The 69,134-nt window shown below is 37.6% G+C and overlaps 10 protein-coding genes across 11 annotated transcripts in view; 6 read left to right on the top strand and 4 right to left on the bottom strand.

Annotated features, from left to right (window-relative positions):
* LOC136267896 (uncharacterized) overlaps window positions 1-3,563 on the top strand; it is an 8,467-nt gene extending 4,904 nt beyond the window's left edge. Inside the window, exons 4-10 of the mRNA XM_066063073.1 lie at window positions 322-468; window positions 517-714; window positions 1,355-1,501; window positions 1,553-1,750; window positions 2,901-3,047; window positions 3,099-3,305; window positions 3,363-3,563. Coding sequence (XP_065919145.1) covers window positions 322-468; window positions 517-714; window positions 1,355-1,501; window positions 1,553-1,750; window positions 2,901-3,047; window positions 3,099-3,305; window positions 3,363-3,440 — 1,122 coding nt within the window. The 3' untranslated portion in view covers window positions 3,441-3,563. The remainder of the gene's footprint in view (window positions 1-321; window positions 469-516; window positions 715-1,354; window positions 1,502-1,552; window positions 1,751-2,900; window positions 3,048-3,098; window positions 3,306-3,362) is intronic.
* Window positions 3,564-15,063: 11,500 nt separating this feature from the next.
* On the bottom strand, window positions 15,064-21,559 carry LOC136268887 (calcium-activated potassium channel subunit alpha-1-like). Its single transcript, XM_066064351.1, has 4 exons — window positions 21,547-21,559; window positions 21,339-21,485; window positions 16,891-18,417; window positions 15,064-16,442 (listed from the first exon to the last, which is right to left on the bottom strand). Exons 1-4 carry the CDS (start codon window positions 21,557-21,559, stop codon window positions 15,064-15,066), a joined length of 3,066 nt encoding a protein of 1,021 aa, XP_065920423.1.
* Window positions 21,560-23,964: 2,405 nt separating this feature from the next.
* LOC136267893 (calcium-activated potassium channel subunit alpha-1a-like) lies at window positions 23,965-30,439 on the bottom strand. Of its 2 annotated transcripts, none has more exons than XM_066063071.1 (3): window positions 30,368-30,439; window positions 25,653-27,179; window positions 23,965-25,595 (listed from the first exon to the last, which is right to left on the bottom strand). In XM_066063071.1, exons 1-3 carry the CDS (start codon window positions 30,372-30,374, stop codon window positions 24,211-24,213), a joined length of 2,919 nt encoding a protein of 972 aa, XP_065919143.1. In that variant the 5' UTR covers window positions 30,375-30,439; the 3' UTR covers window positions 23,965-24,210. The 2 variants fall into 2 exon arrangements, with proteins under 2 accessions (XP_065919143.1, XP_065919142.1); XM_066063070.1 differs by lacking the exon at window positions 30,368-30,439 and adding an exon at window positions 29,778-29,925.
* Window positions 30,174-39,281, top strand: LOC136267894 (tryptophan--tRNA ligase, cytoplasmic-like). The gene is made up of 8 exons (XM_066063072.1): window positions 30,174-30,333; window positions 30,398-30,536; window positions 30,583-30,811; window positions 30,857-31,140; window positions 31,192-31,304; window positions 31,357-31,530; window positions 31,575-31,715; window positions 39,054-39,281. Exons 1-8 carry the CDS (start codon window positions 30,241-30,243, stop codon window positions 39,210-39,212), a joined length of 1,332 nt encoding a protein of 443 aa, XP_065919144.1. The 5' UTR covers window positions 30,174-30,240; the 3' UTR covers window positions 39,213-39,281.
* Window positions 39,282-42,321: 3,040 nt separating this feature from the next.
* On the top strand, window positions 42,322-44,235 carry LOC136268415 (axin interactor, dorsalization-associated protein-like). Its single transcript, XM_066063751.1, has 8 exons — window positions 42,322-42,481; window positions 42,543-42,603; window positions 42,666-42,768; window positions 42,822-42,891; window positions 43,045-43,235; window positions 43,430-43,552; window positions 43,910-44,030; window positions 44,083-44,235. Exons 1-8 carry the CDS (start codon window positions 42,363-42,365, stop codon window positions 44,189-44,191), a joined length of 897 nt encoding a protein of 298 aa, XP_065919823.1. The 5' UTR covers window positions 42,322-42,362; the 3' UTR covers window positions 44,192-44,235.
* Window positions 44,153-46,292, bottom strand: LOC136268416 (uncharacterized). Its single transcript, XM_066063752.1, has 8 exons — window positions 46,133-46,292; window positions 46,025-46,082; window positions 45,908-45,972; window positions 45,387-45,460; window positions 45,307-45,338; window positions 44,549-44,664; window positions 44,425-44,501; window positions 44,153-44,373 (listed from the first exon to the last, which is right to left on the bottom strand). Exons 1-8 carry the CDS (start codon window positions 46,187-46,189, stop codon window positions 44,220-44,222), a joined length of 633 nt encoding a protein of 210 aa, XP_065919824.1. The 5' UTR covers window positions 46,190-46,292; the 3' UTR covers window positions 44,153-44,219.
* LOC136268414 (actin-related protein 2) lies at window positions 46,151-48,625 on the top strand. The gene is made up of 11 exons (XM_066063750.1): window positions 46,151-46,330; window positions 46,497-46,607; window positions 46,666-46,878; window positions 47,110-47,182; window positions 47,459-47,595; window positions 47,653-47,738; window positions 47,796-47,859; window positions 47,910-48,035; window positions 48,085-48,237; window positions 48,290-48,427; window positions 48,475-48,625. Exons 1-11 carry the CDS (start codon window positions 46,280-46,282, stop codon window positions 48,511-48,513), a joined length of 1,191 nt encoding a protein of 396 aa, XP_065919822.1. The 5' UTR covers window positions 46,151-46,279; the 3' UTR covers window positions 48,514-48,625.
* Window positions 48,626-49,442: 817 nt separating this feature from the next.
* Window positions 49,443-51,388, bottom strand: LOC136268048 (N-alpha-acetyltransferase 80-like). The gene is made up of 4 exons (XM_066063283.1): window positions 51,202-51,388; window positions 49,955-50,094; window positions 49,700-49,902; window positions 49,443-49,645 (listed from the first exon to the last, which is right to left on the bottom strand). The coding sequence occupies exons 1-4, from the start codon at window positions 51,297-51,299 to the stop codon at window positions 49,445-49,447; spliced, it is 642 nt and encodes a 213-aa protein (XP_065919355.1). The 5' UTR covers window positions 51,300-51,388; the 3' UTR covers window positions 49,443-49,444.
* Window positions 51,144-56,812, top strand: LOC136268045 (UTP--glucose-1-phosphate uridylyltransferase-like). The gene is made up of 15 exons (XM_066063279.1): window positions 51,144-51,260; window positions 51,309-51,468; window positions 51,666-51,749; window positions 52,758-52,850; window positions 53,044-53,226; window positions 53,277-53,473; window positions 54,275-54,408; window positions 54,462-54,544; window positions 55,050-55,118; window positions 55,163-55,194; window positions 55,252-55,348; window positions 55,568-55,649; window positions 56,215-56,381; window positions 56,429-56,533; window positions 56,582-56,812. The coding sequence occupies exons 2-15, from the start codon at window positions 51,442-51,444 to the stop codon at window positions 56,687-56,689; spliced, it is 1,461 nt and encodes a 486-aa protein (XP_065919351.1). The 5' UTR covers window positions 51,144-51,260; window positions 51,309-51,441; the 3' UTR covers window positions 56,690-56,812.
* Window positions 56,813-56,915: 103 nt separating this feature from the next.
* LOC136268047 (UTP--glucose-1-phosphate uridylyltransferase-like) lies at window positions 56,916-68,575 on the top strand. The gene is made up of 14 exons (XM_066063281.1): window positions 56,916-57,097; window positions 57,349-57,423; window positions 57,984-58,076; window positions 63,345-63,527; window positions 63,590-63,786; window positions 64,848-64,981; window positions 65,032-65,114; window positions 66,445-66,513; window positions 66,564-66,595; window positions 66,653-66,749; window positions 67,830-67,911; window positions 68,021-68,190; window positions 68,245-68,349; window positions 68,398-68,575. Exons 1-14 carry the CDS (start codon window positions 57,071-57,073, stop codon window positions 68,503-68,505), a joined length of 1,455 nt encoding a protein of 484 aa, XP_065919353.1. The 5' UTR covers window positions 56,916-57,070; the 3' UTR covers window positions 68,506-68,575.
* The last annotated feature ends 559 nt before the right edge of the window (window positions 68,576-69,134 follow it).

Here is a 69,134-nt window from a genome sequence, read left to right as displayed (position 1 = left end):
ACTTCATGGTATAGAATACAGTGCTGATCACATGGTTTATGTTATATTGTTCCCACAGTAAGTGGATGGCATAGAATACAACACAAGATATTTAAATGCCTAACATAGAGAAAATATTAAACCTTCAGTTGCCCCATTACATGCCCTGTATGTATAGTAAAAGAGTCATACATAGTGTCACTCCTCAGGCTCGCCCCACAGTGCTCTGTCCAGTTAATAGGAGAATGCAAAGACTTGTAAAGTTATCACAGTGAACAAAAGTTTCTAGCATGTCCAACATCTCATACTTGTAACTATTGTGCTATTCCCATTACTCTATAGGGTGGTGGGGGAAGCAAGATGATTATACAAAATTTCACTGATCCACGTGTACTTGGTGCAGCATGTGCTGCTGCTAATCGGATTACAGAAATGAGTAATTCTGTGTACAAACAAGTGGTGGTTAGTGTGCTAAATGGAACATACCAGGTACCCAGACTACTATACCTTACATTAAGTAATTATGTTTTTGTACAGGTGGTTAATGGGCTTAAATATGATCTTGTGATAGAGGTCGCCTTATCTACAACTTGTGATAGAAACAGTCCTGAATGTTTTGCAAATGATTGTCCAATTGATGATCGTACTCAGATGCTGTGGACGACATCTGTTGTAGCTTCCCCTACTCCACAACCAACCTACACCATTCTCAGTGTTAGCCTAATCCACAATGGAGTAAGTGACATATAAAATCTGTGAATAAGAGATACATATGTATCCTTGGCCCTCGGATAGACACATCAGGCAGACCACTTGTGCTCATGTTACAACTATAAAATAATCTAGCAGAAAACCCTATCAGAATCACCAATATCAATTTTTGAATAGCTAAAACTTGATTTCTAGTCAGCCTGCTAGCATGCTTAACTATAGTAAAAAGGCTAGTGTCATCACACAACATTAACAATAATAAACTCACTTGAAGCTTATATCTCTTAATACATACACACTCCTAACTTACTCCATGCATGCATGCCATCGTCCAAAAGACTTAAACACTCGCACCTTCAACATCAGTGGGTAACAATTACCTTAGCCCTACTATGATAATTGTTGACAGTTTAAGTCTTTAAAGACACCTATTTATGAATGTTTAACTATTACTATTTAACATTCAGTTAGTTGTGTCCACTATTCTAATACATGTCATTATATTATATATTATAATGAAACTAAAGCAATAACATGTAGAATCACTCCTCGGATTCATGTCATGATATCCAGTCTAGAATACAATGGCTGTCAGTCAGTTAATTATTACAGAGCAGCGATCATACTACAATACAAATGTTTGGTACAACATTATTCAATATAGGGTAGTGGAGGAGGCAAAATGATTATACGAAACTTCACTGATCCACGTATACTTGGTGCAGCATGTGCCACAGCTATGTGGATCACAGCAAGGAGTAATACTGCTTACAAACAAGTTGTGGTTAGTGTGCTAAATGGGACATACCAGGTAATCAGACTATTAAAACATGAGAATATAACAATTTATTACTTTGTACAGGTGGTTAATGGACTTAAATATGATCTGGTGATAGAGCTTGCCCTGTCTATGATTTGTGATAGAAACAGTCCAGAATGTTTTGTTAGTGATTGTCCGATTGATGATCGTACTCGGATGCTGTGGATGACATCTGTTGTAGCTTCCCCTGCTCCACAGCCAACATACAGTGTTCTCAGTGTTAGCCAAATCCACAGTGTGGTAAGTGACTGTTGTCACTCATAGATAAAGGATGCATGCTGTACACCTCTATTATATAAGTAATTTGAAATGTACAACCGTTTCCATTAACCTAGCAATAGGCCATGTAGCTGGAGTAAGGGTTAAAGTGTGGACTTATGGATTGCGAGTCCAAAGTATAATTTTTTCCTTGCTCTAGTGCTATACAGAGTAATTAACCCACTTAGTAATTCCTGGTGTACATGGGGAATCTTGTCAAGTATGTATATATAATGTGTTGTGCAAAATTTGAGATCACATCATGCATATTGATGAGCCTTTCAAGCTTGACTGCAAGCGGTTGGTGGGCCACAAGTGTGTGCTAAACTTGGTGCTTGGCCTAACTGATTGGCAAGACCTCTTAAGCTGCCAGCAGGTCCTGCCATCTTCATACTGTGACTCAAACAAATGCTGCTCAGTGACAGGAAGATTGTAAATGACCAGCAACATTTCAGTTTGATATGATACTTAATATCAGCAGAATATGCTAGCTGGGGATGTGGGTGCCCTGTATAGGGTATCAGCAAATATGAGCTCTTTGCCTGGAAATTATAATGACTTCCTCTCAGCTTTTCTCAACATGGAATTTGTTAGACTGAGTAGAAAAGTGCTTTCCCTAAGTTCCCTGACATAAACTTTAAGTAGGCCTCTATACGCATATACACACTTTCCATTGTTTATCAGTACAACAGGTTATCACTTTATAGGTTTCTGTACTTTGTGGGTCACACTTGATCTTACTTACTTTTATAAAGCAGTAACATGAGTGGTAATAAGAAACTAACTTATTAAATGTTGTGGCCTAATCTTTTGCTCATTGCTGAGGTCAGAAGATCACTTGTCACATCACTCATGAGAACTACTCTGAACTGTCGCAATCTATTCCAGTAGCTCAATAAAACCTCTTCCACTGTGGCCATGACTCAGGATTATTAGCAAAGTCAAACCACTTTGGTAGAGATTTCTGGTAAAGTGCCATCTCAATAAACAGAAGTTCTTCTGGTAAGGAGAATTGTATACCATATAATACTGTTTATTTTAGTTTAAAAATCTTCTTCCTTATCATTGCATTATGTACGTAATTGATGTGATTCTGCTACGTAATTGTATCACTGGTTCATACACTTTTTAGACACCACCTGGAGGAAAGATGATTATACAAAATTTCACTGATCCACGTGTACGTGGAGCTGCATGTGCTGCTGCTAATCAGATTACAGAAATGAGCCATTCTATCAACAAGCAAGTGGTGGTTAGTATATTGAATGGAACACAACAGGTATTATTTGTCTTAATAAAATGCAGTATATTAAGTTCTTTATTTGTATAGGTTGTTAATGGAATCAGATACGAACTTTGGATAGAGGTTGCCTTGTCTATAACTTGTGAAAGAAATAGTCCTGAATGTTTCTCTGATAAATGTCCAGTTGATGATCGCACTCGGCTACTGTGGATGGCATCTGTTGTAGCTTCACCCACTCCACAACCAACGTACTCTGTTCTCAGTGTTAGCCAAGTACCCACTATTAGAAATTCTGTGAGTGACTTAACATTTCCCTAAAATGTTTGTGATGATGTGGTTTGTTGGTTGTAGGGAACAGGTGGAGCTGCTGCAATTGTTTCCCATTTGTTAGCCATTGTTGCTATGTTGGCTATCAGCTTTGTGATTTAAAACTCTTACTTGAGTTGGTGGACTGAAATGTTTACCTTTTTTATTTTTTTCTGTGTGAACTGGAATATTGTATTTGCTATTGTATGAAAATTTATATGCTAGCTATTGGCATTTTTATTTTTAGTTGGCTAAACGATATAACTAAAATCTGGTATACTTTTACTGACAAACTAGTAATTGAAGGAATCTTACTAATCTTGCACCTAATTCTTGCAAATTTGTAAGTTTTTGGTGCATATTAAAAGATCCTTTCCTTGCACAACTCTTGCAAGATTTTTAGCTGCTGATTGTCCCCTGTATCTACAAGAGTTGGGACAAAATGGTGACAATTTTTTACTTTAATCATTTTCATAGTAGTACAGGTTTTCCCACCTACCTTTCCACACACTTGGTTGAAGCATTGTATTTACAGATTGCATTCTACTTCCCTGACCATTGATTGACTTACTTTCTTGTCAGGGTAGAACCCACGGTCTCATCCAGTTTTTTTTAGGCACTTGCATTCCTAAGTGCATATAGTTATAAATTCCCTGTATCTAAATATCCACAGAAGAATGGTACAGCACACGCACCACGTATTACTGGCTGCATGTTCTGAACAACTTAAGGCTTATCACCAGACAGAAGCATTTTTTGCAGAGCTACATATATCTAGTTTTGGCTGGTTAGTTATCTCTTTCTTTGTAAAGCTACCATGGTATAGCTAATCTCCAAAAAAAGTGTCCATTACCACAAAATCTTTTGAACAACTTCATGTTGCTCACTTAATGGAATGGTTAGTTGTTCACCCTTCACTAGTAAAGTTATCATGCATGGTATAACCCATCTACTACAGACAAAAGTTGTATTGTACTATTTTTATTGGGAGAACTTAGAAATGCCTATAGTATATTATATTGCTGGTTGTCGATTAGAAGGACGACAACTCCCTTACTGTGAATGTGCTCAAGCTATGCCAAGGAACAGCAAATGCTAGTTTTGGGTCAATATTTTTCTGTAGGAAGGTATACTCTGCATAATTATTATGCCATTTAATAGTTTCTTTTTTAAATCAACTTATTGTATGAATATAGGAGTGTGTTATGTCAACATGGTAAAGAATAGTAGACAGAAATCAACACAAAAATTTTGTCGGTAGGCATCAGAACTAAGCCCTGCTCAGGTGATGTGATGACATATCTATTGGAGGACTTCTCACTTGGTGTGATACAATGGTACACTCCAATACACAGCTGTTTCTCTTTTAAAAAAGACTTTCAAATAACTTTGCAAAAATTTGGTGCTGAAATTTTACATATTCAGAATTCTCCAAAGAGATTTGCAGAAATTGTGGCCTACAGTATAAGATGATGGTTTTTGCATGGGTTTAAATATGTATGGCGTGACTTTCCCTAGGTTTAGCTGGGTATATTACTTTCGCCTGTCACTAACTTCTCAAATAAGTCATGATCAGTAGCACCTGGATTATAATAAGCAACTTCCACCAATGAATCAAACACTGAACTTGATACACACTCTCCACAAGCAAATGGCTGTGAAGCAATGAATGTTTTATTCTTACCTTTTAGGTCTAGGAACTTAACATTTTCCTGTCTGTACAGCTCAGTTACTGTGTCAATGTGCTTTTTATTTCTCTTTGACTGCATCACCACTGCTTAAATGTAATGATGAAAGAATCAGTGAGCAGAAGATTGGTTGTTTGTCGATCAGGGCTGAGTCTTCATCAAGGCTAGCGGTAGAACCAAGGATCACACAATAACTACAGTAAGCCACATTGGCAGCCTTGAGGATATCTTGATTGAGAGGATTTCCAATGACAAAAATTTTATCAAATTCTTCAATATCACTCCATTCATTTTCAATGCAGTCTATATCCCCAATAATCACAATCGGCTTGACCTTGTGTGGTTGCAAAGTACAAGACCTCAATAGAGACACAAAGTTGTGTAAGTTTAATTTGTCTAAATAAAAGTACACAAAACTATATGATCTGTTAAACCTGCAGGCAACGCTTCATCAATTCTTCTCTTAGCACATTTATGGTAAAGATCAACTGAACTCTGAACAATATGCTGTGAATTTTGCAGCAGCTTTAGCATATGTTCATAACTCGGGGAAATCACTTGAACCTGAGTTTCTACTAATAGTGTGAGGTCTAGATGTTCTGCAACTGACTGTACCTTTCTTGATGCACATTTCCCATCAATTTTTACAGTTTCCAATGCTGAAATGTGTTCTTTATCTCGAACTATAAAATAGCCAGACATTCCTTGTTGTATAACGAGGTCAAATGTGGCAGGATAAATTAAGTTGTTCAGAATTATCATTTGTTAAAACATCAATTGCAATTAGCATAATGTGCAGTTGTGAAGTAATGAAGCAATGCAGTGCAACATCTTCATACAGCATGCCATGGAATGCTTCTGGTATTTCTACCTTGTAGACTTCATTGCAGAGACATACTAAACAAAGTTTGTTCACTCTATACAAATATACATACTCACCTTTCATATACTCCAATTACCAACCATCATTAGCTGATTCGCTAGTAGTGTACATGAGGTTACACAGAAGAGTTGAGATTCCTGGACACAGACAGTTCTGGGCCATTAAACCTAACTTGAGTTCACTCTTGCAAATTGCAGTGTCAATAGAAGGATGCCAACATGGGATATGCATTGGTTGTTGCAAGCTTTGCACTTGGAGTACCTGGACAATGACTTTAGTGTCATTACATGTATTCTTGATGGACACAACTCTCATCAGATTGCTCTCATCTTCACTTACAGGAATTTAGGCAATAATTAGGGGACAATATTATAGCAGCAGATGCTTTTGTAATCCTTATGCATTTCAGGTCTTTACTATTCATTACTGAGCCCTTAAAGTATTTCACTTGTTGGTAATGTTTTTGCATGACAACCTTTAAATCATAATCTGGTTCTTTAGGGTGAAAAATCAACACATTTGCACAATCATCTTTCCGATCAGAATGAAGGAAGTCAATTAGAAAGTACCTGACACTCTCAGCATTGATGTGACCAGAAACCACAACCTGTTTAGCATCAGTAACTTGTGCAAAACTGCTAGAATATTGCGAGTGACTTTTAAAGAGCTCAGATATAGATGATATATATAGCAGTGGCAACAAGGATGAAGCCTACAATAATTAACAGACTGACAAAAATACGTCCAACTTCAGTCATTGGTGCAATGTCACATACCCAACAGTTGTGATGGTGACAACTAAGTAATAAACGTAGTCAGGAAAGGTGAAGTTGCAATGACGTGTTTCAAAGTTGTGCCAAGGATCACCAGTTACTTCAAGAACATGAATTTCCACTGATGAGGCAGTCCAAATAAAAAGGTAAAGAAATGAAAAAGTAGTGTAAGAGTATCTATCCATTGTTGAGACTTGAAAATAGACAATTGTCTCAGGAAATCAATTATGTGACTAAACCAGACAATACGAAGAAATTGAAGACCAACCCAATCACGATCCACAGCAATTGAAATAAAAATATGTGGAATAGTAATGAGATCAATGATTGTCTGCATGTTCAGCCAGAATTTATGATGATTATATCAGATAATCAATAAGTTCTTCTCCAGTAAAGAGCAAAGTAAGCTGCATTTATCAATACAGATATTATAATGATAGAATTTCAGACATAGTGTTCTCCCAAGGCCACTGCTTTGATGTACACCAAAATTTTATGTTTTAAGGTTAACACCGGATGTAATATATCCCTGTCTAAACTTTCTGCTTCCTTATGGGCTTTTGTCAAGCACCTATACACACTAAAAGATTTTGAGAATGCAAAAAACTGGAATGTAGACCATAACTAATAGAATAGCAGGGATCACCAAATATTTCCAGTAGTTTTCATTAATTCCTTGTTTCTCACATCCATCTGGATCATCTGGTAAGCAGGCACCATTAACTACACAAAATATATATATTTTAAATTAAGCATAAAAGACCATAAGGTAAAGCAATTACTTGTTTCTTATCAGCATTTAAAGCAAGTGGGAGCTAGGTCATCAATTTTTCTCTTGCAGAAGAAAATCCTCCAAATCACAGCAACAAACTGTTGCCTTTTAATTTTAATACCTTTGTTAAACAGTGGGATGTTTTCTACATGTACTATGAATTGACAGTCATTATTCTCATATATGCACACATGAAAGTGATTTGGATGGTGATGGGAAATCAAAAACCAAATTTGCTTTGTCCTAAATAAATAATGTAGTTAATAGTTACTTATTTATTTACATTTCTTCCAAATTACACTTTTAACTTGCCTGTAATCTAGAAAACTCAATACATATTGTTGTCTGGAATACTACTTTAATACTGTACATCTATCATTGCTCTTACTTGAAAATGTTGTAATTGTAAACTACTTGAATATATTGTAAACTGGTAAAAACATGTCATGCAGATCACAAGAGTATGACTACAAGTATAGCTAGTATTAATGAGCACTTGATTGTTAGAATACTTGAATATTAAAATCCATGATCGTTTCAGCCCTACTAATGCATGAATATAATGTATTACTAAAGCCAGAGATTTCAACTTGTGAAGAGGCTGAAACGGTGTACTTGGAGTGATACTTGAGGTGAGATTTCCTTATGTTCCCTCTCAGCAGATAATTTTTAGGACTTAGCTATTTCTTACTAATTAGTAATTTTTAGCTATCATAGCTAATCTTTCTGAAATGTCTCAAAGTGAGGTTTAGTGCCTTTCTGACAAGAATTGCAATGCGTAAGATGAAATCATGTGTGAGATACAATCGAATACACGTGCATGTCTCATGATGCGTAATGCATGATAGTTGAGGTATACATCTGTTAAAGCAAACAAATGCATGTGTCCTTTGTCAAAGCATTGAAACTTGAGATGCATGCAGTTCTAGTCGCTACTGCTCTATTTATTGGTGGTATAAAAATCATCTTATAACACAATCAGCCAATCATGGGACACTTGGCTTGCAGTAGTTTTGAGACACTTGACACTAAAGTTTATGGAAGAAAAAATTTCAACTAAATTGCAGAACGCTTAAGCCATATGGCACTCCCTTTAATCTTCACTGCTTACATGTAGATGTTGGTGAGCTTAATTCAACTATATACCCATGCATGCAACCAATGGGATTTGCAGGTTGTCTAAAGTCATCTCGTTTCAGCTATATAGGCCAATTTCAGCTTGCAATAACCTTTGCATACTGCAATACTGAAGAATTTATTAGGTATATCCCATACTATTTTCATGGTATATTTGTCATAATTATTATTAGTCACTATCCCACTAGGGACCTAGTGTAGCAGGGAGTCAGAAAAATGATGCTAAAACTCCATTGAATACAGAAAAAATCCCAGACCAGGTGGTGACTTGATCTACAGACAGCTTGCAGTCACTATCTCACTAGCTATGTAGGGATCTGCAAAGAGGCTATTGAAAGCCTGTGTAGCATGCAGGTAGGGTTAAAATTGTGATGGCATTCCATAATACCTGCTATCTCATAATACCACTTTACAACTCAATTATCTGTCTGTGAAGAACAGCATGGTTTCCAGCAAGGTAAATCTTGTGAATCTCAACTCATATATATATATCAATGACTTTGCAAAAATTAAGCAAAGGAGAAGAGATTGATGCTCCATTTCTAGACTTGTCGAAAGCATCCGACAAAGGTTCCCCACCATAAATTACTCCTCAAGCTAGTTAACTATGGTTTGTGCCCACAAATACTGAATTGGATCAAATTAAAGACTTTCTTATTGGTAGAACACAGTCAGTAATACTTGAGGTAATAGTAGTGACTCAAGTGAAGTGTTATCAGGAGTCCCACAAGGCATTTTCCTAGCCCCCTTGTTGTTCATTTGCTGCTATGCGAATGATATACCTTCAACAGTTAAATCCAAGGTATGGCTGTATACAGATGAGTATAGGACAATTCATACAGATGAAGACCGTCTGGCATTACAAAAAGATTTGAATGCACTTATGCAATGCTCAAACCATTGGCTAATGTCCTGCAACCCATCTAAATGTGTACATTTAAAGATATCAAACAGACATTACTGTTCAGCTACCAAATGTTACATTGGCCAGCACCTAATTGAACAGTCATCTCATATAACATACCTTGGAGTGACTATTGACGAACATTTAAAATGGACCAATCATGTTGATAGAGTGGTAGTAAAAGCAAATGCAACTATTGGTTTTTTCAAAAGAAATCTATCTAAGTTCCTGTACTTCAACAGTCAAAACGAATTGTTACCTTACCATGGTCCGGCCAATTTTGGATTATGCATGTAGCTACAGCTTGGAGCCCATACACACAAGTAAATATACGTAGGCTTGAAATGGTGCAACATCGAGCTGCCCGTTTTACATATTACAAACAACTACTTCCAAGCAAGTACTACTGTAATGTTAAACAAGTTAATCTCCCATCTTTCTCACAAAGAAGAGATAACATGAAACTTGTAACCTTTTATAAAATTGTCAACAAATTGATTCAGATGTCCAACATGAATTAACCCCTCCATACCACAACTCAAGGCCATCGTTACCGCTACATGAGACCTCGAGTGAGACTCTATCAAGAATTGACTGTCATTTACACTTGGTCTTCTTCCCATCAGTAACAAAGTCAGTATGCCGGAACAACCTACCTCCTGATGCAGCAGGAACACTAGAGAAATTTAAACGGTTGATAAACTTCATATTTATTTATTTATTTATTTTATTTATTTATTTATTTAGGCTTTATGGTGTGAAAAGGTCTGTTGGTAGCAACCAACAACCATAACAACGTAAAATTATTTTTAACTACTTCAATTACGTAGTTAATTATAAATATAAAATATAATTTATTTAACTAGTTTGAAGCTATCTATTGTGCAAAACTGTGATTTTCCTGTCCCTTTTACTCCCTGGTGGAGGCTCTGCACAGAAATAAATAGCTACAATACAATTGCTTGCATTATATCTTGCGCATGCACAGGGAAATAATTAGCATGGATGAAAGCCAAGTAATAATCGTACTTATGGACTCTTGGTCCAGGTCATACTTCTGTTAACACATATTAATGACACTCCCGTATTTACCTGACCCTGGAAAATCAGTGGGGGATACATGGATGAGAGTGTTCCCCTCAGGTATGTCTGTGGTTCCTGCACGTAATTTGCAGACAAAATGTCTAGGTGTACTATTAGATAGTAAACTTCCCTCCCTCACAAATTGACTTTATTTATATAAAAGCTAATTCAGCATCAGAAGAAACATACATTTCTGTCAACAAAAGATCAAGATTGATGCATACCTTACTTACGTTAGACCACTTCTGGAATATGCAGCCATTGTATGGTCTCCTCACACTAACAATAGTATAAACAAATTAGAGGCAGTTCAAATAAGAGCTGCTCGGTATGTCATGTCAGACTACAGCAGATTCAGCTGTGTAAGTGCTGAACTATTAGATTTACAGTGGGACACCCTCAAGAGAAGAAGAGATGTTCAATACTTATGCGGAGTATTCTACAAGATAATTAATGGTCTAATTGACGTATCTCTACCAGGATGTGTCATTGCAAACCCACTTATTACTAGAGAACATAACAAGAGATTTACCAACATCTCAACATCAGTGGAAAGCTATAAGCACAGTTTCTTCCAAAGTGGAACTCCCTCCCTAGTGAAGTAATTAATGCACCAACACTGGACTTGAACAATTTACACTACACTTACATTATCATTATAATTAATAATAATAACATTACGTGCTACACAATTACACAATAATATAATAATAACACGGGAGTGGGGCACAGTTGTTAGAATCGTAAACAAGGTTAAAATCAATGCACTCCGCCATAAAACTTACTTGTCATTTCACCGGTCGTCAAGGTTATACCATACTCCCCAGTAGAGTACAGAGAGTATCTATCAGGGGTGGAGGAAGTAGTTGATATGAGGGGGGACTGGGCTGACCCAGACTTATGGAAATGATCTACATTGTTTCTGGTTTGGTAAGGTGAGATCAAAAATAAAAATAATAAAAAATAAATAAATGGTCACAGCCAGCTGACAATACCTCACCAGCTACGCATTTATAGCTGATAAACTACATAAAATCCTTACATAGCTCACTACACACTGCTCTAATACTGTGACTGCTTTTATTAGAGTGACTGCTCTATTAGAGTATCTCGATCTTTATCGCGGTATTCAGTCCCGGGCATCTATGGTTGTACAGAAGTTCTAATGCGATAGCAGCAAACCGCAGAAATCACGTGCATATATGTGACCGAATTTGCAAAAGGGTAACAAAATTTGACTGATTTTTTTTTAAACTGTGAAGCTTTTATCCCTGCATATAATCGCCAGAAATTTTCCATGATTGCAGCTACACCATCTGACTGCATTGTGATACTAAGTCTCGAGTTAATCAGTGTAAGGATGAATCAAATATGAGATCAAATGTTACATCATGTTTTTGTTTGCTGGTAAGTAAAATGTGTGGAAAAGGCTTGGGAAAAAGTACCTTTTTGCAAATCCTGTCACACATACCGGCCATTTTGCCAATCAGGCACTACACTAAGGTGGCATCTCCAAACTGATTTTGGTACGCTTAACGTCATAATGATGTTAAGGGGGGAGGGGGGTTCAGCCCATGACGTTATTAATTTTTATTAAAGCAGTTATAGTGTAAACAGCTAGGAACAGATGTGATTAAGCAGCTATACTGTTTGTAGACTATATTTTCGGGTAAAGAATATAACGTTTTGTGTTTCTATTGCTAATGCATTGTTTTTATAGTGTGGACGTTAGGCCATACCTATTTGATCTTATGTTGCGCGGGCAAAATTATTTTAAATTTGGGTAGGTAGGTCAGTTTGAAAATGAAATTGATAAAAATTTTAAACAAAAGCATACAAAATTCAAACAATGAATGTAGCTATAATAGAACAATTTTTACATACACAGTTCTAGGTTTCATATTATTGGACTGCTTGGTTGCAAGGCTCTAGTATATTAAAAGGAATTAGCTTATTATAACCTTGTGAGCATTCAAAAACTGGTCAGTCTGTGAAATCTCCACTTCAGTACTCTTCTAGTAGCATCAGGTTTCTCCAAAAGAGCTTTCCCATCATATCTGGACAATTTTAGAGTGTTGGACGATCTTCAATGATCCCTTTTTGACCATAAACTTTAATTAAAAACACGTGATTTCAAAATTATTTTATTTGAAGGTCGGGCCCGCGCAACATAAGATCAAATAGGTATTAAGGAGGGGGGAGGGTAGTCTCGTGCCCAGACCGCTTTTTTTTCTTTTTGTGTGGGGGCGGAGAAAAAAAGGGTCTGGTGGATCTCCAATACATTTTTTGTGCAGCCGGATCTACAACTTTTGGGGATCGTTGATTAGTTGTGATGAATAGCAAAGGCTTGTTAACGAAGCGACAATAGTAAATACGGCGCGCGTACCCAAGGATGCAGCCTTGCCAAGCAAACGCGCGCCGTGTTTCCTATTGTCGCTTCGTTAACAAGCCTTTGCTATTCATCACCACTAATCAACGATCCCCAAAAGTTGTAGATCCGGCTGCACAAAAAATGTATTGGAGATCCACCAGACCCTTTTTTTCTCCGCCCCCACACAAAAAGAAAAAAAGCGGTCTGGGCACGAGACTAGGGGGAGGGGGGGGGGGTTAAAGTTAGCGTTATTATGACGTTAGACGTACCAAAATCAGTTTGGAGATGCTCCCTAACTTTCGTGCGGTTAGACAAAGTCTACAAACGCATTCTTATTTCAGAAGGCTAAAGACCAGCTTAGTAGTGCCGTCCTTGTGTCGGAAAACGAAGCCCATCTCAAACAACTTACTGTACAATGTAAATTTCTGGATTATGCCAGATTAAAAACCAGCTGTAAAACATGGAATAAGCTATTGACTGGTTTTCATCCTGGGCAACTTTCCTTCCTGTTAAGAGCTTCTTCTGACACACTGCCCACAGCAGTCAACTTGTGTCGTTGGCATATCCAATGTGGTGCCAAGTGTACATTGTGTGATTCCAACCGTCCAACAACAGCACACATTTTGGGTGGCTGTCCAGCCGCTCTATCGCAGCAACGGTACACCTATAGACATAACAAAGTTTTACATATTCTGGCATCCAAGCTAACAACCCTCTTCGCTGACTGTCATGATGTCAAGGTCCACGCTGACCTACAGGGATTTTGCTCCAATGATTCTCCACCTGAAACCATTCCTTCATCTGTCTTAGTCACCCCCTATAGACCTGATATTGTTATCTACAATGCTCATTCCTCATTGATGGGTATTGTAGAACTCACATGTCCACTCGACTCAGTTCAGCACATCAAATCAGCCCGTGACCGCAAACAGTTTAAACCAGAATATCAGCAACTTTTGGCTGAGCTGGATCGTTTGAATATTTCTACCTGCTATAGAACTGTAGAAGTCAGTGTTTTGGGTCACTTCTAACCTAAGTCTATTCATGCAATCAAGGATGTAACTTGTTTCATTCAGCAAGTATTCTCTTTGTCTAAAGCTAGTATTAGAGAACTTTTGAATGAGATGGCTAGAGCCTCAATATCTGCTTCTCAGCAGATATTCTTTGGTCGAACCTCTAAGGAATGGACTGTTAACCCGGACTGCTTTTAAATTTACTAAACCTGTTTTGTAATTAATTTTTGTGTGTGTAATTAATTTTTCTGTATGTGTGTGTGTAAATAGTCTTTCTTTTCCTTGCCATGCCCGCGTGCTCAGTGACCCAATTACCGGTCAGTTGTGCGGTAGTCGCATGTTGTCCGAGGATCCACTTGCTTTTATTTTGTATACACCTTGTTCATCATAATTTGATGGTTAATAATAAAAAACGTACGTAGCTATAGCTATTATGCGCATGCCACAGTGGCAGATCCCCCCCCCTTCCTTCATCCCTTTCAAGAAAAATTCAAGTTGGAAAAATTGAGCAGTCACTCTAATATAGCAGTCACAGTGTTCATGAGGCAGTGTAGCTTCACTATCAGTATGAAGTTATGAACATATATAACATATACATTTGGTAAAGGGCAGTCATTATTGCTGTGGTCTTTCTTTTTTCTTCAACTTTTCAGCGAAGTGCCCCCCCCCCCCCCCCCCCCCCCTCCCCCTCCCGGCCCCTGCATGGCTATGCATGGAGCAGGATAATAATGTGCACAACCTTCACCTACTGTATGTATTATCTACATGTATCTAGCTATGTGTCAGTAGTCATTCATTGTTATAATTATATAGCTAGTTTAGCCTAGTTAAATTCAAGCATAAACTTAGAGCTAATATTAACTGCATGCAAGGGTGTAGGTATAGACATTACTTACATGCATATTGCACCATAGAGTCTAGTACAATTCTTGGCTGATACACCCCACGCAGTAATCAGAAATAAACAAAATTTTATCAATATATCCTATACAGAACGTCACATTTATAGTGGAGTGTGATTAGATAACACTTGGTAATGTAATATTAAGCAAACAGCTAAGTTTATTTTTGGCATGCATAGGTGTAGCTATAGGACTAGTCTATTGATAATATTTACTGCAATTACTTGAAAGTAATCAGCACAAAAATGTTGTCAGTTGGCATAAGAACCAATTCACGATCAGGTGATGTGATAACATATCTCTTAGAGAACCCATTGTGTGATGTAATATGACGGTAGATTCCAATGCACAACTTTTTCTCTTCCAGAAGACTTTCAAATAGCTTTGCAAAAGTTTGATGCTGAAACTGTTCATATTCTGGCTTCTCCAAAGCGATTTGTAGAAATTGAGGCTGAAAGATTGATGGCTTTTCTTCAGTTATAGCATACCTCAAGTAACGTGCCTTCTTTCTCTGTTTGGGTTTGGCTTGATATACATTTCCACCTGTAACCAATTTCTCAAACAAGGCAGTAGCACCTGGATTGAAATAAGCAACTGCTACCAATGAATCAAAGACAGTGCTAGACACACATTCTCCCTGAGCAAATGGCTGTGAAGCAATGAATGATGCAGCATCATCGTCATCTCCTAGATCCAGAAATTCTACATTCTCTTGCCTGTACAGTTCTGTCACCTTGTTGATCTGTTTTCCAGTCAATGCCACACCACCAGAAGTCCCACTGCTAAAGTCTAGAGATGAAAGAGTTAGTGAGCAGAGAATTGGTTGCTTGTCAATCAGCGCTGGATCTTCATCAAGGCTAGCAGTAGATCCAAGGATCAAACAAGAACTGCAGTAAGCCACATTGGCAGCCTTGAGGGTATCTTGATCAAGGGGACTACCATCAATGACAAAAACTTTATCAAATTCTGCAATGTTGTTCCACTCTCCGTGTATGCAGTCTTTGTTACCAACAATCACAATTGGCTTCAGCTCATGCAATTGCAATGTACGAGACCTCAGAGGAGACACAAAGCTGTGCAAGTTCAACTCATCTGAATTCTTTACACTAAAAGTACACAATATTATATGGCCCGTCAAATTTGTGGACTCCTGCAACAAGGCATTCTCAAAACTCCTCTCAGGGCATTTGTGATAAAGAGTGGATGCACTAGCTCTCAATGGTGGTAGTAGGTTTCCATGTGCTGGAAAAGTAGTCTCTTGTATCTCGATTCGCACTAATCCTACATCATCTTGGTGTTGTATTGGTTGCTTTGTTAGCATAATTTTTTTGGTAGATGTTACCTCCCTTAATGCTGAAACTTGCTCCTCATTTTGAGCAATAAAGTAGCCATGCATTCCCTTTGCAATGGTGAGGCCAAATGGAGCAGGATAAATAAGTTGCTCAGTACTAAGTTTCTGTGACAATGGTGGGGAGGCATCAATTGCAATCAACAGGATGTTTAGTTGTGGACTCATAAAGGAATAGTACGCAACTTCTTCATAAGTCATGTTATAAAATGCTTCTGGTATTTCTGCTCTGTACACTTCATTCCCAGCTCCTGTGCACATAATAACATCCAAAGTTAATCACCAAGTACAGTAGTAGCTATATATATAGCTATGTGCACACGTAAACTTAATAATACAGTAGTGAATGTACATTTCATGGTAAACCATAGCCGGCACTGTTAGATATTCCTTTGATACTCAGAGTAACAACTGTTACTTACTGTTTGTAATTCTTCAGATTTAGTCTATAATAGAGATTAAGATACTAGCTATATACAGAGCTTTATTAAATGTGTATTCAAAGGGTGTTGACAGATCTTTATAGAGTGCATTAAGATAAAGGAAGCTATCAGGAAGATAGAGTGTGGTAAGCTCAACAACTATTGACAGTTGCCAATACTATTAAAGAAACTCTCATTGTAGTAATATACTTTTACACCCATGAAGCTGTTGACTATAATACATTATACATGTTTGGCAGTCTATGCAAGCACTCACCTTTCATATACTCCAATTGCCAGCCATCATTAGCTGATTCGCTAGTGGTGTACATGAGGTTGGATAGAAGAGTTGAGATTCCTGGACACAGACAATTTTGGGCCATCAAACCTAACTTGAGTTCACTCTTGCAAATTGCAGTGTCAATAGAAGGATGCCAACTTGGGATACGCACTAGTTGTTGCAAACTATGCAACTGGAGTACCTGGACAATGACTTTAGTGTCATTACATGCATTCTTGATGGACACAACTCTCATCAGATTGCTCTCATCTTCACTTACAGGATTCAGGCAATAATTGGGGGACAATATTATAGCAGCAGATGCTCTCTTCAGTTTTACACGACTAAGATCTCGGCTATTTAAAAGAGATCCTTTAAAATACTTCACACGTTGGAAATACTTTCGTATAACAGCCTTCAGTTCATGATCTGGTTCTTTAGGGTGAAGAATCAGCACTTTAGTATAGTGATCTTTCCGATCAGGATGAAGAAAGTCACTTAGAAAATATCTAATGCTTTCAGCGTTGATGTAACCTGAAACCACAACATGTCGAGCATCAGTAACTAGTGTATAGCTACCAGAATATTGTGAATAACTTTCCAAGAGCTCAGATATGGTTGGAGTAACATATGCTAACAGGATGATGCCTACAATAATTAGCAGGCTGACAAAAGTACGTCCGACTTCAGTCATTGGTGCAATGTCACCATACCCAACAGTTGTGACAGTGACAATCAAGAAATAAACATAGTCAGGAAAAGCAAGATCACAGTGACGTGTTTCAAAGTTATGCCAAGGATCACCAGTTACTTCAAGAACATAAATTATTCCTGAGAATGCCATCCAGATGGTAATGAACCAGGACAACAATGAGAAAATATCAATCCACCTTTGCGAACTAAAAATGGAAAGCTGCTTGAAGAAATCAATTATATGGTTAAACCAAAGAAATCGGAAAAATCGAAGACCAAGCCAATCACGATCCACAATAATCGAAACAAAAATGTGTGGGAGAGTGATGAGATCAATGATGGTCTTCATGTCAAGCCAGAATTCACGTCGGTTGTATCCACCAAACAGCCGCAAGAAAAAGTACAGAATAAAATACGTTGTAAGCATAACTTCAAGCCTCCATTCTGGGTCATATTGATCAAGACATATTTCAGATAATAGATAAGTTCTCCTCCAGTAAAGAGCAAAATAGGCTAAATTCACTGATAAGGATATCACTATTATTGTTTTTCCAACATAATGCTCTCCAAGTGCCATTTCTTTCATAAACTTGAGTTTGCTGTGTTCATATGTAGTTTTCACTGGTCGTAAAATACCCCTTTCAACCTCTTCTGCTTTTTGTTGAGCTTTCTGAAACACCCTATAAACACTCAAAGATGTTGAGGATAAAACAACTGGAACATAGACGATAATCAGCAGAACAGTTGACACCACCAAATATTTCCAGTAGTTCTCACTAATCCCCTGTTTCTCACATTCACCCGGATTATCCGGTATGCAAGAAGCATCACCTACATGACGAAAAAAAGATACATGCCATATACGGTAGAAAAAATAGCTAGTACCTACCTATTATGGGCCTTCAGAGTTTTATTGTTGTTACAAGAATGCGTTAAGAAGATAATTATGATATGTACAATTTTTATAAAGATGCTGTGTGTTGGGCATGTCCACCACATTTATGTAGATTTTAACACGGATCATCCAAGATCAAGATCAAAAGAGATTTATAGTTTTTAACTATGTGTAGTCCTCTGGCTATGAATAATGAATCTATTGACAACTTAGCATATAATAGCTAGTTTTGTTTGTTAATTTAATACATTCACTTTAAATAGCTAAACACAGTAACAGACAAAGCATTTACAAAGGCTAATGGGGCTCATAATTAGTATAACCAGTCCTAGTTATATACATTAGCATCAAAAGCATACTACTAATCTAAGTTGTAGTACTGCATGTAAGTTGGTCTTAGATTCAATAATTTCCGTCTATTAGAATAGTTTGACTGCTGTATTAGATTATCTCAATTAGTAAAGGCTTTTATAAGCTTGCTTGATTTTTGGAAACTGGTTCTATGGGACTCTAGTTCCCCCACCCCAGAATTACCATGCACTATATTTTGACCAACATCTTAATCATGCTTAAAGTAGTCTTGTATGCATGCTTTTTGTCCATGCAATGTAGCTAATTACTTTTGATTTTTATACACACAATTAAACTCAGATCTATAATGTCACCAAGAGTTCATACTCTTGATACAAAATTAGTAGTAGCTATCTGCTACTGCAATAGTGGCCAAAGCCTTAGGCTGCAGTATAAGAACATGCAATGATTATAGCACACATGCATGTAGTGTAACCATTTTTTCATACGAAGTACTGAATTCCCTGTATCATACTTTGAGGTGTGATGCAAGGTCTCATCAACAACACAAACTTAACACTTCATTTACATAAAAAGGGTGATTGTGAGTGGTATTCATTCCTGAGAATTAACAAGCTGTGATGAAAGCTTACAAGATAATGATGACCTCAGCACTTGTCATAATGTAGCTATCCTGAAGAGCCAATATAGCTACAGATTACATGCATTGTGGTCCACCCCATTTCCATTTGGATGCAGTGCATGCATCAGCCATGGGTCTGACCTTACGGCTGATCATATAGGTAGTACTGAAGCCTGCATGTTATATGTAGCCATAGCACGATACATTGCACTTTGAGTTGGTTTAAAATTGGTTCATATTTCAGAATATATTTACACAAATGCTCCAAGTTAAAGAACCTAATTTACCCTTGTAAGATCAGTTCTTCCAATAATTTGGGATCCTACTATATAACAATATTTGATTGACAACATGGAGAAGATTCAACAAAGAGCAGCTGGGTGGGTTATGGATGACTATTGGTTGTGGTGTATCCGAAATGATATCTGTTACTACAATGGCTTTCCACAGCAAGACTAACCATGCATGTTTTGTAATCTTGTAAGCAAAGTTAATGGTACTCTTATTGACATGCTTCAACTCTAACACAATCATGTTATTACTCTCCTTTCTACTATAATGGTATACCATGGCCATCAACAACATATATTACCAAATGAGCCACTTGCTTTCTCAAGATCATTCTGGTAGCAAATTGGAACAATTTGCCCCAGCTAATTATTGAATTAGGCTCATACAATTGTTGCCATCTTCAATTGCAGGTCATGGCTGGACCAATAGCTAACTACTAGTTACATTAAATTTGGTGTATGTATAATTATATAAATCAGTTGTGCATTGTACTTAATATCTGATAGCTGGATCCTTCAGTTTAGACCCTAAAGCTGCAGGACTATCCCAGTACCAACCAGTTTGGACCTACGTATTCAGCCTTAATTCTGCCCAATGAATCATATTCAGGTGCCTGGCAACACAGATTTACGATTTTAGCTAGGCCAGTCGTGCAGATCAAGAGCTCACGACACACGGCGTCACACTATATGCATAGATAAATTACCTGACATTCCGCTTTAGTCAGCAGCAGTATGAGATATTAACTCAGGCAGCAGCGATAAAATCATTAGAGTGTTACTTTCGCACCTATCACCTTTCCAGCCTCGTCTCTATGTGGCGGGCGCCGACTTGGACAAAGCAATCCAAGTGAGTGTTCTATTAGAGTTTTTTTTTTTGTTTTTTTTTGGGAAGACTGCATGCTGCATGATCATGCACACTGAGACAGCAGGGGCGGATCCAGAGTCTGGAAAGAGGGGGGGGCACCTGGCTGAAAAAAAGTTGAAGAGCAAAAAAAAAAAAGAAAAAAGAAGGGTCACAACAATAATAGCTAGTTATCCTTTACCAAATATATTATATCACGTATGTTATGTAAAATAAAATCCTATATAGTTTATAGCTTCATAAGTAAGCTACACTGCCTCATGAACATTGTGACTGCTTTATTAGAGTAATTGACTGCTCTATTAGAGTATCTCGATCTTGTATGCAATTTCTTGAAGGGGGGGGAGGGGGGGGGGGGGGTATTTGCCCCAAATGCCCCATCCTGGATCCGCCATTGGACAGCTCGTATATATTGTAGACTGAACTAAATGAAACCGAAAGCTATTCATATAATCAAAGGCAAATATCTGATGGAACAGTTATATTGTGAGAAATAAGTGCAAATATTACAGTTGGTAGCAGAATTAAGTTATATGGTCAGGTGATATGATGAATTCATAATTTGGTGCAATGTAACAATAGACTCTACCAGTAGGTTTTCAAATAGGTATCCAAATGTGTGGTGTTGGAACTTTTCATATCAAGATGGAGAGACCGAGACCAACAGGAAGATGGTTACGGTTCAGTATTTACAAAAACTGTGAGCCAACTGAGCCACCTGTTAGTAATCACAATTGGCTTCATCTCATGCAACAGGCATGGAGTAACTGATAAATGTGTTGTCCCATTGATTGATTGCATTCAACATAGGATATAGTTGTAGAGTCATAAAATACTCCAGTGTGATGTGCTGCTTCTTCATAGCAAGGCCATGCATGTCACATAGCAATATGTCTGGCACTTCATTACCAGCTCCTGTGAAAAATAGTTTGAAACATATACACCATGCTTATACACACTATTTGTACACACTCACCAATTGCAACCATCATTAGTTGATTTACTAGTGGTATACACAAGGTATATGGAAGACTTAGATTTCTGGACAAAGAAAGACCATTCTGAGCATATTTTGTCTGCTCATTATGCATTGATTGTTGTAGGTTTTATCTTGATAGCAAATGTCATTCCAACCATTTCTGAGCTATTCACAATATGCTAGCAGCTATTCAGAAGTTGCAGGTGCTAAACCTGTCGTGGTCACTCACATCAATGCTGATATAGTATCGGGCATTTTCTACATAAGTGACCTACTCGGAATATATGAATTAACCTCATAGTAGGCTACATGGAAATTAGGACTTTAGTTTGATTTGGAATCATAGCAAATTAGATAAGGACTCCCTTTATTGTTTCACTATACTTACTTCTAGCGAAATGCTTAAGTATGTACATCTAGAGAAAACGGTGACTAAAAGTTACACAGTACTTACAGATGTTCACATTAGCGAGATAAACAAGTATGCATGTACACTGATTATCTTTATAAATTGATCAGTTTATCAAGTAGAAAATATTAATTGCATGTAGGAAGCCTAATGTTTCCTATGTATCTTGGTTATGTACTTGTTCAGAGATGTATTTTATATCATTCACACTTAGAAATATTCTTGTTATGAAAAGTTTATTTACTATCACCTATATCTACCATATAAGCACACTTATATATTTAACTACTAAATGTTACTACAAAAGTGTGGCAATTGCTAACATAGACATCAATGATACATTATAACATTTGTTGCTAACAATATTAGAGAAATGCAAAGCATGGTTTGGATTTACATTCAACTATAGTTAGTGACTAAAATGTTGCATAATTATACAATACATTTTACTTATAATATTAATAATTGTAAAACTCACAAAAATTTGAGTACAATGCAATATCTTAGGATTAGTAATTACTGTTCATAAAATATACTCAGAAAATGTGGTCAAATTCAGTTAGTGTACAATCATTAGTAATTGGCTCAAATTTATTGGAGCTAAATTTGTAAGAATCAACATACAGTGAAGTGTAAGTTTATGTTCATTTCCTCGTGTACCTGATCTGTTATTTTTGGAGATATAGCTGGGTTCCACTAGGAGAGTTCCACTAATTTATGTACAATCTTGTATAACATCAATAGTACGTACAAAATAGATTTTAGACCCAAAGAGTTGAGCATATGCAAAGCACTACTTGTCCTTTGGATAGTCTTTAAACGAGCTGCATGTTTTTGAATTCTTTCAAGTTTGTTAATATTGAGTATGGGGAGACCATACTGTCGCTGCATAGTTCAAAATTGGTTCAACATATATCTTATAAGCATCAAGTTTTACTCTTTGATTATAAAATTCCTATGTAAAAAGGTCAAGGTCTGATTTGCCTTCTGACAAACTGAATCCATATGATGATTAAATATTAATAACACCCAAATACCTAGCTTTAGTAGCAGGGCTGAGCTTTTGATTGTCCAGAAAATATTCTGTGGTAAAAGGATTTTGCTTTATTGTAACACGTAGCACCATGCATATATTTATCAATGTTGAAATGCATACCCCAAGTTTTTACCCATGAAGGTAGCAAGTTTGTTTAGGTCTTCTTGAAAGATTTCAGCATCAGTATGACGTAGCTGACATGATGTTTCTATACAAAATACAATCATCTGGAAATAGGCAACATGATGATGATAAGTATTAGAGATGTCATTTATGTATGTTAAAAATAGTAATGGCCCTAATACACTTCATTGAGGGACACCACTAGTTACATTGATAGGGGTTTGGAGGTGGAGCCACCACATGCATACCATATGTGTTGAGTGTGTTCAGATAAGAAATCGGAAATCCAGTTTAGAAGAATATGACCTTGTATACCATAATGCTGTAGTTTCAGTAGAAGTGGATAGTGTGGAACTTTATCAAAAGTTTTGCTAAAATCTAAAAGAACGACATCAGTTTGGCCTTTATTATTTAGGGAATGAGCTAAATCGTGGCATACTTTGATTAGTTGAAGTTCAGCAGAGTAGTTTTTGCAAAATCCAAATTGAGTACCTGAGAATATGCTATATAGTTGGGTCATAATATTTGTGTGAATAATATGTTCTAAGGTTTTGCAACATTTACAAGTTAAAGATATTGGTCGATAATTGGATGGGTACTTACATGTTACCATCTATGTGTGCGTGCGTGCGTGTGTGTGTGTATAGGGAAGAAACACTAACTGGTCCACTATCAATATATAATTATAGTGTGGTTTCATTTTCTACTTTAGTGGTCATTGGTGTGTGACTATCTCCTATGTGGGCATGGATAGTTTAAACAAGTAATTAGGTAATACATCCATCTCTGGGGTGTTCCCATAATTTATAGGTCTTTTGTGCAAACACAGTATACTCTCTTGTGAGCTAAAATGCTACATATGACACATCACATCAATTCATGCAGAATATAAATATCTCATGCATACAACAATGTGTAGGGGGACAGACATCTTCTCATGGTGCATGCACATAACCAATAAGTTGTATATTTGTAATGGAAAATGTATCAAAAGATAAAGCTTTATATAACGTGTACGTTATATTTCAAAAAGATATAAATGTGTCTGAATACTGTACCTACAAGTATGCAAAAATATGTATAATATTTACAGTTATTTGAAAGAAACGAGTACAAAAATCTGGTCACTTTGCATCAGAACCATGTCATGCTCAGGTAAAGTAATGACAAATCTTTTAGAGCTAGCTTTGTCTGGATCAATGCACCGGTAGATACCTATGCACAATTTCTTTTCTTCCAGAAAGCTCTCAAATAGCATAGCGAATATCTGGTTACAAAACTGTTCATATTCTGGCCTTTCCAAAGAGATTAGGAGAAACCGAGGCCGATAAAATGATGGCTTTTCCCCACTTGAGGTGGTGTATGTCAAGCGGCGTGTCTTCCTTATCTGTTTAGCTTTGGCTTGGTTTACACTTCCACCTGTCACTAGCTTCTCAAACAAGGCGGTAGCACCTGGATTAAAATAAGCAACTGCTACCAATGAATCAAAGACAGTGCTAGATATACATTCTCCCTGAGCAAATGGCTGTGAAGCAATGAATGATGCAGCATCATCATCATCTCCCAGATCCAGAAATTCTACATTCTCCTCCCGGTAGAGCTCTGTCACTTTGTTGATCTTCAATGCCTTACCAGGCATACCAAAATCTAATGTTGAAAGGGTCAGTGAACAAAGAATTGGCTGCTTGTCAATCAGGGCTGGGTCTTCATCAAGGCTTCTAGTAGATCCAAGGATCAAACAAGAACTGCAGTGAGCCACATTGGCAGCCTTGAGGGTATCTTGATCAAGGGGACTACCATCAATGACAAAAACTTTATCAAATTCTGCAATGCTGTTCCACTCAGCCTGTATGCAATCTTTGTTACCAATAATTACAATCGGTTTCAGCTCATGCAATTGCAACGTACAAGATCTCAGGGGGGATACAAAGCTGTGCAAGTTTAATTCATCTGAATCTTTTTCACTAAACGTACACAAAACTACATGGTCTGTCAAATTTGTTGACTCTTGAAGCAAGACCTCCTCAATATTTCTATCAGGACATTTGTGATAAAGAACAGATGAAGTGGTGGTTGGCGACAGTGGTTGTAAGTTGTTGTGTCCAGGTGAGGCCTCTACCTGGATTTGCACAAGTGGAGTGTCATGTTGATGTGGCAGACTGGATCGCTGTGCACCATTTTGTGACCTAGTTGCTACAAATTTTCCAGGAGATACCTCTCTCTGCAGAGCTGAAACTTGCTCCTCATCTTGAGCTATGAAGTATCCATACATCCCTTTGTCAAGCTTAAAACCAAATGGAGTAGGATAGATAATTCGCTCAGCATTACGCTTAAAGGTTGCTGATATTGGAGAGGCGTCAATTGCAATCAACATCATTTTTAACTGTGGATTCATAAAACATTGTAGTACAACATCTTCATACAGCATGCCATAGAATGCTTCTGGTATTTCTTCCTTATACACTTCATTACCAGCTCCTGTGTAAAACAGTACACATGTATAACAAATAATACACATCACATGTACACACTCACCTTTCATATACTCTAATTGCCAACCACCACTAGCTGATTCACTAGTTGTGTACATGAGGTTAGACAGAAGAGTTGAGATTCCTGGACAAAGACAGTTCTGGGCCATCAAACCTAATTTGAGTTCACTCTTGCAAATTGCAGTGTCAACAGAAGGATGCCAACTTGGGATACGTACTAGTTGTTGCAAGCTTTGCACCTGGAGTACCTGGACAATGACTTTAGTGTCATTACATGTATTCTTGATGGACACAACTCTCATCAGATTGCTCTCATCTTCACTTACAGGATTCAGGCAATAATTAGGAGACAAAATGACAGCAGCAGATGCCTTTTTTAATTTCACACGCTCAAGATCTATGCTGCTTAATACAGACCCTTTGAAATATTTCACACGCCGAAAATACTTTCGTATAACAGCTTTCAGTTCACGATCTGGTTCTTTAGGATGAAGAACCAGCACTTTAGTATAGCGATCTTTCCGATCAGGATGAAGAAAGTCACTTAGAAAGTACCTAACACTCTCAGAATTGATGTGACCAGAAACCACAACATGTTTAGCATCAGTAACTTGTGTGTAGCTGCCAGAATATTGTGAGTAACTTTCAAACAACTCAGATATAGTTGGAGTAGCATAGGCAATAAGGACAATACCCAAGATGATTAAAAAGCTAACAAAGATCCGTCCAACTTCAGTATTTGGTGAGATGTCACCATACCCAACGGTTGAAATGGTGACAATCAAGAAATAAACATAGTCAGGAAAGGCCAAGGTACAGTGACGTGTGTTAAAGTCATGCCAAGGATCACCAGTTACTTCAAGAACATAAATTGCTCCTGCTGAAGCTATCCAAAATGTAATGAAATAAGAAAGCAGTGACAGAATATCTATCCATCTTTGGGACTTAAAAACTGAAAATTGCCTAAACAGATCAATGACATGATTAAACCACAGAATTCGAAGGAATCGAAGACCAATCCAATCACGATCCACAACAACTGAAACAAAAATGTGTGGAATAGTTACGAGATCAATAAACGTTTTCAAATCTATCCAGAATTCACGACGATTATAACCGCCAAAAAGCCGCAAACAAAAATAGCAAATGAAGTATGTTGTAAAGACAACTTCAATTTGCCATTCAGGTTCATATTGATCAAGACATATTTCCGCTAACAGATAAGTTCTCCTCCAGAAAAGAGCAAAGTAAGCTACATTCACTAACAAGGATCCAACAATAATGGCATTTCCAATATTGTGTTCTCCCAAAGCCAACTCTTTAAGAAACTTGAGCCCACTCCGTTCATACGTAATTTTCACTGGACGCAAAATATTCTTTTCAACTTTTTCTGCTTCCCTCTGAGCTTTCTTAAAGAACCTGTACACACTCAAAGAAGTTGAAGACGCAAACACTGGAACATAGACGATAATCAGGACCACAGCAGATGTCACTAAGTAAATCCAGTAGTTTTCACTGACTCCTTGCTTGTCACATTCAACTGGATCATCTGGTATGCAGGCACCATTACCTGTAACACAAATTACAATATAGCACTATGTAATTATTACAGCATACAGTGTCACCCAACTGATTTGAACATAGATAATAGAGTACATAAAGCAAGATGGGCTGGAAACAATATGATTTGCATTACCAGGAGCTCACAAGTGCCACAAGGTGCTGCAAAAAGGGTCCGTTCTTTTGTCAAATAGACTTTACAAAATGGTTAGTTAATACAATATTGAAAAACTGTTCAAACTGTTCACCCAAATACTTAAATGACCTGCTATGGCTTCTTTAAAAAAACCAGCATCATAAGCAGCTTGAAGATGATGATGCAACAAACCACTGATCAGCAGTGAATATAAGTCAACTGCCCTATATGGATTTGAGGCTTCAAAGACAGTGTTTGCGACCACTAGTATCACACTCATTGCGTCTTTGTGCTTTTAAGCTCCTGGTGGTATGCACGACTTCAAATGGGACAAAGCAATTTTAAGTATTTGTAGCTTCTGTTGTAAAGTACTATGGAAAATTATTATTCTAAGCAACATATATAATAATCCCAACAGGCTACAGCAAGTGTTTAGGCCTTTGTGAGAGATTTTGATGAGGGAAATTCAAACCAAGGTGTGAATCCAGGTGGGTTTCTGAGATTTCCAGAAATTGGTGAAGTATATTCAGGCAATTACAATTTACATTGATTTGCAAAGGTATCAAGGGTTCAGATCAAATTACTTTAATAGAGCAGTCAATCACTGTAATAGAACAGTCACTGATTTTTGACTGTACAGTACTGCATTACGGGTACAAAATAATTACAATCAATGATATTGGCTCACATTTGGGTATGCGCATTTGCACTACTCCACCTCTTTACTCTTTGGCTTGTGCCTGATAGTATGGCTTGCGCCTGATGGTATGCCAGCACAAGCAAATTCCTAACATGGCAGCTTAAACATTTTTTTGGTGAAAAAATTTATCTTGGAATACTGGGAGAGCATGCCCCTAGATTTAAGTGTGCATGGAACAGAAAATTTGGAAGCCTCTCACCAAAATTCCTGGAGCTACCCTTGGGACCGCTGTAGATTTTGTAACAAAGGCATTGCATTAACTGCTTTCACTCATAGTGCCTTCATGCCTCATTAATACCACTTCTTATATATCCAGTTTCACCATCGAGACTTGTTAAGCTAGGCATGTCATTATACCCTTACATTGTAGTGCCATGGGGTCAACGCTTGCTTAAAATGGAAGATACTTTGAGCAAGTACTCCTGTTTTTGCTCAGACATTCCCTCTGCTTCTCTTTGTTGAACCATAGACAATTTATGGTTATAGTACAGTGTTTACTCTAGGGCTGTTAGGGGAACTCCCCCCCCCCCTAAAATTTCAGACTCCCCCTAAAGCAACTGCACTCCATATATATACTTAGGTTAAACGTGTTATTAAAATGGCACACAAAACTATCTCAGATTCAATCTCAGATGTAAAATTTTCCCAGGCTAAAATTGCATACACTACCTAAAAATGCTTTCAAATCAAGTATCAGATGAACTAACTTTTAGAATACATATACGACTCAAAAAAATGTACATAATGATGACCATTCCAATTAGCTAAGCTTGTTTTCGGAATAGCACTCTCAAAATTGTCTTTAAATTCAATCTCAGAAAGTGTAACTTTCATAAATAACATGCAGAAATACTATCAGATTATTTTAAGCTCGTTTTGAAATTTCCTTGTTTTTAAGAATAGCCCTATAGCTAACCATGAAATATTCAGTTTCAGATATACCCTAATTTAAACATTTTTCTTCACCCAGATTTTTATTTTTACATTGCGGCTAGTCCTTGTATGCATTTACATCCAATTATATCTCACACAAATTGTTTATTCAACAGAGATTCCACCGATTAATTTTGCAGTGCACTACTGATAGAATTGTATGCGCACATGAGGTCTACCAACCATAGGGTTTGGCTTCCCCAATGCCAAAATCACAAAAAATCAACACTCGCTGTGAGGCATGCAACCTTAACTAACTAGTCCAGCACTTGAACTAGCTATTTTAATATTTCAACTGTTTTTTGTTTGTGAACTTGGACAAGTGGAGCTCACCACCAAAGGAGAAATCACGGCAAGGGGGTGACACTCCAATATATCCTGTACTCTGATCTTCATCCTCGGTCAAAGCGAAAGTCAAGCTAGAAATTTTACAGTCGGTCAAAGGACAAGCACAGTTTGAAAAGTGTATACCACTATCGATACTTTCAGATTAGCAATGTAAAAGTAAATTTACTAAAATCTGGTCAAGATTCAAGTGCGATTTTAGTGAAAGTCAAGTCAAAGCTTATTTTTTGAGTTTGACCAAGGATGAAGATTGGAGTACAGTAGTGTCACCCCCTTGTCACGGTAAGGAAAGACTTATCACAGTTAAAAGTATGTATGAAAGTCAGTAGTCTCTCGGGTTAGAGTCGCGTAGGGGCGGGCGGCGTGAGACTGGAAAGTCACCGAGTCAGTAGCTATGCAGTTCATAAGTGCTCAGATTTTGGGCCATTTTTTTCGATTTAATTAAGTGCCATTTTATAACTTTCTTGAACGCTGGCACGATTCTAATTCCTTACTTGAGTTCCGAGTTGAGTTCATTGAGAGGTTCATCGTAGCCTCGATCATAGCTAAGCCGGTCTCGCACTGATCATAAAACACGCTTACCAGTGTCTTGAGGCCAGGGATAACATAACTGGCCTGGGTGATAACTGGTCAAGGAATTTGGTTTGCTATTGTACACAATTTCGGGAGAGTTATACTAATACACGGACTATCAACATGTTGGTTTCCGTGTTTTGTAAATTTACTGTTTTCTGAACGTCATATATTTCCTAATAGATATTCACGCGATTCAGAAACCATACAATCGTTTCCCTTTCTATGCACACGGGAATGCTCCGGCTACTCTAATATCAGTGGTTAAACGTACACCATAAGTAACAAAAGCCAAAGCACACAAACACATGCATAAGAATCAAAGTCAGTGGTTCAAAAAACTAATCGGTATTCGATTCTCAAAACTTCTTTCGGACGGTTCAGATGCTATTTTTGAGTTGCGGAAGAATCTGGAGTAGAATCAGGATAATATCTAGCAGCAAAGCAATTAGCAACCGTTTACAACTACTTTACAAGGTAATTATACGTAAAAAAGAAACATCATACTTACCTGACATTTTACCTTCGTTTCGGGGGGCAGTGTACTTCCGCAACAGTAGGCAATAATAGGAACTGTGCAATGGCTGAGCCAGACGTTAAGTCAAAGGAGCAGCACGTGGACCCGTGGACTGCAGTAGCAGCTGAAGGAGAAACTAAAATAGATTATGACAAATTAATAAGTACGTTAAAAAATGTTGGATTGATAATTTAACTTATTCTTCACAGAGCAGTTTGGTAGTCAACGCATTGACCAGAATTTATTGGACAGGATTGAGAAAGCTACCGGAAAGCCAGTACATCAGTTTCTTCGTAGAGGTGTTTTCTTTTCGCACCGTGACTTGGAGTTGATTCTAGACACGTTTGAAAACAAAAAGCCATTTTTCCTCTACACTGGCCGAGGCCCTTCATCAGAGTCAATGCACCTTGGACATCTTATTCCATTCATATTCACAAGGTAAGACTTGTTGTTTAACTTTGTTTATTTTACTGATACAGACAGGTACTTGCAAGAAGCATTTGACGTTCCTTTGGTAATCCAATTAACTGATGATGAAAAATTTCTGTGGAAAGATTTGTCAGCAGAGCAAGCACACCGACTTGCCATTGAAAATGCCAAAGATATAATTGCATGTGGTTTTGATAAAGATAAAACCTTCATCTTTTCAGACATTGAATACATCACTTCTTCAATGCCATTCTACTATAACATACTTAAAATTCAAAAGTGCGTCCTTGTCAACCAAGTCAAGCGTATATTTGGATTTAGTGACAGTGATAATATTGGTAAGTGTTTCTAGTTGTGTTAAAGTCTATAGCTCAACCATTGTGTTACAGGTAAAGTCAGTTTCCCTGCTATTCAAGCTGCTCCATCATTTAGCAATTCATTTCCTCAAATATTTGGTGACAGAAAAGACATCATGTGTTTGATCCCATGTGCAATTGACCAAGTGAGTGTAGTGTACGGTCGCAATTCAGCTGTGTGTTTTCTTCTTAATCTAGGATCCATACTTTAGGATGACGCGTGATGTTGCTCCTCGGTTGGGCTATCCCAAGCCAGCTTTATTGCACTCTATTTTCTTCCCAGCCCTTCAAGGTGCACAGTCGAAAATGAGTGCTAGTGATCCAAACACTTCAATTTTTCTCAAGGATACCAACAATGAAATCAAAACTAAGGTAAATGTGAATATATTTCAGTGATTTTATTGTTAGTCTCTCAGATCAATAAATATGCATTTAGTGGAGGTAGGGATACGATTGAGGAACATCGAAAACATGGAGGGAACACTGAAGTAGATGTCTCCTATCAGTATCTTAGCTTCTTTTTGGAGGATGATGCAAAACTGCAAAAGATCAAGGAGGTTTGTGGCTTTAACTTTGTGGTATGACTTCTGTTTGTTTGTTCTGGATATGTGAAAAGTATTAGATCCCTGAATGGTTGGAGTGCTTTGTCCTTTCCCATCTGCTGTTTAGCATTACAACCTAATATGCATGGTGGGAATTTGCTATAACCATGAAACCATTTAGTATAGGCAGTGATAAGCTGTAATGAATGATGGCTACTTGTGTGGTGAAGCATTAAAAAGAAAAGTATATATATATATATGCCTTTCTTGTTATCTCATATGGGCTGTAGAAAGTGGTTTCGGTCATATAAAAAATGTAATGTATTTTGCATACTGGACTCATAGAAACAGTCTCTTAACAATAGTCTAGGAATAGGAGACATCATTATCGAGCTACAACTAGTGATACTGCTCTTCCTTATAGATCACAAAAGTCACAAGTGCTCCAATTCATGTGTACTAGTAGAAATAGATACTATTGTTGTAGTTAGTTCCTTTGTTACTAGTGTTGGAGGTTAGGCTTCAGTGATAGGCTATTCTTATTCATCTAGCCATGTAGTTAACCACTCATTATTGACTAGTAAGTTAATACCTATCTACAGATGTGCATTCACTACTATTTATGGCTAAAGTTCAACCCTACAAAGCCCTGCTACAAAGCTATCTATTATACATTTTGTAGATAGTCTAATAAATTGATGCACACACAACCTTCATGACATGTAGTGTTAGTAGTTGTAACTTGATAATGGTGTCACCATCATTGCAAGATACATCAATCTGCAGCACTATAGTATGTTCACGTTGAGCTGAATCCTGAAAAACAGCTAAAAATTAAAAGTGGATTTTTTCTCAACAGAGTTAACATTTCAGCCAACTAGATGATTATTGGTAAAAGCCAAGGTGTCAACAACAGACATGTACGGTTTGGCTCCATTACAAGTTCGGGAAAGGGCTGTAATGGACATTGTACTTATATGGCTTCCCCATAGGAAATGTATTGTGAAAATTTTGATTGGCCGTAAATAGTATGTCAAATATTTGAACAAAAAGATTTTGAAATATTTTTAGCGGATCAAGCAGTACTACAAATGAGCCAAATTTCAAGATCATGTATAATTGCATCCATGAGTTATTAAATGTTTTTGAGGATTCAGCTCAACGTGAACGTACTATAATCTGTCAATACAGTATGGATTGATTATGATACACTCCTGAAGTATACATCGTGTTACTGCCACATGATATGATTCTGCATGGACATTGTCATGGCTCCATTTGTGTCAATGTATGTACATTTGTTTAGTCTAATGTATGGATGACACTTTAGCATGGTTGGCCAACTCCTTGGCATCTGTCACTTATAAAGCATCATAAATGGTTTGTTAATAGAGTAAAAACATCCCCTAGAAGTATGGTTCTATTATTGTACATTCACTGGGATGCTTGAACCAGTTCAGTCATACACACAAGACAAGTTTCATATGTACCATAGGGCAAATAAAACTTGACATCATAATGCTTTGGTGTTTTGTACCCAAAGAACAAAAAAAATAATTTGCTTACCAAGACTCTTTTCTTGTTATCACAAGATACATCAATGTGCACAGGGCTAGTGAGTCCACTTCATCAGTACAAGTTACTTTTCTGAAACTAGAAGTGCACTGACATGACTTTTAGCTGATAACCAAATAATAGTTAGACACCAAGACCAAGGGAACTAAGCAGTTTACACTGTAGTAACCCGATAGCCCTAGGCTGTAGTGTCCCAAGCACAGCGAGGGCACTACTAAGGGTCTGAGGGGTCACTAAATTGCTTGGTTCCCATTGGTTGCGGTGTCTAACTATTTAGACTATGGTTTAAAGTACGTACCTTTATAGCCAGGGCATGAGTATGGGGGTGAAAAAGCAATGCATTACAGTGGAACGATTTCTTCCTGAAGTCCTTACAGTGCCCACAAAATAATTTGACTGGTAACCAGAGTAACGTACAGTAGATACGCACAATGCCATAAATAGATGTTTGTGTATATGAGTATCTCTGCTTGTTTACACATGTTACCTATCCAATACCGATATGCAAAAACAAGCCGATAGCCAATCCAATTACAATAACCCATGTTATATACTTGCATTTATGATTGGCTTCACAACAGTGTACCTTAATAATCAGCTGCTGATTGGTTTTGCCGTAGAAACAAACATGACTACTATGCCACTGGTTGACATCTAGTAAAGCTGTCTGTCTGTCTACTTTGGTGGAATTAAGCTCTCGTCATGTCCAAGTTTGTTGTAGATTGCTGCACATTATTTTTTGTTTGTTTGTTCACTACAGAGCTTTTTGGCGTTGGTATAGAGAAAACATTCCTGTTAAAACCACAGACAATGGCCATAATGGTAGCACATAGAACTGTTAACTGAAAACAGTTGCTGCCCATAGTGACTTTTTTTTTCAGTGACATCTTGTTTCATGTGTCAGAAATTGACGATACTTACTTATTTATCAATCTGTGCATGTATCAACACAAATTATGTAATGCTCATCATCTGACTACCTCACAAAGTTTATTGCAAACTTTTCTACATGTCTGCTACAGTGCCACGAAGTAGAAAAAGCTCCAGCTGAATTGTAAACTACAGGACAAATGGTTCAGCTGGTACAGCACCTACCTGATTAGAATAGGATACAGATTTAAATCCCGCTAGTGGCATGATTTAAAAAAAATATTTATACACCTTTTTGGTGCATCTTGTTCATAATAAGTTCATAGCATCATGGTATTGCTTCACAACATATGGACTATTGGAAAAGTTATTATAGTAGTGGATTTGATAGATATAGGGCAAGCATGGGTAGGGCAATATTATGTTCTTGTGTTTGTGCCGTGTGTTCTATTAGAGTAAGTGCCTTCACTTTTGTAACTTCAATTCTTTAACTACAAATAATTTACCAGGGTGTCAGGAAGTGTGCCCCTGTTTTTCTTTGCTTGCAGTATAGCTACTGCGAATAGTATTTCCTTAAATACTGTTTTGTACAAATTCATTTCTTTTTGTTCACTTGCTTATGCCTATGTGAAAGGAACTAATATTGATTCAGCTTACAAGCCATTCTGCTGTTTAGTTAACCCACATGTTACCCACATGTTACCCACATGTTACCCACATGTTACCCACATGTTACCCACATGTTACCCACATGTTACCCACATGTTACCCACATGTTACCCACATGTTCACATCATTTACAGTTGCTTGCATGATAGCGTATGATTCATGTATGAAAATTTATAAGTAACATAACTATGCATTGATGTGTAAACTGAAATGGTCCTGCATTTTTTGCTCATGGTAAGTTATGGTATCCTGGTATTGCTTCATAGCATATGAGACTCTTGGGAACCTATCCAGCTTGTAGCCAATTGGATGTGTGTTGGTTTGTCTGTGTAGCTGCCCTGTGTGCTCTTCTTGTTCTATTAGTGCGAGTACCTTCTCTTTCATAACTTTAGGTATTAAATAATTAACCTGAGTGTCAGAAAGTGTGCACCTGCGTGTTAGTCAAACCATTGCAACTCTACTGCAAATAGTGTGGCTGTATATAACTAGTCGACAAATTATTTCTTTTTGCTGTCAGAAACTAAAGCCATTCATGTTACATAATGTTTGCATGGTAGGACAAGTACTACACCACATAGTTTGCACCTGTTTTGACATGTTAGTTAACCCTGCATGTTCACATCATATTCAGCAGGTAGTGATGTGCGATACCATATTTGGTATATTGCAATATTGCGATACTCTGGCTGTATCGCAGACATGGGGCCAAGTACATGAGTACTTATACTTAAGTACACTTAAGTACAGATTTGAAAGTACTTGTACTTTACTTAAATACTTCCTTGATTTCCCCAGTGTACTTGTACTTTTACTCAAGTACTTTGCTATGTACTTGAGTACTTAAGTACTTGTAAGTACTGCAAACATTGTACGTAGTTTGTACACAGTGGGTAATTGCATGAAGGTGCATTGTACAATTTTTCTAGTGCCTTCCCTAACCTTACTATGTATCATGTAGCCACAATTAATGATGTCATAGAATTCTGGCAAATAAAAACAATGCTGCTGCTGCTAAAGTTAGTGCATTTTAAGTGTTTAAGAGAGTGAATAGTTGACAAAAACCTGAAAGTACCAACCCCACTAGGTACACTTACATACTACAATACATTGAATAAGTGTACATTTTGCCACAACAAAATGTACTTGTACTTTACTTAAGTACTCTCTTGTTTGTTGCCAGAGTACTTGTACTTATACTTGGAAAATTCTAAAGTACTAAGTACTTCCAAATGTACTTGGTCCCATGTCTGCTGTATCGGCCTACTTTATTCCACGGGCTGGACTCGCGGACTGGACTCGTGGACTGGACTTGTGGACTTAGCTGGAAACAGCTTTTAAACAGTAATCCAGGCATTATCCATCTTTTGCAACACTGGAGACACCACTATCGAGCTACAACTGCTGGTACTGCTCTTTCTTACAAGTCATAGACACTAGCGCATGCACTAATTAATTAGAATACACGTGTACTCGCAGTGATAAAGCGTGATAGAGGTTATTGTTGTAGCGCAGATGCTTTCCTTTGTTGCTTCAGTACTTAACACTAGCTAGAGTTAGGGCCGTAGTGATGAGCCAGTTTATTTGCATAGCCCAATCACCTTGCCTGGTGGTGCCACCTAGCTACCTGCTAAGAATAATTACTGGCCCATCTCTATAGCTGTAACACTAGTTAGTGCTAAAGCAACAAAGGAAAACATCTACGCTATATCAATAGCCTCTATCATGCTATATCACTGCTAATACACATGTATCGTAAGTGTCTTCTAATTAATTAGTGCACACGCTACTTTCATGACTGGTAAGGAAGAGCAATACCAGCTGTTGTAGTTCAATAGTGGTATCTCCAGTGTTGCAAGAGATAGATAATACCTGGATTGTTGGTTAAAAGCTGTTTCCAGCTCAGTCCGTGAGTCCAGTCCGTGAGTCCAGTCCATGAGTCCAGTCCGTGAGTCCAGTCCGTGAGTCCAGTCCGTGGAATAAAGTAGGCCAGCTGTATCGTGATGCCAATACCATGCTTGTGTATCAATAGTTTTGTTGGCCATCATGGAAATGTTAAGGTCTGGTTTTGCACAATTTAACAACATATCTTTTGTTGTTTACCAGTTTCCTAGACTCTCTAAGTTATTTAACAGTGCAGTGGAATAGAAAAATTATCGACTGCCTATGCATTCAATTACATGAAGGTCTGTATTTTTACAATATAACAATGTATCTGGCTTTTTAAAACTTATCATATAACAATGCAATGGGTATGGCTGGTACTTAGCTATGAAAATTTATAGCTTCCCATGCATTTAATATCACTTAGTGTGTGTCTACAAAAATGTGCCATGTCATGTGTTCTATTGGTCAGTCAGTACACAGCTGTTAGATGTATTCTTTCAGGCATGTCACACATCACTACTTGTAGGATAGCATAAGGTTATAACATACATTTTTACATCATAGCTTTATGGCTGATGTTATTGCGGTGAATGTGGTATCTAAAATTGCCTGCACATAGGGCAGATACCAATGCCAGTACTCTAATTAAGCAGTCACCCTAATACAACAGTCATATACAATATTCTAAAAATATTCTAATAAAACAGTCGGTCACACTTGTATTTGATACCTCTACTATATGACAAAACAAACCAAACTACTGTAGTGTATTAAAAAATGTTAATTTGAACCCTTTGTTTTGGAGGAGATCTGTACTGTTTAAAACAAGAAATATGAATGATGGTATTACCATAGATAATAGACACCCCTACCTGGATTGGAAGCACACGTATAGTGCCCATACAAAACTACGGTTCTATCCGCATTTCGCGCCTGAAGTTTTCAAACACTCTTTTTCATTTGAAGATTCTGTTTTACTGTCTGGATACAGCTCGGTTGCTTTAACTAGTAAGTTTAGTAGATTGTTTCTTGGGTGGCGATTGGCCTACTACTGGTATAGACACTTTCTGTATAAAAAGTATTTGAACTTGTTTGTGAAAATGGTGGGGTGAACAGGTTTAGTTTAAGGCTGATGCTTATTACTAACTAATGCTACGTGTACTGGTATGTGTTTCATGGTATATTTGCTCCAGTTTAGTCAAGTATCAACCTTTCGCGCTTGTCAAACTTCTAGCTAATACACATCAGTACACCCACTATGAATAGGCCAAACCTTATATTCCATAGCGGTAGGTTTACTACTCACCAGTAAGCAAAACATGTTCTTATAAAATATACCCCGGTACTGTGTACAGTAAAAGGGACGCGAAGCGCGGATAGATTAAGTGGCGCTTAGAAGTTTCCAATCCAGTATGGGGTGTCTATTATCTATGGTATTACCAAATAGTAAGAAGCTGGTTTTGATATTACTTTTTATGTTATAGTTAGATATCAATACGCTGAGGTTTCTATTGCATCATTCTAATACCACCTATGAAGCATTTATACCTCGAAGACGCTTGTGTTTGGTGTCTAACTGTATTAGAAAATGGTCAGCTGGCAGTGAAAGAACATTGTAGCTATGCCTCCTGCCATTGCTAGTGAAGAGTATATGAAAGGCTGCACGGGAAACTCCACTTGAAAATTTAATGGCCTCTCAAGGCTCAGCCGCTGAGACGGCATTTTTACTGGTGATACACATTGCTTATCAACAAGTATTGAGTAGGAGAAATGTGTCAAAAAATAGCGACATGAGTACCTTGGACAGTGCTGTATATAGTTGTATTGGTGCCGTACCAGCTAGAAGACTAAGGCAAGTCAAAGGTGACTACCACAAGCGAGACTCAATGGATTGGCTTCACCATGCCTCGTACAAAAGAAGTGAAAGTGGAATCATATAGCTAGCGGCATTTATACTGTAATGTCACTTGTCATGTTGTGGCAATCCAGTCCACTGATTTTATAGGAAAGTAAGACACCAATGACTGGCCTTGGCACTCTGGTATAAGGTGGAGAAGAACATGCACTAGCTAGCTACTAGGCTAATCGTGCTCAGTATATCAGTGGTTAACAATAAATTCTTGTGTGCATATAGTGATAATTAAACACCAAGTTTCTTAGTAATTAGTACTAAGAGACTTGAGTTGTAGTCTCTTGGTGTTCAATTTTAATTGAACTTCAAAGCATTGCTAATAATACCATTTTCTAAGAACTGTATAAAGTCGTTATGAACTGTTGGTATTACAACATAACAGTTTTATGGAAGAATTAAAAAGTGATGGTTAATTATTGTTTTATTTGTCACGTTATTTTCAGGATTATGAATCAGGGAAAATGCTGACGGGTGAACTAAAACGTGAGCTGATTGGTGAGCTACAGAAAATGGTGGAGGAATATCGAGAACAAAGGAAGAAACTTACTGATGAAGTAGTAAAAGAATTTATGACACCAAGACATTTGAAATTTTCTTTCTAGAAGTGCATTTTTCTGTTTGTGGATTGTGTGTCTAGGTTAATTGTAAAAATTTGATTTGCTGACAACGAATACAGTCTTTGTTTCAACAGTCTGTGTTAACCCCAAACTTCTATGCAGTACCAATTGCCAACAAGTAAAGGCTTTTAAATCCCTTTTGAAAAATATTTGCCATTTATTATTTTTAGTACTCTTAAGTTCACGGAACTATTTGTACTGAAGTCTTTGGCTGTACAGTCTTGTGTGGCTGTCCTCACTGAGTCACTGAGTAGACTCAGGTTACATTGTTAGCCATTACAATAAGCTATAGCTGTTGTAATAATAGACTTGTTGTTGTATGAGCACTTGGCTGAAAGGAAGTTAATGTTCAGAGTACAACAAAGCAACATCAATGATAGATGATCAATTGATCATCAACATCAATGATAGATGATCAATTGATCATCAACATCAATGATAGATGATCAATTGATCATTGTAGGGGGTGCACAGGAATCAAGAGTCTCTGCCCAGGACACTTTTCTTTTGTGTTTGGATGGGTGGGCAAATCCATGCTTTGATGGATTAAATGTTGAAAGTCCAGAAATATCTTAATTACATCTAAACACCTATTTTATTTTAACATTATAAACATTGACAAATTTAACAACTGTCAAAAACTGTTATTACTTATGACCTATAGTATACTTAGTGCTGGGTGATAGTGAAATACAATATCACATGTGTCATGATAGTACTGGTAGTTGCATTGTAAAGTGAACAGCCATGTACTACTGATACTGCACCTTTGTTGTGAAGAAGCAAGTTTATGGTACATGAATGGAAGCGTTATATATCCATCATGATAGTGTAAGCTAATACCACAATACAATTTGACAATAAATGTCACAATATCTTGATATTATCAATCAGTTATTGCCCAGCATACTTACTATAATCCGTGGGAGAGATATACTTTAAAGGTTGCTAGGGGGGCAAATAGAGATTTGTCTATTGCAGTAATTATGGCTTTATTAAGTGAAAGAGAGGGAGTTAAAGTGTGTAGTTGTTCCCTAGTCTCATGCCCAGACCACCTTTTTCTTGTGTGTTTAAGGTCAGGTAGGGAAATTTTCTTTTTTCCTTCCACTAAAATTTCCTGTTGTATGGTATATATATATATATATATATAAAATATATAGATAATGGGCAAATTTAAACAATTTTACATTTATTACTTGCTTATGCCTTATTATAGAATTCATCTATACTACTTTAATAATCGTTCTCTTTTTAAGAGGCAGAGGGTATATGTTGCACTCACTCCCTTATCTTCTAAATCCAAGTCAGGGATACCACGTGTCACGACATAACTTGCTCTAGAAAAAAACCTGGCAAACATGTTTTCCCTTTGGTGAATTTCACACAAAACATCAGTACTTTTGGATTTTATGTCACGATTTGTCCTATGTCAAGACCAGCTTAGCATCCCTAAAAGAAATACAAACACGTATAGTACGTTCACCAGACTGAGATACTCTAATAGAACAGTCACCACTGAATATATAACATTCCCTATGCTAATTATCCTTGTGAGCTGTCCTGCAATCCAAGGTGAGCCATAACTATAGGTATATTAATATTAGGCACAGCTTGTTATGCTGCATGCCAATAATGACATCATTTTGAGCACATAGCTAATAGCATTGAGCATTCTTTTTGCACGTGAAGAGCATCACTGCATTGCACGTCAAGAAAAGATAATCAATAACTATAAATAACTGTTGTATTACAGTGCCCGTAGTCAGGACATTTGAAACTAAGGACACCGGCTTGCATAACTTGGACACTTGGTAACAGTCCCAAAGTATCCCTTAGCATGTAGAAAATCAGGACAGTTTCCCAAGGTGTTCTTATTAGCTATACAAATTTCACTGTAGAGATAAATGATTTCCATAGGTGACAACGATATCATTACTTATAAACAATTATGGCTCCAGCACTGCTGGACTGGAAAGCAAAAATTGCTATAATTAGAAAGTGCATGGAGGCTGAGGCAAAAAGCAGATATTGCATGGGTAAACATTAAACAACTGAGGCTATAGCTGGTTCCTATCTAATACACTGTCACACTTGACAACCCGGCTATTATACAGCATTCAGTGCATGTATTGGATGTATGGGTCATACATAACTGGATGACTCACTGAATTAAAACTGGACCACTCAACGTCATAGTAAAGCTAAGCCACATCAATGCCCAACATCAATGACCAATTACAACACTAGGACTGCTCCTTATTTTGCCAACACAATCAGGTGTAATTTAACATTTATGCAAAGATTTTTTCGATACAAAGCCACTCATTTGTGGAATTCCTTGCCATCTGATATTAAAGAACTTCATTCATTTAGAGATTTTCATGGCTGTGCGAAAAGCCATTTTTTGTCAACTATGCCAGTAATTCAGTGTTATTTGTGTACTTGTATGTGTGGGTGATGTAATGTATGCTATTGTCTTGCTTTGTGTTTATCTTGTATATTCTTGTATGCTTAGTTAGTTTTTGTATCACTCCAACAAGGAGGAATGGCATTGTGCCGATAAATCAAATCAAATCTGATCATATGCTCAGTGGAGCTGGCTAGATCAGTGACAGTTTCATGTAGCTCAGTAGCTTATACATGAAACTGTTTCAGCATAGATGAAATTGTCTCAACTGTTTGTCTCAGCAAGCCATTGATAATATACAGGCAGGGGCGTACGCAGGAATTTTGAAAAGGGGTTTCCACTACAGCTAAGCCTGGGGTGACTGTTATATTAGAGTAGTTTATATTGCTTGACTGCTCTATTAGAGTATCTCGATCTTTTCACCAAAATCACAATTCAGAACAATGCTATAAGTGTTGCTGTCATGTTAGAAACTATTATTTAACTAAGATAAAAGTTTAAAATGTGTCCTGTTCCATGCATGACAGATTCAGTCCAGATTCTGGAAACCTGAAGTATCAATTTCTTAATGTTTCAAGTACTGTGTAAAATCCAAAGGGGTTTCCTGAAACCCCTGGAAACCCCCCTCCGTACGCCCCTGTGACAGGAGTCCTTAGACTATAATAAATTGCTATAATAATATGAATAAATTGCTCACAGTCTAAGCGCGTAATGTTTTATTATTTGTGATGGCGATTGGCGGGGGAGAAGTCGGTAAGCTGGTTACTGTTTGGCTGACGAATTTGAGCCAGGCGGCAGACCACGAGTCTTGGGGCCAGCCCGTAGAAGCTTCAGACCTCTACAAAAAGTACTGCTATATTGTTTCTGCACAAAACACTAGCGCATCAGTTGGTGACGCATTTCTACAGGCTAAGCAAGGCAATACGGACTGCTGTATCGGATAATATTCCAATAAGTGAAGCGAACAAGGTGTGAAATATTTCCAGTGCTGCAAAGTAATTACATATTATTCGCACTGGTTGTTGTAATAGAGGCAGTTAGCTAAACTGTCCGCTACCCTAGACCACAGAGCGAAACTAGCTGCAGACCCCACGAATGAGCTGGATAACACAGACCTTAAGGACATAAAGAGTTGTAGGTGTTTAATCTGTTTTGAAGAAGTGATGTACTACTCCCTCGCACTGTAGTTCTTGAAGCCCTACAAGCTGGGAAGGAGGCGGTATGTCAATTCAGTTCACCTGTCAAGATTCCACTAAAGTACGTGACTATATATTGCTGTACTTACATACCTCGTAATGGAGGAGTGATTAGCTATTCTAGCCTTGGTTAGTTATAGGTTTGACCTCCCAGAATGACACATTTAAGAGTGGTCAGTATAGAAAAGTGACATACACCTTATTTTACACACAGAAATGATGAAGTTGTTATTGATGATGAGGATGACGATGAAGATCAAGCCATCCCTCACACCACACAGGGTACCTTGCTTCCCCAGCCATCCTATGAGAGCGGTCGGACTTACCTCATCATACATGTACATAAAATTGGTATCAAAGACCCTCACAATTATATTGAACCATTTTTAAGAATTTCTGTTAAAGGTAATGGTGCAGTGGAACCTCTCAAAAGGGCCACCCTGAATACTAACACCTACTATTATTAAGTGTCCTATTGTTAGCTATGTCCCCTGAAATCAGAGCGTTTAATTGTCAGGATGTCCCATTTGTCAAGAATTGAGGGGTTTCATCTTGTGTTTAAATCTCAATACAATGATCAATACTTTCTATTCCAATAGACACAACAGCCTATGACTGTGAACCCATACAACAGACACCTGTTTCTCGTAGTAGAGAAATCACCTACTTTGTGTTCGATGTTGACGTACACATTCAGACACCTGTGGAAGATTTACCAGTAGGTATGTTACCTATGGATGTGGGAACCATATTGTGAGGAAAATTTTGGTGGGTTATTATTTGTATCTACTGTTATAGTGTTTTGTGAATACGTTATTTCAGTGCATTTAAAAGTAGTTTCGGAATGTCAGATATGCAGTGTTATTGATACACTTGACTTCTGATAAATACTTGATCCTTATCACAGCAAGGCTGCTGCTTTCAGGGATCTAAAAGTGTATGCAACGGGACCACGGACAAATGTAATGATATTCAAGGTGTCCATACTTCTAGGTGTGGATTACACTTTGCTTGACCCTTCATTGTCATGATATTGCTGTCTTTCTCAACATCTTTCAAGTACATTATTCACCATCTAGGAGGTGCAATATTTTTTGAACTCAAACACTACAAGCCCAAAAAGAAGCTTCGTGTGAGCACCAGATGCTTCAGTTTCATGGAACTGGATGAAATCAAAGATGGACCTGCATGTCTCGAAATGTAAGCCACAGCATTGTAAAGTGTGTATGTGTTGTGACAATTCGATTTCCAGATATAAGAAACCGACAGATTTCAAGAAAAAGAAATTACTCCTTTTATCAGTAAAGCCGTTATATCTTCACTTAACTTTATCATTAAATAAATTACCAGTAACAAGATAACGTATGTATAATTTTATATCAAAAGTTTTTATTTTTCCAGTTTACTTTTTTTGTTGTCATCTTCAGCAGGTTCTTCTGATGGTGTACGTCGTTTCAGTGAGCTAAAGTATTCATTCATGCTTTTAATAGCTCTGTATCTGTGAGAGATGGTGTTTTTGATTGCCTTGTCCATTTCTGCATAGCTTTAATCCTTAGTCAAAGGCATACTCATATGTATTAAACTCAAAGGATACGTCTGATCAAATCCATCAGGCTGGAACACCGGGTCCCATCCAAAGTAGTTAGGCCCACGTGCCGGCACAATTTTTCCCTATGGGAACATAGTACATCAACATGGCTTGGAAGATCCTTTCTCACCATGGTCTTTCCTTCAAACAATACTACACTACTATCACTCTGTCCAGAATGGTAGGCAATAGTACACAGAGCATATGCACTCTTGTCTTCATATGCAGTCAACAGATTATTCAGTCCTGAAACAATGGGATGGATGTGTATATGTAAGCACTGTATTGTAGGAAAGTTTGGTGGGAGAAATTGGTACTGAGATGGATAATAGTGAATTCAGAAGCCACATTCAAATAAACACCAATCTTGATTATATTTCAGAGGTTTTTCAGTGCATTGGGAAAATAAATGCATATAGGCCAGGCTAATAGTGGAGTCTACTGTTAGTGGCTTTACTTCTTTCCGTTGCTGCTACTGCTGTTTCCTCAAACTTATCGGTATTAAGCTTAGAACCATCTGAAGGATAAAAGTGCTATCAGTAATTGTATGAGTGGTCAGAGCGAGTCTGCATGCATGCAGATATGATCATACAACTGTTTACCAATCATTTTAGGCCTTCACTACGCTTGTTAACAGAGTAACAAAGGTCTCTATGCTTGCCGTTACAAATCAATGATGTTCCACTACAATTTGAATGCTGGGTATCACTCACACCTATCCATGGTCTCAAATAATTTAAGGCCCTATTCGTTTACTGGGCAGGAAATAATGCTGGGAAGGAAATAAGCTTTTATATTTGGAAATACAGTAGGAGGGTTTACTTATTTATTAAATCTATAAAACTGTTCTCCCCTGCCAAATTTTCCCATCATATGATATTAACAAACCTTGGTGGCCCAACTTTTGCAGAAACCATTTGCTAACAAAGATAAAAATTCACACACACTCTTGTAAAAAACAGTCTTACATGTATGGGCCAGGTAGACCCTGTAATGCATTGAAACACAGGCAGGTATCCTCAATGATCAACGGTCCTTTGATCTAATAGAAATGTATAGTAACAACAATTAGTGGAATGTATACTGAGCATCAATGTTTCCTAAATGTTCATAAAAATGAGATCCAATGTTGTAACTAGAAAAGCCTTACATGCATGTACTCTAAGTGTGGGGGTAGGTGGGGCAATAGAATAAAAATTTGGATGGTCCACATTTATGTACATGTTGCATCAAGGGATGCTCACTTGTGTGAATAAACTTTTACAATCGGAAATATATGTAATTATGTGGATCAGAGGTACCTGGTGTTCAGTAGCATTAAACTCTTGAAGCTTTCTTAATATAATTTCAAAAGGTCTTGCAGGTCTACACCATTAGCCTCAATACAAATAACATTATATAGCTTAATTGTTGGAGCAACAAGTGGGTGTGTGTTCTTGTGACTGTCTACAATGTTGCTTGCAGACAGTAACATTCTCTGTACTCATACCTCCTTGCTTGCTAGTAGACACTTCTCCTTGGCTATATCTTGTGGTTCTCCTTGTAGTTCTGGTACTGTGAATGATGAACACACATGGAGTGAATGACGCAAAATGACGTCACTCACAGTCGACTGATTTTAAGACGATTTCAAAAGGAAAGCTGCTACCTACAATATTCAATAACTGCACAAAACGGATAATACAGAAGCGATATAACCACTAAAGTTCTGCACCTCTTCAAGTTTCCGAGGATTTCCGGTCACAAACGTGAGCGTCTTTCTGGCAGCCATTTTGTTTTGTAGTTCGACCGTGATCCCGACCACCTGAGCTTCTTGACCGTCTCGTCCGTCAGGTTATTAGGTAGACGATCATCGTTAACAATGACTGACTCGCAGGGACATAAAGTGCTTGTGTGCGATAATGGAACAGGGGTAAGTTGAATGGTCAACGCCCTACTGCCATTTTCTTCCAAGCTTAGTAAACACAACGACGATTTGGCTGTATTATTGTGTGATATTAATGATTAGCAATAATTGAGTGCTCTAGTGTTGTGCTTGATGGTGTATTGCAATTTTATTCTTATTAATGCCTGTTTAGTTCGTGAAAGTGGGTTATGCTGGAAGCAACTTTCCATCGCACATCTTCCCTTCATTAGTTGGCAGACCAATCATCAGGTCAAGTGCTAAGGTCGGAGGAATTGAAGTGAAGGTAAGCGCAACATTCAACTGTGACACACTACTGTTACTTTATTTGGTCATAAATTAAGGATCTTATGGTTGGAGATGAAGCTAGCCAATTACGATCGATGTTAGAAGTGAATTACCCGATGGAAAATGGTGTTGTACGTAACTGGGAGGACATGAAGTCAGTCTGGGATTACACATTTAATGAGAAGTTGAAAGAGGATCCCAGACAATGTAAAGTCATGTTGACCGAGCCACCGATGAACCCCATGAAGAACAGAGAAAAGATGGTTGAGGTAAAGAGTTGTGTATTCTGTATGGCAAGTGTGGTGGTAACATTTGAAATCATTTTGGCTATGTCCTCTGGAAGTATGCAGTGCTTACAAGAGTCTCTAGGCTCTTGATGGTAAATAGCAAAACTACATGTATAATATGATATGTACCACCACTTGTCCATGAGGTCCTGACCATTAGTTTGCTGTTACCTCTAGTGTATATTTTATTTTGTGATGTGTTAATTTTTGTAGCTAATGTTTGAGCAGTATCAGTTTGAGGGTGTATACATAGCAATCCAGGCAGTTCTTACTTTATATGCACAAGGTATTTTGTATGTTATGTAATGTGTGTAGTGTATATGTAATGTAGTTACTGGGGAGCAGGTACCCACACAATCACCCGTGAAACATACTAGTCCTGATAATTTTCCTGTGCTGACTGACAGAACCTGATTACTAGTGTAATAGAGTTGACATGCAATAGCAGATAAAGGCTTTGCTCTGTTTGTGCATGGCATGCTGTTTATATTGCTATATATGTACTTGAATGTAGTTAGGAAATTGATATTTAATGTTTATTGGTAATTGTACTGATCTGCAGGTCTTCTGACTGGTATTGTTATTGACTCTGGTGACGGTGTAACACACATTTGTCCTGTTTATGAGGGGTTTTCCCTTCCTCACTTAACCCGTAGGCTCGACATCGCTGGAAGAGACATCACAAAATACCTCATTAAGGTGTGCATCCATATAAACTATTGGTGATGGACATTAATGAGTGTTTTTCAATTTTAGTTGTTGTTGCTACGAGGATATGCTTTCAATCACAGCGCAGACTTTGAGACTGTCAGAATGATGAAAGAGAAATTGTGTTATGTTGGGTGAGTATGTATGCTATTAATAATGTAATTGCTTTTCATGATGATGTATTACTCTAGATATAATATTGAACAAGAACAGAGATTGGCACGAGAAACTACCGTACTTGTGGAGAGCTATACGGTTGGTTGGATTTGGTCTTAGTTTCATCTTTTAGTTTTGTTTCATTCTAGTTGCCTGATGGCCGTGTGGTGAAACTCGGTGGTGAACGATTTGAAGCACCAGAAGCTTTGTTCCAGCCTCATTTGATCGGTGTTGAAGGTGTGGGTGTAGCCGAATTGCTTTTCAACACAATTCAGGTATTTTCAATATTTACACTTCACAAATGATACTTCTTTTCCCCTGCAGGCTGCAGATATTGACACTCGTTCAGAATTTTATAAGCACATTGTGCTGTCTGGTGGATCAACCATGTATCCTGGATTACCATCACGACTTGAAAGAGAAGTGAAACAGCTTTATTTGGAACGTGTCCTGAGGGGAGACACTGGAAAATTATCAGTAAAGCAAACACCCATTTTCACATGTTAGTATTAGCATCTTTTGTCTGTAGAAATTCAAGATCCGTATTGAGGATCCACCACGCCGTAAACATATGGTCTTCTTGGGTGGAGCAGTATTAGCAGATATCATGAAGGATAAGGAAGAATTCTGGATGACACGAAAAGAATATCAAGAGAAGGGAATCAAGGTACAATATTTGTGTATCTTTCGTAATTTTATACTACCAAACAACAGGTGATTGAGAAATTGGGAGTATCTGTGTCAAAGTTCTAATTGATTATCACATATAGTTGTTGGAACAATTTGGTTATTTTATTTTGTTTTATATATATTAGTGTGACTTGTAGAATTGACAATGTAATAATATAAATGAATGTGATGTTAAGCATTGATGGCACTTGTACTGGGGGACAGTGTATCATCATAGATTTGTACTGGGACAGCACCAATGGTGACATATGGGACAAGATGCATCTTAGAAGAAAATGAGTGGACCACTTGTAGCAATCTTACTGGCCAAGTTACATAGCTACCATGAGGTAGTGCTGAGTGGTTTTGATATTTCATAGACGGTACGGTATTGTCAACTTGATATTGCAGTATGACTAATGTTATTGGCATACCTTAGTTTGATGCTATTTTAGACCTGCAGTACTAGATTTAGACACAGAAATAACCCTAAAAATTTCAGTTAACAACAGAATTTTGTTGAAAGCCAATTGCAATATATTTACTGCAGAACATATCCATTCATATGTGCTGTAAGTAGACTTCTTCACACAGGATGTTATTTTAGCTACTAAAAGACTTGTGCTTTCGAATTCACAATATTTGCGGTAGTTAAAAAATTGGACGGTATCAAAAGCAGATACCGCGGTTTAATTAAAATATTGTCATTGCTCAGCACTACCACGAGGCACTCTAATACAATGACCAGGACAGCAGTCGTACATACAGATTCTCAGGACTAGTACCCTGTAGGAGGCTGTACCATGTCTCATAGGTAAAGGTTTGAGTCTCAAGTCCCACCTGAACCTCAAGTTATATGAACTGTTGGCCTCTTCATTCAACATTAGTACCCATTGATAGAGCTTGGTAGGTTGGAGAAACAACATCCACAATTAGAACAATAGTCATGAGAAGACCTACTAGTAATCACTTCTACCATGCATAGATATTCTACCATGCATAGATACTAAAAATTTCAGATTAAATTTTGATTGAAATATTTTACCATCCATGTCATGCTTAATATACTGTTGCCACTAACTACAGGAAGTTTTGGAGGAGGGGGTGGTGGAGGTGGAGCAACCTGATTGACAATCTCCATAGATTCCCCTTGCTTTACATCAGCACATGCATCATTTGCAGTACTAACATTCTCTGCCAAACCTACCACTGAAACCTATGTATCACGAAGGAAATAAAATACACACTACAAAAACTATAATTAGCTAACCAAACTCTCTTGTATGGATTTTGCACTATGCCGAACCCCTGATACAATTGGACCATCATTGTATCCAAGATGAGAATAAAAGTGTTGTTTATCATGAGTTGATAGGTGTAGTGAATTCATACCCAAACTAGTCACATGGTTTTCACATGCCTCCATTAATTTTCTACCTAAACCATGACCCCTTAACTTGGGATCCACCACAACTGAAGAAATGATAATCTTCAATGATGATGAAATAATATTATTCTTGCTCACCTGATTCTACTAGAGCAGCTGTTTTGTCTCCAACTACTTCAAGCAGACGAGCAAAGCCGATTACCTTATCTCTGTCACTCACATCTACTAGGAGAATTGAACAAGGAAAAGTACTCTTGGATGTTTCAATACTCGCCTTCCTATATATGTAGTAAAAAGTTTGTATAATGCAATAAGAAAGAAGTGATCACTGTGTCACATGCAAGGTTGCACATGGTTAGCAAAGAAAATGTTGACCTTTGTATTAAATATTGACCTACAAAATTCTTGGGGTTTATGATCAGATACATTATATTATATGTGTGTAGGGCATGGCATCACATGAGTGCTGGGAATTATGCATGCACTCACACACACGCACTCTCTCACACGCACGCATGCACGCATGCACATGTATGCATGCACAAACATAGACAGATACATACAACCAAGAGTTTATAATTATAAACTCTTGATACAACACACACACAAACAAAACTTTTAGATGCAGCCAATTAAAACTGGCACTTCTCACTTGTGTGTGAGCAATTCTACCTGGTACCTCACAGGAAGGCTGTAACCAAGTCTCTTGAATGACTACATTAGCATTCAAGGAGTGTTGTACCAATGACCACCATATAACAAATCCAAATAGGTCAAGATTGCATTTTCAACATTGACCGTTTTTTGCCTTGATCATCAACAATTTAATTTATTTTCATTATAATCATTTTGATGTAAAAAGACTTGACCAGTTGTCTGTGTTAAAATTGGCCTTGTTCACAAAGGGGTAGTCACTTCCATACTGCCTGTTGAAACACGACCGGGATCAAGATTCAATCAAGCAATCAAGGGGGCTTTTAAACAGTGGATCAAGTGATCAAGACATCCGCAAAACTGACAATCAAGCACCTTTGAAAGCTAACATTTAGCAGCACGAGAATTTACTAGGCTTTTACGATAGATGATCAGGAATCAATGCTCTTCTATAGATGAAATCAAGCAATCAAGGCAAAATTTCGACAATCAAATTCTTGATCCCGGCCGCAAGTGTATCAACTGGCAGTATGAAAGTGAGTACCCCTTGTTTATCAACTGTTACCATTGTTGATGCAGGTGTCATGATGTCTCACCTGCTCTTTATCTTGACAGTTGGCAATGACATGTATACATAACGTCATGTTGTTTTCAGACAAAGTACAGAAAAATTGATTTACTACCTCAGACAAACAAGCCAGTTGTGACAAGACACGTGTGTTACACCTCACCTTGCTTCAAGAGAACGTGGCCACTCCGTAATCAGCAGAAGTGCCGCCTCTTCTAATAGGTCAGGCTGATCGTGTAGAGTTGTCAACTTGAACGTCATGTCCTGCAGTCCTGCACGTGAACAGCATCCACGTGGGTCAATGTATAAAAGCCGTGACGACCACACGGGATCCTATACTCCTCTCTTTAATACCCGTTCGTGTGGTGACAAGCAGCCAGATTAAGGAGAGAAAAGTGTCAAGATGTTGTCAGTGAAAAGGGAAAGATTGGTAAGGAATTAACACTGCGCTTAAAAAACTCAACCAACTAATTAAGCAGTGCTGACCTTTTAACCTACTGCATGGTTTGCACTGAGATACTTTTAAGGATACTTTATGGGCCTCTACACTTGTAAAAGAGTGTGTTCCTCTTTGGAAGAGTGGCAGTACCCTATGCTTATGGTGTATGTATGTGTCATTCACTGCAGCCTATTTCTGAGTGTGAGAGTGTAGATGCTCTTGTTAGAACTGATCTGGATGCAATTGCAAAGGATTCTGATGATACTGTCAAGGTTAGAAATTAGAAGGGGTCGATTGTTTTTTTTGCAAACGAGTTAGTATGTTGTGTGGAATAATCTTTCACGTAATTTAACCATGCACACGCACCCAGTGTACCGGATTGTTTCCTGTGTTTGTTTCTGTGTCTTTCCACACTCACACTTGTGCGGCAAAGAAGTTTTTTAATACAGCCAGTGTGAGCACTCTATAGACTTGAAACTTAAGTTTACTCTGAAGTGTATACTTTATGCCAGTTTGAAATATGGGTGAAACTAGTTTTGAATGTGGTATGAACAGCTTTCTTAATAGGCTGTATGTGGTTCTATAAGACCAAAAAATACCTTGTAGGGTATTTGAAACTGCATATCAAGGGGGGTCTGCAACTCTAGGAGTAATGTTGATGAATATTTTCTCCGTATTTCTATGCTTGTATCCTTATTTGGAAATGAGAATCATGTGAGGAATCGTGTGGAATCATGGAACCATTTGAAAATCATTAGGATTCTGAATCATGCCAAACTGCTAGTTGCAGACCCCTCATTGCATATGTCAAAAAGGAACATGTTCTTTCCTTACATGAACAAAACAAAAAGCAGACTTGAAACTTTGTCGAGTGAATTTTCTTAAGAAAACACCATAGACAAACCTTAAACAGTTAAGAAAATAAGTTTTGAGCGTTGGTTGTACTTTAAAGCGGTTTGTTTCATTTAAGCTTTCTTAGCAACGAAAACATGGTACTTATTGACATCAAATACACAAACAAGACAAATTACATAATGCCATGTAGTTTTAATCAATACTTAGTTATGGTAGGCTAACTGGACAATTTCACATAAGCGAATGTAAGTAGGAAATGAAAGTTTATTTCACAAAGTGTTTCTATTCACACAATTTGTGGACATTTCTCATGCAAATGTTTCAATCTTTTCTGCTGTATTGAAAATGTTTTTATTTCTGTAGATAAGGTTTTTGTTTAATTAGCCTGCCAAATTTAGTGCTGTGTGTATATTTTCTATGTACAGAAACAGATGAATGACTTTCATGAGTTGTTTAAAAGATACGTTAGCAGTGAACAAATCAGTTGGGATAAAATTGGACGTTTGCCAGCCGAAATGGTAAGCATACCGGCCAGTAACTGTGTGTTGGTTTGCATGATTATAATGTGTGTAAATATCAAGTTAAGTAACTGTCAGTACCCAACCCAAGTACATTACATATCTCAAGATATATACATATATAAATATCTCAAGGTATATATATATATTATGTACTCTTGATATAATACCATTGCATGTGTACACTTTTTAGGTGGTTGATCACTCTTCTGTTGCTAAAGTGGAGCCCAGCAAGGCCAAGGAACTACTTGGCAAACTTGTTGTTCTTAAACTCAATGGAGGTCTGGGGACCAGCATGGGTTGTGAGGGACCCAGGAGTCTCATATATGTCCGAGATGATAAGACCTTCTTAGACCTTGCTGTTGAGCAGATAGAAGTGAGTATACAATTCTCTCTATGTTTATTTATTTGTCTTTGTTTGTTTAGCATTTAAACCAAATGTATGACACTGATGTTCCATTGGTTTTAATGAACTCCTTCAACACTCATACTGAGACGGAAAAAATCAAGCATCGTTATGAAAATACAGTGTCCATATACATGTTTGAGCAATCCAGATTTCCAAGAATATCCAAAGAATCACTACGTCCTATCCCTAAAGATGCTAAGAGTCCTCACAGCAGGTGAACAAAAGGCTTCATAACCAACAAAGAGAGAAATAATTTGTGTATGCTGTGTGTACATGGGTGCATGCATGCATGGCTGGTTCGTGCGAGTGTGTGTATTGTGCATACGTGTATGTGCGGGTGCCTGTGTGAGTGCGTGCATGCATGCATGCATGCGCACTGATTCTATAGTAGTATTGATGTTTTTCATGAGGTATTGGAATCAGCTAATGTATTGCTGTAGGTACTGGTTATCAAGTGCACAGGATGAAAAGATATCCATTTATACTAGCGTATTTTACTGGCACAATAGAGCATCAAGCGTAAAGCCAGGGCAAAATCATTCTTCTATGCTGAAAGTTCTGCTGTAAAAATGCAACAGTGATATACTCTAATAGAACAGTCAATAACTCTAAAGTTAGCAGTTTGTCGTGACCGTTGTATTAGAGTATTTATATCTGCAAAAAACTATTCTTCTCAAGTAGTAGTAGACTACTTAACTAGCTGCTGAACTGGTTAGTGAATATATAGTCACTTCATTATAAGAATACTATGAACTACACAAATGATATATGGATGAGTTGACTTATGGTATGAATTACAAATAAGTGAGTGCAGTGATGGAGTAGCTAAGATGCTTGGTATCAGTACTTGTACTTGCATTACATATACTTCCAAGGTAAGTACTTGGTACTTAAAGTATTGTGGAATCGGTACAGTAGCTGTTTTCAAAGAACATGGGCCATATATACAAAGGCAAAGGCTTTAAACTGACATTTAGTATGATTACATATGTAAATATACTGATTTTTATTCTAGCTGGTACCCACCTGGACATGGAGATGTATACAGATCATTGCTGAGATCTGGACTATTGAAAAAGTTCATTGATGAAGGAAAAGAGTACTTGTTCATTTCCAACATTGACAATCTTGGTGCCACCGCAGATTTGGGTATGCATTGTCATGCTAAAACACTGTATTATTTAGTTATTTCACTGATGTAGAAATTTTAAATTTTTTGGTAAACAAAAAGGATCCTCCTGAGTTTATCATGGAAGTCATTGACAGAACTAGATCAGATGTTAGGGTATGTGCTAGTTAGTAGTTACACTTGTTGATCTGCTGTTGTTTGCATGTGGTACCCTCTGTATGGTATATGTGTTGCTATGGCAGTGTTTTTAAAAAGTGTAATAGAACATACAGTAGTCTGCAATACACATGTAATGAGTTATTAACAAAGCCACTATACTGCTATACTTGAGGCCCCAATACCGAAACTGTGATACCGAACTATCGAAATACCGAATGTTCTGGCAAATATTGTGTGTTCATAGTAGGGCAGCTGAGATAAACGTCTATTTTGCCTTGCCACTTGCTAAACTTATTTCCCATGTATTTATGATCAATGTTTACTTGTACAGTACACATTCAATGCTGCTGGATACAAGCATTACATTAATATTTGAGGTACTGATTTTAAAAATACTGAATTTAAAGAGTTTTGGCAATACCGCAGGGCCTTACTGAGTAGTCATTTTAAAGGCATGAGTGCATAATTACAGTATGTCTATCTCTTATACCATCCTATTTAGGGTGGTACACTGGTCAACTACGATGGTAAGATAAGACTACTGGAACTGGCTCAAGTGCCCAAGGATAAGGTATAGTGTTAGTTGGTAGTAACATACGGTAATCACACCTACAGGTTGATGAGTTTAAGTCTGTATCAAAGTTCAAGTGAGTGATGACAACATGTTAGAATATCATGAGTGTAAGTTACTGTCAATTGTGTAGGATCTTCAATACTAACAATCTTTGGGTCAATCTTAAAGCCGTCGATAGATTGTTATCAAAAGATAAGATACACATGGAAGTGATAGTTAATCAGAAGGTACATACATACAATCATGTTAGTACACTTGTCATTTCATTAGAGTTAGGGTTAAGGTTAACATACCCATCATATCCTTATCCCTCTACACATACACGCATGCATGCCTACAGAGAGTGATGTATATAGCCATGTTATATTTAGGACTTGATGTGCATATTCTTTGTGTCATATATAAGTGAACACTTTTAACTGTACACATATGTCTGTTTGTTTCAGTCTGCTCCGGGAGGATCAGGTATGATTATTCAGTTGGAAACAGCAGCTGGTGCTGCAATGAAGAACTTTGACAGAGCAATTGGTGTGTGTGTTGTGTGTGTGTGCGTGTGTGTGAGCGTGAGCGTGTGTGTGTGTGTGTGAGCGTGTGTGTGTGTGTGTGAGCGTGTGTGTGTGTGTGTGTGTGTGTGAGCGTGTGTGTGTGTGAGCTTTAGATTAACCTGACTGTTTTATTAGAGATTTTTTTTTAATTAAAAAATGCTGACTGTTACCCCCTTCACCTTGTGTACGGCATCAAGGGCAGAGGAGACACCTTTATTTAAGGGGGGCTGGGGATCTAGTTGGGTGATGCTATGGCCTAGCTGCAAGTTGAAGACCAAAAAAAAAAAAAAAAAAAAAAGAATCACAACCTGCTGACAATAGATGCCCTCCACCAACTCAACTATATCTCCTTATCTACAGATGTAGCTTGCTACACTGCTCCTCTCAGAATACTGTGACTGCTCTATTAGAGTATTGATGCTATTGAGCTAAGCTCTCCATCACAGCTATAGATAATTTTAGGGGTGCTAAGCCCCCCCATAATTGTTCAGGGGGCAGAGAAGGGGGGGGGAAGAAGGGCTACATGGTGAATGTAACTTTTTTTCTAGGAATGAAGGTTCCTCGTTCAAGATTTCTACCTGTGAAGACTACATCAGACCTACTGCTTATGATGTCAGATCTTTACATTGCCACTAACGGGTCATTAGTGATGAACCCCAAACGTGGCTTTACAACGGTACCATTGGTCAAACTAGGAGACAAGAACTTTCAGAAAGTATAACAATATTTCTTGTCAATAATGCTGCTATGTATAATCCACAGGTGAAAGATTTTCTTAAACGATTTCAAAATGTACCAAACATTTTAGAGTTGGATCACCTAACAGTATCGGGGGATGTTACATTTGGTACAAATATTACACTGAAGGTAATTGTGTACTGTTGTGTGTAGTATTACTGTAGTGATCCACACTAGGGGACGGTCATCGTTATCGCTAATCATGGGGAAAAGATTGACATACCATCAGGAACGGTGTTAGAAAATAAAATTGTTTCCGGAAACTTGCGTATTTTGGATCACTGAACTTCCATTTGTATATATTGTATAGTCTTATCATACAATTGTATTATATTGTACATACAAAGTGTGTGTTTTAAGATTTACATTTCACCAATTGTACAGTTTTATTATACAGTTCATTATTGACTTGTAGTTTGTACATCTAGATTTTGATTGCCTGATGTGGTTCAGTAAATTAAGGAAAGTTGTAGTCGGGCACCGCCCGCCCCTTACTTTTGACAAAGGGGAGTTTCTGCGCGCACGCCTAGTCACATGATCAAGTTGGTGTCTTAGCCCCACCAACACTCAACAAGTTGGTGTATCACAGCCGTTTGATTAACCAAAAGGATCCGTTATTTTCACTCGATCGATTGTGTAGTGGAAAGCAGCCATATAATCGGCAAGATGTCAGTTCAAAAAAGAGAAAGATTGGTGAGGACAGGCGAGAATCTCAGGGATGAACCGAGCGAAAAACACGCTGCTATTATTAAACTTTAAGCCACATTAGTGTTTAATAATCTCTCAACACAAGTATAATTCCCTTTGCAAATTGGGGGTGGGGCAAATGTAGTAGTACCTATTATTGTACCTTTATCAATACAAAATCGCCGGTGTTTTTCAGTAAATGTTTGTGTGCCTTTCGTGGATTTTACTTGTGTGTGTGTGTGTGTCATTAACTGCAGCTTTCTGGTGGTGTTGATCCTCTTGTTAGAGTTGATCTGGACATGATAGCAAAGGATTCTGATGATACTGTTAAGGTATTGTAGCAGTTCAGTGGAGACTGTCATAGTGGGATGCACACATACATTCTCTAGATTATAGTACTGTAAATTCAGACCTATTTGTGAGCTGGACAATATTGTGAAAGCTTCATTTGTAAAGGAAACAAAAATCCACACAGTTCTGTGAAGTTATTTCAAAATACCGATGTAGCACGAATATTTCCAGATTAACAATAGCTATTTTGCTGCATGTGTTGACTTTATTGTGTGTTTAGAGCTTATACCATATTCATGTAAATGGGAAATTTCCATGTAAGATCAGAGAACTGAAATATTCACGAGTTGAGCATTGGACTATTAGTTCATGAGAAAATGTTGCAAACTGCAATATTTTCCAGATTATTCAGTGTACTATTATATAAAGACAGGTACTCAAATTATGAAAGCCTACCGAGAAAACATTCACAAATGCTGAATGAAAACGCCGAGTTATAAAAATCGTGAATGAGTACTGAATTTCCCGTGCATGGTAACAGCAGTTTGCTGACTTTTTATTAGCTGCCAATATAAACACTGTGTGTATTCTTCCAATACAGAAACAGATGAATGACTTTCTTGAGTTGTTTAAAAGTTATGTTGAAAGTGAACAAATCAATTGGGATAAAATTGGTTTTTTACCAGCTGAAAAGGTAAGTGCCACAGCAATAGCTACTTGTTGTATTTGTGTGCTATAAAGTTTGTATCCAGTTAATATTTGTGAACACCAACTATGAAACAAGCCAAATTATTTGATGTTAGGCTAAATACCACAATAGTGGTTCATAATAGAAATTTATGATGCATCTATTATTGCTGCTGCAGTAAATGAAAAGGCGTGTCTTGGGCCTATGAAACAGCCTCTAGCATTAACCTTAGTTGCCTTGGCTGAATTAGGCATCATTTACTGAGTTGGTTGATATCCTCAGCTTGTTGACTGGTTTCATTATGTCTTTAAAAAGGAAGCTCAAGGCTGGTCAGTGTGTTGAGTGATATTTTTTTTGGCAGGAAAGCACAACCTTACTATACAGTATGTACACTATTACCTGTAGTATCTATTCAATATTATTATCTTCCTTAAAAGCCGCTATGGTATTCAGTGTGGTTTACATTAGCTACCACGACAGCAATAATATATATATATATATATAGGCTTCTTACACTACTAATTTATCTTGCCATGAATTTTCCATGAACAGACCTATAGGTTTGTTGATGAGTTAGCATGCAATGAAATTGAATTCCGCAAGGCCATCATTTGCAATGAAGTATTCATGCTACCCTCCCCCGTGAATTCAGGGCCGCGGCCCTCGGGCTTGGGCATATATATCAGTCGTGGCCATGGTATAACTATTAAATATTGTACTGCATGGATAGCTACCTCTACAAGTCATAGCAGCTAGTCTTGCAAAGCCAATCCACCTTTTCTCTGTCATGTGTGATGTTTATATTAATTAGAAATTATAAGCACCTCTGAAAAAGGGTCTGCAGCTGACTGCATTCAATGCATTAGGCCACTTGTGCTGTACAATGATCACACTAGTCTAATAAGTTACCTAGCTACTAAAGTTAAGATACTTTGTGCAAGCAAGCATTCCAGGGAAATAATTTTAGTTAAGCGATCACACCAGTAACTAGATTTTGTGCCTTGCCTCATGCGTCATGTGGTGTACGAAGGTGAAGCCATTCCCTTCATTTATACCACCAGGTTGCTGGAGGTGTGAAGAATGAGTGGCCTATGCTAAGTAGTCCAGTCCAGCTGTTTCAGAGTAGATGCTCATAGCTAATTTCTAATTCAGGCATCATGCGAGGCACTATGACAAAGAAATAGTGGTCAGGATAAGCGAGAATATCTGCCGTGACTTACAAAGATATCTAGAGTATAAGTATAGAATGTATAAACATTGTTAAATATGTAAAGGTCCATGAAAAGTTGGTTCCCTGGTTTATTTTATTGGTCTATGTATTTATGAATTTTCATAGACCAATGAATATCTTGTGAATATCCCACTGACAATGTCATAGGAATTTTATGGGGCCCTACATGTTAAGGATCAGAGTGATTCACAACAAACGAGAAACAACACCATTGTTATCATTTTACAATCACAAGTCCTTACACACATGCGTGCAAAATTAAATACTAATACACTACAATTCCTCCCCTCCTATACAAAGCAATCATAGTCATACAGTCTTGAATATCAGTACATAGGGATAATAATAAGATAAGTCAGATGTCCCTCCATTTCTTCAATCAGATGTTTAGGAGGTTGGGTATTACGAAAACTTTGTTTCAGGGGTACACTTACATTTGCTGGCTGATCAACATCCTCATTCATTGACTTATCAATGGCTAAATCAGCTTCTGGTACATAACTGTCATGTTGTTGAAGTTCATCATCATTACTTTGGGCGACTTTCTGTGATTGCATGGGAAGTCTATAAAATTAGCAAGAATTCTGCAAGTCATTCTTCCAGAGGTAAAGCTGTACCCATTTCTTCATTGCTTGCTTTACTACCTGTACACTGAGACCTTTCAGCTGCACCATTGGATGCTGGGTGGTATGGAGGAATACAAGAATGTTTAATTCCCTTGTTATTATGATACTGTGCAAATGCTGCGGCTGTGAATTGTGGCCCATTATCACTAACAATCTCTTCTGGAAGTCCAAAAGTAGAAAAGAATGTCTGCAGTGCCTAAAGTGTGGTTGCTGCTGTTGCCTGACATAGGGGTATCACCTCAATTCACTTAGAATGGATATCAATAATGATAAACACTTGATATCCTTCAATTTATGCGAAGTAGCTGTTTCATTGGTATGTTATGTTAGCCCAAAGGCAACTATGCAGTGGGGACACTGGAGGCAAATTGCGGTGCCTAGCACATTCCTGGAAGCTCTTCACAATTCTTTCAATATCAATATTAAGCCCTGGCCACAACATGTAACTATGAGCCAGTAGTTTCATTTTTACAATTCCAAGATGTGTGTAATGCAATTCTTTCAGTAGGCAGCTTCTCAGTGAGTTAGGAATGATAACTCTTGTTCCCCACAGCAAACATCCTCGATCAGTTGATAGTTGGTCCCTTCTCTGCGGATAAAATGGTTTCAATTTATCACTCACCCCCTTTTGTGACCAGCCCCCTAACATACTGGTACACATATGAAAGGACAGGGTCCTTAGCCATCTCTGTGGCAATATCTGTCGCTGTTAGTGGCAACCCATCAATAAGGGAGATCTTGAATACACTATCTGAAGTATCCTCCTCCTCTTCAAGTGGTAGCTGCGAGAGGCTATCAGCATTTGCATGTGTTTTAGTGTTCTTGTACTCAATGGAGTACTCATATGCTGAAAGAAAAATTGCCCACCTCTGAATGCGGGCTGCTGAAATTGGGGGTAGTGCAGATTTTGGATTTAGGATAAACATCAATGGCTTGTGGTCTGTAAGAATAGAGTAAATTGTCTACCAAACACATACTTGCGGAATTTCTTAATACCAAGCACCAAGGCCAACACTTTCTCTATTTGGCTATTCAATGAACGGGACACAAATACTCCCCATCACCTGAAATGTGTAATAGGACAGCCTCCACGCCATAAGAGCTTGCATCACAAGCTAGTTTTGGTATCGTAGTGGACAATTACTGCCTCAATTCTTTACAGGTCTTAAAAGCAGTATCACATTCCTCAGTCCAAGCCCACTCATTGTCATTCTCTAACAGCTTGTACAGTGGGCCACATGAGTAGATAAATTTGCCATAATAATTAAGTAATCCCACAAAGGCTCTTAACTGTGTGATGTCCTGTGGTATTGGTGCTTCTTTTTTTAGCACGTACCTTGTATTTAGTCAGGTGGATTTCAGTGGTGAACTAGATGCTCCGCTTGGCCCTTGGCAAATTCACATTTTTCCTCTCATAAATGTTTTCCACTCTCCTTCAACCTGTTCATGACTTTCTCTAGAACCAAGTTGTGCTCTTGCTCCATGGGAGTAGCGTCATCCAAATAACATGCCACTGGTAGGCCTTGAAGAACATGATCCATTACCAACTGGGAGATGGCTAGTGCCACTGAAACCCCGTAGGGTAAACAATTGTATTGGAACAACCCTTTTGGAGTGTTAATTACTAGCATTGCCTTGCTATCCTAGTCAACTGGCAGCTGCAAATAAGCCTGTGATAAGTCCAGTTTTGTAAAAACCTTGCCTCCAGCCAGTCGTGCAAAGATATCCTATCATTGGAAATGGACACAGTTTGGTTTTTACACATTGGTTTATCATGAACTTGAAATCTCCACAAATTTTAATCTTGCCATTACTCTTGGGTACAATGACAAAATTAGAATTGCTGTGCTGTTTTCTGTTGGTTCAATTATGTGCCTTCTTTCTGCATTTGTTCCAGCTCTGCATCTAAAGCTGGTTGCAAAGCATATGGCACTGAGCGGCTTTTCTAAAAAAAATTAGTTTTGTGTTCTCCTTAAGTCAGATAGTGTCTGTATACCCCTTTATGCATCTGGCATCTTTCTGGAAAACCTCTGGAAATTTTCACCATATTTGCTGTATTTTTATGTAATTGATGCAACATTTCCCAATCTAGCTTGATAGCAGTGAGCCAATCATAGCCAAACAGTACTGGTTATGTTCGCCTTCTATAATGAGCAGTGATAGTTGCACTTGCTGCCCTCCATATTCCACATCTACATCCACTTGCTCCACTACTTTCACTTCGTGTCATGAACAACCTCATAATGGTCTGCCCTGGTATGGCTTGACAGGCTCACCATTAGTGCTGGGAAATATCACAATATTATCCTATATTGGGATGTTTACCCCTGATATTACAAACTGCTATATCGTCATATCGTATTTCAGTAATTTTCTGTATTTAGTGTAATTCTACATATTTACACATATTTATACAATTCTTTGATGGAAATGCCAGTCAAATTATATCCCAAAAAAGTGCTGGTTGTGTATTTCTTAGAAAATATTTTTGCTATATCACCTAAGTATGGATATCATGATATTTAGTAATATCGTGATGTTTTAGGCGGTGATATATCGTTGGTAGGAAATTGTGATATCGCCCAGTCTAGATCTACTCACAATTTGTCATAATCTTCCACTGCTGTTCTGACACTGCTGCTCCAGTATCTAATGTGGCCGTGGTTCCACAGCACTGGCATTGCTTGATGTATCTCACAACGTTAATGTCATACTCTTCATTGGCTTGTGTGTGCATCTGCTTCCCCTCCAAAACAGCTATTTCAGCTGCTGTAGCTATATCCAGTGCTTTCTGTAAAGTCAAGTCTGTTTGGTCTCACTACTCTGCAATAACCGGTGGTTTTGGTTTGAAATGTTTGGTTAATCTTCTCCAAAGTACAGTCTTTGGGAGCCTTAGGCAATACCGAATTCTTCAGGGTTGCTTAGGTTTGGGCACCTAAACCAGTGAATAAGTGTGCAACTTGTTTCTCTTCTTTCACACTGATCATGGCAAAGAACATTTTTAGTCTTTCAAATAGTCCTCAATATCATCAGACTATTTGTAGGGTTCAAACTTCACTGTCGATTGAGTCATCCTAATCGACTATGGATTAGAGTGATTCACAACAAACGAGGAACGACACCATTGTTATCATTTTACATTCGCAAGTCCTTACACGCATGCGCACAATATTAAATACTGATACACTACACTACAATTTAAATCATAGGAGTAGCATGACAAATCATACCATGGATTCAATTTCATTGCCAATTTATCAAAAATCCTACAAAATTGTATGTTCACGGAAAATTTATGGCAAGATAAATTGTTTTATGGCTCTTTTCATTAATTCCTATTCTCCATTTAAATTTTTCCAAATTTTATCCATCTAGCTAGTTTGTGTACTGCAAAATATACTGCTGCACAATTAATAGGTGGTCGAGCACTCTTCTTTGGCTAAAGTGGAGCCCAGCAAGGCCAAGGAACTACTTGGCAAACTTGTTGTTCTTAAACTCAATGGAGGTCTGGGGACCAGCATGGGTTGTGAGGGACCCAGGAGTCTCATATATGTCCGGGATGATATGACCTTCTTAGACCTTGCTGTTAAGCAGATAAAAGTGAGTACATAAATTTCCCTATATGTTTACTGTATATATTTATTTGTCTTTCTGTCATTTAGCATTTAAAGCAAAAATATGACGCTGATGTTCCATTGGTTTTAATGAACTCCTTCAACACTCATACTGAGACAGAAAAAATCAAGCATCGTTATGAAAATGCAGTGTCCATATACATGTTTGAGCAATCCAGATTTCCAAGAATATCCAAAGAATCACTACGTCCTATCCCTAAAGATGCTAACAGTCATCACAGCAGGTGAACAAAATAAAGAGAAAATGAAAACCACAGTGTGTGGGTATATTAACAGGAAGAAAGAGATCACAATTTTCACACATTCATAGCTCAATGGTCTCTTCTCCAAAGCACAACATTTTTTTGCATTATATGTAAGGTGCTTTCTAGGCACTCACAAAATTTGATTGAAACTGATCACTCCACTAGTTATGGGCAGTCAAGGTTACTGTTCTTCTTACAGAAGGGTTATTGGAGGCCATTGCTCTTCTTTTCAAACTAAGTTTGTTGCAAATCTGATAAATATATTCAGAGGTTTATAGATTGATATTTTGTTACAGCTGCAGGGTAAACTGTTTATGGGAATAACTTGCCTATAGCTACATAGGTTAAACATGATACAGTGCATGCTTTTTGATGGTTTGAAAGAAAACAGATACAGAGTTACAAGGTTAAAACCAAACAATCAAGTAGTTGATATAATTATTTTAATAAAATAATTTGTCATGATAGGATGAAAAATGCACAAAAAGATTGAGAATACCAGTAAACTACTTCCAGACGTAACAAACCTTTAACTGCTGAATCATGCACTGTTGTCAGTTGATCGCTTCACCCTTATAAATGAAGGTTCTACCGGCTTTTTAAATCTACTTAATAGCAATATTACAGTGTATAGTTTCATAATGTTTTAATTTACTATGTGTGTTGTATTTGAAGCTCTTAAAATGTGTGTCACAAAATATTAATACAATTGTAACTTCTGTCTTGCGTGTCTTTATAAGAAGCATGGGTAAAAACAAGCTCTGTTGCACCTTTTTCACAGCTCAGCTAATTTTGTGAGGACATGAGATTTGAATTAAGAAATTGTGTGCATGCATGTGTGTGTGTGTGTGTGTGTGTGTGTGTGTGTGTGTGTGTGTGTGTGTGTGTGTGTGTGTGTGTGTGTGTGTGTGTGTGTGTGTGTGTGTGTGTGTGTGTGTGTGTGTGTGTGTGTGTGTGTGTGTGAGAGAGAGAGAGAGAGAGAATGAGTGAGTACATGCATTTGTGCCATCATTGTTTACAAGTATCACTGATTTTTCTAGCTGGTACCCACCTGGACATGGAGATGTATACAGATCATTGCTGAGAACTGGACTATTAAAAAAGTTCATTGATGAAGGAAAAGAGTATTTGTTCATTTCCAACATTGACAATCTTGGTGCCACCGCAGATTTAGGTATGCCTGTCATGCTCAAACACTCAGTGTTAAATAATTTGGCTATTTAGAAATCCTGGATTTTTTGGTAAACCAAAAGGATCCTCCTGAGTTTATTATGGAAGTGATTGACAGAACTAGATCAGATGTTAGGGTATGTGTTTATTGTATACTGAAAGTACAGTATATGAAGTGGATTCTCATTAAAATTGTTTATTGAATGCTCTTCTCATTGTTTCGCTGTAGTTGTACATATGTGTACATGTGTGTGCATACTGTAGTATTTTGCATGGGAGGCTCAAAATGTCACAGAGTGCTTTTTTAGTCCCTTATGACCAATAAAGTCGCTTATATATGCTTGTGTGTACAAAAATGTAGCACCCAGAGGTGTCTCAAGACTAATACAACACTCTACTTTGCTTTGTGCCTCTTGACACACATATCCACCTCCATGCATGGTGGTACTTTATGTATAGTATGTAATGGCTATACCATGACTATGAGGGATTTGCTGACACACAGTTCTCAGGCTGTGGGCGTGTGTATATCAGTAAATCCTATGGTAGTAAGCACCTATAGTGTAAAAGAATTACCCTAGTGTTTCTTTATAGTAATATTTCCTGCATTTCAAAGTCATCTATTGGTAACCATGTTATGGACCCAGTAAATCATTTGTAGAGTTTCTAGTTTTAAAATCTATCAATTTGTACTGTCCACTTTTGATACTTGCACAATACCAAGGGATGTACCCTAATAAAACATACAGTGCAGTCAGACTTTATCTAGGAAATGACTCAAGAGGGGCTGGGAAGGGGGCAAAATAAAGTTTTATGAGAGTGAGGGGATGATGATGTACTATTGCTTTAAATTTAAGGAGAGCAGGAGTTTGTCAAGGGGGGGGTTCTCCCATAAATGAAGTTGTAGTGCTGTATCTGGGAAAACCGGTCTTATTGCCCATGACAACAGATGTGATTTTTTACCAAGAACACAAAGCCACATGAATAAACTATTAAATTACATACACCATCAAAATCAGCTAGACTTGAGTGGTCTGCTGCTTTTCCCAAGCACAGTGGAGATCTGTACGTGTGGTCTGGGGCCTCAATGGAGCATAACTTAGCCTAATTCATCGCTATGCCTTCCTCTTGTGGAGCTTGCCTGATACAGTCAATCTTGGTTTAAAAGCTTTCTAAAATGGTGAGACACATAGATGTTGGCTACTTGTACAGGTGGATGCTCTGGAAGGTAAGGAATTTGAGTAAAACATGTAAAAATTTGGTACACATAACTTCAACCATTGGCAAGCTACAATGCACTAAATACTTAAACCGGCATTTCTTGATACTTTTAAATAGACGATGAGACCAGTTTTCCCAGACTAGGTCACATATAGACTTTTCAAATACTATAATATAGCAGTCATGCTTGCAATTGAGATACCTATGCAGAAGTATTAAGCTTTAATTCATATATTATGTATTCAGGGTGGTACACTTGTCAACTATGATGGTAAGATAAGACTACTGGAAATGGCTCAAGTACCCAAGGATAAGGTATAGTGTTAGTTGGTAGTAATGTGTACATACAGTAATCACACCTACAGGTTGATGAGTTTAAGTCTGTGTCAAAGTTCAAGTGAGTGATGACAACATGTTAGAATATCATGAGTGTACGTTATTGTCAATTATGTAGGATCTTCAATACTAACAATCTTTGGGTCAATCTTAAAGCCATCGATAGATTGTTATCAAAAGATAAGATACACATGGAAGTGATAGTTAATCAGAAGGTATGTACACACAACTCTGTTATGGGCAATAGTGCAGCAGGTTATTTTCCTTTCATTTTCCCACCCCCCTCCCCATGCACACATGTCTTCTTCCACAATCAAACTCTGGAACAATTTACCATCACATATTGTTGATTGCAGCTTTTGAGGATATGTACTTTAATTGATATATATAATGACTTTATTTCGTTCTTTACCATCTGTTCAAGGATCTTAACTCCACCTCAACCTTCTATGGGAGATATCTACCAAGGGAGTCGGACGTATATTTATAAGCTTTTTAAAGACAATAGCAAGGACCTGAGTATATGGCATCCTCTCCTGTATCATCATGTATTTGTGGTGTAAGTCCTCAGTGTTGTTGGCTTTCAAAGGAAACCATATGAGGGAACTCTGACTCCAATCTCTACCATACAGTCTAGTATTGTTTTAGTTAACTATAACTAAAACTAAAAGTACTGTTAGTAAGACAAATATGTATTAGTTAACTAAAACTAAAACTACTAAAAACAAATCCATATTAAATCTATAACTAAAAAACAACAAAATAATATTTACCGAAACTAGATCTAGAACTAAACAGAATTTAGAAGATAACTAAAACTATAAAAGATTTTTTTATATGCACTACTAAAACTATTACTAAAACTAAAAGGTTTTTATAAATTTTGCTATTACTGTAACTAAAAGATTTCACCTTTTTAACTGTATCTAAAACTAAAACAACACAGAATATAACCATAACTAAATTTCTAACTAAAAGGAATTAATATAACTAAAACTAAAATTATTGACGAATCTGGCTATGGCTATAACTAAAACTAAAAGTCCTTACTAAAACAACAATATAATACAGTCACAGGTATGGGTGTCACCATTAGTCACATGGCGTGCTCACCATGCGGAGGTTTGCAGCATGCACATGCATGTGCCTATACAGCTACTTCAGCCTACTTGTGTGTTGGAATTCAAGGTGTCTCATGTTAGTTGTAAAGTCTTCCTGTGTTTTGTGCATGTGTGTATGCATGCACATATGGCTTTGCTGTTTGAGGTAACATGTTGGATTAACATAATTTTTAGGCTGCTCCAGGAGGATCAGGTTTGATTATTCAGTTGGAAACAGCGGCTGGTGCTGCAATGAAGAACTTTGATAGAGCAATTGGTATGTGTGCGGTGCATGTACATATTTGTGTGGTGCCGGTGTCTGTCTAGTGTCTACACATCAGTTTGTATTTTAGGTATGTGAAGGCCTATTCCATAACTTTTTCTAGGAATGAAAGTTCCTCGTTCAAGATTTCTACCTGTGAAGACTACATCAGACCTACTGCTTATGATGTCAAATCTTTACATTGTTACCGATAACGGGTCATTAATGATGAACCCCAAACGTGGCTTTACAACGGTACCATTGGTCAAACTAGGAGACAAGAACTTTCAGAAAGTATAACAATATTTCTTGACAATAATGCTTCATTAAATGTGTAATAATCCACAGGTGAAAGATTTTCTTGATCGATTTCAAAATATTCCAAACATGTTGGAATTAGATCACCTAACAGTATCGGGAGATGTTACATTTGGTACAAATATTACACTGAAGGTAATTGTGTACTGTTGTGTGTAGAATTACTGTAGTGATCCACACTAGGGGACGGTCATCATTATCGCTAATGATGAGGAAAGGATTGACATTCCTTCTGGAACAGTGTTAGAAAATAAAATTGTCTCTGGAAACATGCGCATTTTGGATCACTGATCATGACTTACTATATTGTATTACTTTACTTTTGTGTGTATTAATTGGTAATAATATTCCTCTAACTTGGCTCTAATGCATGAAACTTCATACCTATAGCAGCCGATCAACAGTGTTGGGAGTAACGCGTTACTTATTGTTACATAATATTATTACTTTTGTGGTAACTAAGTAATATAACGAAATACACTATAAAAATAGGTAATATCAAGAGTTCATAATATAACTCAAGTTACTTTACTTACAAATGTAACGCGTTACCTAAGTAATATTATAGTTACTGTAACGAGTCTAATATTATGTAATATTATTGCTACAAGTAACGAAGTTACTAATCTTGTTAGTAATCCACTGAGTAATGAGTAACGCCTAGCCACAACGAAGTAATGAAGCCTACTGAATGAAACTAATTCACCAGTTTCCAAGATTTGCACATTGCCAAACAACGCAATCATGTCATGTGATAAGGTGGTAGTTTCACACGTGACAGCTTAAGGCTGTGGACACAAAGTAATATATTTGTAATATTATTATAACTATAATAATTTTCAGGGCCGCCCACAGGGGGGGGCAACTGGGGCATTTTGCCCCAGGCCCCAGCCTGAAAGGGGCCCCAGGAGGCCCCATGA

This window comes from Dysidea avara, chromosome 10 (genome assembly GCF_963678975.1).
Source record: "Dysidea avara chromosome 10, odDysAvar1.4, whole genome shotgun sequence".
Classification (NCBI taxonomy): Eukaryota; Metazoa; Porifera; class Demospongiae; order Dictyoceratida; family Dysideidae; genus Dysidea; species Dysidea avara.
The sequence above is the reverse complement of the archived record's forward strand: the minus strand, read 5'-3'. Positions and strand labels throughout refer to the sequence as shown.

Bases quoted from the DNA above. Each gene is read 5' to 3' on its own strand.
- LOC136268045 (XM_066063279.1), top strand. From the start codon at position 51,442: ATGTTGTCAGTGAAAAGGGAAAGATTG. The intron at 53,227-53,276 runs GTGAGTATACAA...TTGTTTGTTTAG, and splicing joins TTGCTGTTGAGCAGATAGAA to CATTTAAACCAAATGTATGA. The intron at 54,545-55,049 runs GTATGTGCTAGT...CATCCTATTTAG, and splicing joins GAACTAGATCAGATGTTAGG to GGTGGTACACTGGTCAACTA.
- LOC136267893 (XM_066063070.1), bottom strand. From the start codon at position 29,826: ATGATCGAGGCTACGATGAACCTCTCAATGAACTCAACTCGGAACTCA. The intron at 27,180-29,777 runs GTAAGGAATTAG...TTTGTGTTACAG, and splicing joins GAACTCAACTCGGAACTCAA to GTAATGGTGCCTGCATACCA. The intron at 25,596-25,652 runs GTGAGTGTGTAC...TGTTTTACACAG, and splicing joins GCAATTAGAGTATATGAAAG to GAGCTGGTAATGAAGTGTAT.
- LOC136268415 (XM_066063751.1), top strand. From the start codon at position 42,363: ATGGCGATTGGCGGGGGAGAAGTCGGTAAGCTGGTTACTGTTTGGCTG. The intron at 42,769-42,821 runs GTAGGTGTTTAA...CTCGCACTGTAG, and splicing joins CCTTAAGGACATAAAGAGTT to TTCTTGAAGCCCTACAAGCT. The intron at 42,892-43,044 runs GTACGTGACTAT...TTTTACACACAG, and splicing joins CCTGTCAAGATTCCACTAAA to AAATGATGAAGTTGTTATTG.
- LOC136268887 (XM_066064351.1), bottom strand. The intron at 18,418-21,338 runs GTTACTCCATGC...TTCGTCATGTAG, and splicing joins ATGGGACAACACATTTATCA to GTGATGCTTCTTGCATACCG. The intron at 16,443-16,890 runs GTGAGTGCTTGC...TTATGTGCACAG, and splicing joins GCAATTGGAGTATATGAAAG to GAGCTGGGAATGAAGTGTAC.
- LOC136268416 (XM_066063752.1), bottom strand. From the start codon at position 46,189: ATGGCTGCCAGAAAGACGCTCACGTTTGTGACCGGAAATCCTCGGAAA. The intron at 44,665-45,306 runs GTTTGTTAATAT...CCATTGTTTCAG, and splicing joins GCAAAAGTTGGGCCACCAAG to GACTGAATAATCTGTTGACT. The intron at 44,374-44,424 runs GTATCCTTTGAG...TAAGGATTAAAG, and splicing joins CCTGATGGATTTGATCAGAC to CTATGCAGAAATGGACAAGG.
- LOC136268048 (XM_066063283.1), bottom strand. From the start codon at position 51,299: ATGACGTTCAAGTTGACAACTCTACACGATCAGCCTGACCTATTAGAA. The intron at 49,903-49,954 runs GTGAGCAAGAAT...TCATTTCTTCAG, and splicing joins AGCTGCTCTAGTAGAATCAG to TTGTGGTGGATCCCAAGTTA. The intron at 49,646-49,699 runs GTTAGCTAATTA...CGTGATACATAG, and splicing joins AATCCATACAAGAGAGTTTG to GTTTCAGTGGTAGGTTTGGC.
- LOC136268047 (XM_066063281.1), top strand. From the start codon at position 57,071: ATGTCAGTTCAAAAAAGAGAAAGATTG. The intron at 58,077-63,344 runs GTAAGTGCCACA...CACAATTAATAG, and splicing joins GTTTTTTACCAGCTGAAAAG to GTGGTCGAGCACTCTTCTTT. The intron at 65,115-66,444 runs GTATGTGTTTAT...TTATGTATTCAG, and splicing joins GAACTAGATCAGATGTTAGG to GGTGGTACACTTGTCAACTA.
- LOC136268414 (XM_066063750.1), top strand. From the start codon at position 46,280: ATGACTGACTCGCAGGGACATAAAGTGCTTGTGTGCGATAATGGAACA. The intron at 47,596-47,652 runs GTGTGCATCCAT...TTTCAATTTTAG, and splicing joins TCACAAAATACCTCATTAAG to TTGTTGTTGCTACGAGGATA. The intron at 48,238-48,289 runs GTAAAGCAAACA...TTTTGTCTGTAG, and splicing joins GAGACACTGGAAAATTATCA to AAATTCAAGATCCGTATTGA.
- LOC136267894 (XM_066063072.1), top strand. From the start codon at position 30,241: ATGCTATTTTTGAGTTGCGGAAGAATCTGGAGTAGAATCAGGATAATA. The intron at 31,141-31,191 runs GTAAGTGTTTCT...ATTGTGTTACAG, and splicing joins TAGTGACAGTGATAATATTG to GTAAAGTCAGTTTCCCTGCT. The intron at 31,531-31,574 runs GTAAATGTGAAT...TTAGTCTCTCAG, and splicing joins ACAATGAAATCAAAACTAAG to ATCAATAAATATGCATTTAG.